Below are 68,095 nucleotides of genomic sequence, written 5' to 3'. Positions count from 1 at the left end.
CAAAGCGACAAGGCATCAAGTGAAACAGGGAGACAGGTGATTACCTGTCTGAGATGACCTGCAAGACTTTATATAGGGGGTCCTCAAATTTTACTATGCAGAAACCAATTCCCATGGCCTCGGAAGGGGGCTCTCTATGTAGGAAGAGCTTGTTGGCGACCTGATTGGCAGGGAAGTAACCAGCAAGAAATCCTTTCTACATAGAGAGCCCCCGGAGGCCAGCATGGGGGCCGAGGATTGACTGTAGTAGGGCACTGCCTTAAGTGTCCCTAAGCGGGTAGGACACCCAACGGTCGACCAGGCACAGGCAGACAGTATCACCATGCTTGGCCCCTTCTGCCAGCATCGTCCAGGAGTTTGTCCGTCTTTCTGGGGGCCTCATGAGGGGCTGGTGTTTGTGGTGTCAGTTCTGCCCAAGTGGCCCTTGTTAAGGAACCTGACTCACATTTGTGATCGCCCAAGCAAATACTCTTGGTAGGGTTGGAGGTAAAGCCGTTCACTTCGGATTCTAATCAGTGCGCGTTAAGAGTGGCTGAACTGAGCCGGGCGGGGCGGTGCCTGAGGCGGGAGGATGCAGGTTCAAAGGCAGCCTCTCCAGTTTGGCAGCATACTCCGCCCTCAGGATTAGCCCCCGCCCGAGTGGGAGGGAAAACACACACACACGACTTCAGGGGAACACCCTCCCTCCAGGGGAAAAAATGATCAATCCCGGGGAGACACGACCTGAGCCTCGGGACCATTCCTGCTCTCTGAGCAACCCGAGTGGATTTCTAGAAACAAGGACCCCATAACTTTCCCGAAGGGCGGAAGAGTGCGCGCAGCGGTCACCTAGTCTTAACTTAGCAACAGCAAGCAGCCGCGTGGCGATTAGCCTCTAGGCTCTTTGGTAGCAGTCAAGGCGGCTCCTGGGGGCCCACGGGCGCAGGGGGCCCTTGCTCCAGGCAGCACTGAAGCCTTTGCAGCCGGCCCCTCCCCCTCCCCGTCGGTTTTGCACACGACGCGCGGAGGGCTGCTTCACACGGGTTGGCAAGGGCCGGGGATAAAGCCGGCGGGCCGGCGCGGGGCTCAGCGACTGGCCCAGAGACCTAGAGTGCTGGGCGCACCGAGCAAGAGCGGCAGCTGCAGGGAGCAGTCGGCACAGCGGCGGCAGGGACCTCGTGACAGGTGGGAGTGTGCGGTGCGGCCAAGAACTCCGCGCGCAAACTCTAGGGCGCACGGCTCAAGGACCCGCTTCGGGGCGCGCAGGTCCCCATGGACACCGTGGAGAAGCAGCACCTGTTGGAGTGCAGGCGCGGAATCCAGTAAGGCGGGAACCGGGGGAGAAAGGGAATTCGGGCGGCGTCAGACGCGCCTCCTCCTTGGCCATCCCGGCTGTGGTTGGTTTCGTCGGAGGCCTGAACCGGGACCACGCGGGAGGGTGGAGTGAGGCCCGGGGAAAAGACCGTGACCCTGTGACCCCAGGGTTCGCTTCTCCTGGGGGAGTTCTGTACTACCCGACCTTTGCCTCTCCGGGTGGGGGAAGGTAGCGGGATGCCTGGGGCTCCACCTCCAGTCCAGCACTTTGCCCCAGGGCAGACCCGCTGTGAGCCCGCCCTGCGTTCCCCAGTAGGTCAGGGAGGGGGAGGCTCTGCTCCTCTCTCTGAGACCTAGCTCCGTTCTCTCGTGGATTGACTGGACAGTCTGCCCCTTGGCTAGTTCCCAAAGTCACTCCAACACGCTTTGGAAAGGATGGGGGAGGGAACACGCCCATTCACCCCACCACCACCCCCAGGGCCCCTAGACTCCCATTCCCTTAGCATCTTCTTCTGAACACGGCCTTCCTACCTTTTGGCCAGGGACTGCTGAACTTGGGAGTGTCCTAGCTGGTCTTCCCTTGGACACATGGGAACACCAAGGCCTCACAGAGAGATGGGACTGGAGTCAGCCATCCTTGCTCCTATCATCTCCCTGCTGAGTGATTTCTCTCCCTTCCTCCCTGGCCAGGTCATACATAGGATCTCTGTGGCGGGAGGGGAGTGGATGGATCTCTCTCCCAGAGCCTGGCCTGAACTTTCAGACTGTTGACCTCGTGGCTGGGAGCAACCATTACTGCCATGCTCAGAAGGGTCCTGACAGTCACTGTGACCCCAAGAAGGAGAAGGCCCGGTGCCAGCTCTACGTGGCCTCTGCCATCTGCTTGGTGTTCATGATTGGAGAAGTCATTGGTAAGGACTTTTGGGTTCGCTAAATGAAGCAGGCGAGGGGGCCGCCTGGATGTTCCCTGTATTACAATAGCCCCAGGTGCTGTGCACTGATGAGCTAAGTCCTCTATATGCACGTCATCTCATGTGCCCCTAGGGCAACCCCTAGGGCAACCTAGACCTACGGTGCTTGTTGTTATTCTCCTTATTTTACAGGTGATGAAACTGAGGCATGTTAAGGTTAAGTAATCTTTCAAAGGTCACCCACATCTAGTAGATAGGGAAGGTCTGAATTCCTAGAAGGAAAGAGCATGTACTGATTACCTATTATGCTTTCCAGGTCCTATCTAAACTTGATTTTCACCTTGACCCTTCAAGTACATGTTGTTAACCCTTTTCACAGACAGTGGAAGTCCAGGCTCAGAGTGTAAATCTCTTGCTCTTGGTTGTACAGCTAATGGGTGGAGAGGCCATTGAACTCAGTGTCTTCTTCCAGAACCTGTGGGTCTCCCCTGCTGCACACAGTCTAGGGAGTTGGCTCTTTGGTGAACTGATAAGGACCTCCTGACCTTGCCCTTGCAGGGGGATACCTGGCGCATAGCCTGGCCATCATGACAGATGCAGCTCACCTGCTCACTGACTTTGCCAGCATGCTCATCAGCCTCTTTTCTCTATGGATGTCCTCCCGACCAGCCACCAAGACCATGAACTTCGGCTGGCAGCGAGCTGGTGAGGACCCCTATTGGGCTGGAGATGGGGTTGAGGGAGGGTGGGTCAGAACAGGGGTTCTTAGGGTGGATTGGATCCCTGAGTAAGGTCAGGAGGGTGACTTGGGTAGGCAAAGAAGCTGTCAACCTTAGGTGGCCTCTGTCCTCTGAGAACTCCTAGTCTGATGGGGTAGCCCCGGTTCCAGTCATCCAGGAACTCCTAGTCTTCAGGGAAGCAAAGTTCACCTTCTGAAGGAAGCAGTGGCTCAGGAACCCCAGGAACAAATGACAATGGCATTAACACTGCACATAACTCCATGGATCAACTCTGGGGGGAGGGTAGGTTAGCAAAGCCTGCTGGGAGACAGGCTTTAAACTCTCCCTTCACTTCCCACTAGCCTTGTCATTTTTCTCCTCCTGGGGCATGGCCCAGCCTCTCCTCTCGGAAGCCCCTACCACCCTCTAGTACTGGGGATTGAACCCAGGGGCACTCAACCACTGAGCCACGTCCCCAGCCCTTTTTATTTTTTATTGGGAGCCGGGGTCTCATTAAATTACTTAGGGCCTCCTTAAATTGCTAAGGCTGGCCTCAAACTTGAGACCCTCTTGTCTCAGCCTCCCGAGTCACTGGTATTGCGAATGTGAGCCACCCTGCTAAGCTTCCAGATGAATTCAATTTTTTTTTTTTTTTTTGGTACTGCGGATTGAACTCAAGGGAACTAAACCACTGAGCCACATTCCCAGCCCTATTTTGTATTTGAGACAAGGTCTCTCTGAGTTGCTCAGTACCCTCACTGTTGCTGAGTCTGGCTTTGAACTCGCAATCCTCCTGTCTCAGCCTCCCCAGCCGCTGGGATTACAAGCCTGCTCCACCTTGCTGGCCCCGATGAATTCTTAATCTCCTTCTGACTCTCATGTTATAGTCAGGGATGATGGTGCATGTTCTGTCTCGACCTAGTTACTTGGGAGATTGGGCAGAGGGATCACAAGTCTGAGGCCAACTGGGCAATTTAGCAAGACCCTGTCTCAAAATAAAGTTGTAAAGGTGCTGAGGGTGTAGCTCAGTGGAAGTGTCAGTCTAGCATGTGTGAGGCTCTGAGTTTCACCCCCCAGTACCACAAATGGCTCTGATATTCTCAGATATGTGAGTGGTTGGGAAAGGTACCAGCCACCCCTTCTGAGAAGCCCAGGCCGATCCAGGCAGAGGGAGGGGAGGGGAGGGAAGGGGAGAGCATGGAGGTGGGGGAGCCCCCCTCAGCTATAGGGCTGTGTGCTTAGGTGGCTTTGGGGTCTGGGTTCTTCTCCAGAAATCCTGGGAGCCCTGGTCTCTGTGCTGTCCATCTGGGTCGTGACTGGGGTGCTGGTGTACCTGGCTGTGGAGCGACTCATCTCTGGGAACTACGAGATCGAAGGGGGGACCATGCTGATCACGTCGGGCTGTGCTGTGGCTGTGAACATCATGTGAGTGTGGCCCCGATTCCCCATGGGTGGCCCCTTCTCACACTGTACCTTTGTTCTTGGAAGAAGGAGGCCATGTCACAATTGACCTGCAGTGGGAAGGGATAAGTCTGGTTGCCGCAGATGTCCCTACAGACATAATCCGGGTCTTTTTTCAAGCGGATGTGGCTGAACTGGTCTCGGTGGGAGCAGTATTGTGTAGAGCAAAGGAGTGTCATTTGGGCTCCCTCCTTTGTGCAGTGGCCTCGGTTTTTCCATTTGTGACATAGGTGAACTGGATGACTTGTGCATGCCCTCCTGCTCTGAGCTCTGTCAGCGGGCATCGCCTGGCATTGGAGCTGAGCCCTTTTCTCATGTGGCTCAGAACCAAGACCACACGGGCCGGGCTCTCACTTGGCCAGAGTGTGGGGGCTTGACGTTTTTGCCCCACAGATTTGGGTGATTTGAAGCGCCTATTGCTACCTTAGTGATCCCTGGGCTTTGTCTCCACTTTTGTAGAATGGGGTTGACCCTTCACCAGTCTGGCCACGGGCACAGTCACAGCCATGGACACAGCCATGAAGACACCAGCCAGCAGCAAGAGAACCCCAGTGTCCGAGCTGCCTTCATCCATGTGATTGGGGACTTTTTGCAGAGCTTGGGCGTCCTGGTTGCAGCTTTTATTCTATATTTCAAGGTCAGAGATGGGGACAGGAAGGAGGGTGGGGCTAGGGCCAGGGAGTGTAGATCACCAGGAGCTTCTCTCTGCACCTGCGCTTTCCAGATTCTAACATCTTCCTAGCTTGGGGCAAAAGGCTGGGGAGAGGGAAGGAATGGTTATCCAACATCTACCAAGAATCATCACCTCTGGTCTTCACACAACCCTGAGGGTGGGTGGTAGTGTTTTATGCAGCTCAGAAAGGTTTGGTGACTTGCACAGTGTCACACAGCTGGTTAGTTGTGGACCCATGTTCCGACTTGGGACTGTGTTGCCTGTGCATTACCCATCACAGAGGGAGTGAGGTGCTGTGGAAAGGCCAGGCATTTGATTTGAACCGTGTTATGCCAAGTGAGTTGCTTGCTCTCCCTGAGTCTCAATTTCCCCATCTGTAAAATGCGGGTGGTGGACCAGATGCCTGAGATTTTTTTTTTTTTTTTTTGGTACCTTTGCCTATGTCTCAGCCCCTCAAGGAAGGATGAGGAGGAAGGACTTGGGCCTCACCCTGTGCTGTGATCTCTCCTGCCTGTTCTGGAATAAAAAGGAGAAACTGGGAGGCAGGGCCAGGGAGAGGCTCACCTGCATCCTACAGAGGGAATCCCTCTCCCTGACATGCTGGGTGGGGGGAAGGGAAGCTGAGCTAGTGACTGAACCCCGAGTCTGCCTTCTGCTTCTCCTGTAGCCAGAATACAAATATGTGGACCCCATCTGTACCTTCCTCTTCTCCCTCCTGGTCCTGGGAACGACCTTGACCATCCTGAGAGATGTGATCCTGGTGCTGATGGAAGGTAACATGGTCTGTGGACTTTCTTTTGGCCTGTGGCTCTCAAGCTCTGTCCGTCTACACAGGGTGTGGGCGGGGCTTCTGCACACCAGCAGGGAGCTCGGATCTGCATTTGCTGGAAAACCTCCTGGGGCCCCAGGTTGATCTTGGCCTCAGCTGAGCCCTAAGGTGTGCCAGTTCCTGGAACTGTCCCCAGCCCAAGTGTGCCTCCTTCCCTGCTGGGCATGTCCCCTGCCTACCCAGGTGGCTTCTGGGTGGTGTCTGGTAGCACCTGGAGTTCCCACAGACCCTAGGCAGGCCCTCGATCTCTAGTTACCCTCCCACGGGAAGTGGGGTCAGATTGTGCTCCCATGGCACAGGGGACAGACTGAAGCTCAGAAAGGGACGGTTAACCCCGGGACAATTACTGAGCACACCCTGTTGCGGGCCCTTCCTGCAGCATCACAGGGCCCAAACCATGCCCCTGTCCCGGAGCGGTGCTGCCCTGAATTACCATCTTATTCACCTTGGCTTTCTTGTGCTTTAGGGCTTTGGGTCCTAGGCCAAGGTCACAGGTTTGGACTTTAATGGGTGCTGGCCTGGGGTCAGCAGGAGAATGTGACTTCAGGTCAGAACTTTTTCCCCCATTAAAAAATAAGCACTTGTTAGTCAGGCACAGTGGTGCACTTCTGTAATCCCAGTGACCTGGGAGGCTGAGGCAGGAGGGTCTCAAGTTCAAAGCCAGCCTCAACAACTTAGCAAGTCTTTCACAACTTAGTGAGACCCTGTCTCCAAAATAAATAAATAAATAAAAATAAAAAGGGCTGAGAATGTGGCTCAATCCCCAGTATCAAAATAAATACATAAAACACTGATTGAGCACCTACTATGCCCCAGGCACTGTTCTGGTGGTGAACAAAAAGGATGGTTCTACTCCCATGGAGCCTCTGTTCTAGAGGAGGAAATGAATTAACAAGATTATTTCAGATGATGTGGGAGCAGGAAGGCGGCAGGCGGCATGACAGTTTGGGGAGGTGGTGGCAGCACCAGGCCTGCTGGCCAAGGAGACCCCCTCTGAGGAGAGGGCACTTGAAGAGCAGGGTAGGAGGGCAATTTCCTTGAGCCTCTGTCCCTGCCGTCCTCAGGGACTCCCAAGGGTGTGGACTTCACGGCTGTACGTGACCTGCTGCTATCGGTGGAGGGGGTAGAAGCCCTGCACAGCCTGCATATCTGGGCACTGACCGTGACCCAGCCCGTGCTGTCTGTTCACATTGCCATTGGTGAGTGGTGGGGACCCAATGCTGGGCGAGGGGAGGCAGCCAGGGGCCGGGAGTACTTGATGCACATTAGTCATTTGGTCATCATGATCTCATTTATCCTTGGGAAAAAAAAAAAAAAACTGAGGCTGGGGGTCAAGTCCTCCTCGCCCTGGCCCCTGCTTTCAGACTTGGTCTCTCTCATGTTCATGATCAGCCTGTCCTGTTCTGCTGGGGTTAGCATGACACGGGGCTCCTGATCCTGCAAGGCCAAGCACTGAGTAAACAGGTCTCCCTCGGTCGTCTCTTCCTCCAGCTCAGAACGCAGACGCCCAGGCGGTTCTGAAGGCAGCCAGCACCTGTCTCCAGGGGAAATTCAACTTCCACACCATGACCATTCAGATCGAGGACTACTCTGAGGACATGAAGGACTGTCAGGCGTGCCAAGGCCCCTCGGATTGACTGCCTAGCCAGGCACCAGCTGAAGTGTGGCCAGGACTTGCAGGTGGCTGGACCGAATGTCCCACAGCCTCCACCAGGACTCTGCCTACCCACTGTGTTAGGAACCAGGTTTATAATGCCTCTTTCTGCTCCGGGTTCAGCATGGAGCCCTGCCTACCGCAGCGGTGGGCCTCTTCCTGGCCTCCCCTGTTTACAACAGCCAGCACCTGGGTGGGGACTCAGCAGATGTAAAGCCAGTTTAACCAGGCTCCGGATCCCCAGGGTCAGCTCCGGAGGGCTGTGTTCTTCAGAGCTGACACCCATAGTGGGGAGGCATTGAGGTACAGCCTGGAACAGCAAAGGGCAGACTGGCCTCAAGGTGTCCTCACTGACCTGCATCTCCCACCTGCATGATTGGCCTTTGCCTATGAACCTATAAGAAGCCGTGGAACAGAACCTCTACCTCCGCCATCGCCATGACAAAATGGTTTAAGGCCAGGGGATGGGGGAGTTGTGAGAGTTCCCTGAGATGGGAAGCCAGGGGCCATCTGAGGCCTGTCTGGGCCTTAGTCACATGTACTATGGGCCAGTGCTTCCCTTCCTGGAGGGGGAGACTTCTTACTAGGTAAGAACCTGATGGTTTTATCTTTCCTTATTTCCTAACCCAGGAAGCTGTGCCAACACAGGAAGCCTTGCCTCAGGTGGGGGCAGGCCCACACAGCCCCAGGGCCACTTCTCTTGCCCTGATATGCAGGCTGTGCAAGGACTGCCAAGCCCGAACTCATGACTGAACCTTTTCTGTGGCCTGCCTGTGCAGTCCAGGGCCCTGGCTTCCTGGGGCTTGTGCATGAACAGTTCTAACTTAGGGGCTGGGTATGTTTACAAGATATAAGAGGGGAGACCTGTCCCCAGTCCCACAGAGTCAACACACTAGGGAACCTCAGGGCCTAATGTCTACCACTGCCACCATGAGCAGGTGACCTTGGCCAGTGGGCCTCTCAATGCCTCTTGTCTGGAGACCAAGAATGTAACACCTACCTCACAGGCTTGTTGTGAGGACAGTCTGCCAAGCACCAGTGGTTGTTGGTGAGTAGTTCCCTTCATCCTCCTGGAAAGGGGACTTTGCAGTCTGAGGCTGCTTATGAGAAGCCCCCTGGGCTTCCCAGCCTCCCTAGGGGCAGTACTGAGCTCTTGTCCTGCCCAGTGTGTGTGTGGGGGGGGGAGGGGGCTGGTCAACTACTTGCCCCTCTGAGCCTCTCCCCATTAATAAAATGACTTCTTTGTGCCTTTCTTCTTCTGGTGATGTAGTTCAGGGGGTCCTTCAACCCCTCAATATCTGTGGGATCAGGGTTGGCCTGGAAGTAGGGGCCACTGTTTGTAGCTGCTGCAGTTGACTCTAGTCTCAGAGGGCCCACTCTTCAACTCCTGCAGGCCCCAGCAAACTGGATCCTGGGCTTCACTGTATACCAAGTCCTTACACCCCTCTTGAGAGACAGGCATTGCTGTCCTCCATTTTTAGAGAGACTGAGTCACTTGCTTGAAGTCACACAGCCAGTATGAGGCAGGTCTAGGATTTCTGCCTCCCTTCCCTAGACCACCCTTATGCAGGGGATGGGGACATGCCCTGAGTTGCATGCTGGTACAGTATGAGCCCCTGAAGCCAGCAGTGCCCTCCCCACAGGCACAGCCATGCCAAGGCAGTTCAGCATCCTGGGTACAGAAGCCAAGACTGGAAAGGTGCCTCTCCCCTGGCTGGGCCCCTGCTGGGAGCCTTCCCCATTCCTGGAAGCTTGCCTGGGTCACAGCTGTGTGCTTCCTCACCCACCCTCAACTGTTCTTGACCCTGGGCCAGCCTCCCCAACCCCCGCTTAGTTTCCAGACCTTTTCCACCCTAAGCAGCTGACAGTCTCCCAAGGGACAGCCCACTCTGCAGGCCCAGCTGTGACTGGCCCCAGGGAGCACCTACGTCATCCAGAGGTCGAGCTGAAGGATGGGGGTGGGAGGCTTTGGAGAGGCCTAGGGGACGGCGTGTTCTGACCAGCAACCTAGTCACGGGAGTTTCCAAAGCTTCAAAGCAGGAAAACACCAGACACCCTGGGCCTGGCCTGACCCCTCCCTCTGGAGTCGCCATGCTGGGGGGGTGGGGGAGTCCTGAGCTTCCCTGCCGCCCCACAGCAGCTGTAAGGGTATTTATAGCCTGAGCGTGAGGGGCAAGGGCAGGCAATTTATTTCGGAAGTGATAATTCCAATTCCAGGTGGATGAACCCGGGAGAACCAGCGTCCCCTCCCCCTTTACACCCTCACCCACAGGGACCTGGGGCATCCCTCCTCCCGTCCAGCCCACCTGGAGATGGCCCGTCTTAATGATCTCCAAGTGTGCAGACCAATGGGGTAATGCTATTTCAGATTCCTTCCCGGTTTGGAGTCTCCGGGCTGCACACACCATTGACCCTCCACGCCCCTTGTCCACCATCTCACCAGGTGTGCGTGTAAAACTCGGGGCCCTCCGCAGTAGGGAGTGCGGGGCGGCGCTGACCTCTAGTGGCCCAGGACGGTAATGCAAGGCACCCGGCTGAAACAGAGCCAAGGATCTTTGGCAAAGTTGGGACAAACAGCCTGCATTTCCATCCGTACTCCTGGCTTCTCGGGCACCTCTTTGCTTCTCTGGGGCGCGAAGATTGAGCCTGACAACTTAGACGTCTGCGGATAGCTGTGTCTCGGTACACCCAGACCACACTCCGCCACGCCAGCATAGAGTCAATGTCCCTTCTATCTATCTAGTCGTCAAATATTTGCGACGCACCTGCCAGGCCAGAGAGAAGAGGACACGACCCACCCTCCGGGGCTCCCAGGCGGGTCCTAGGACCCAACGGTGGACACACAGCCAGCCAGCCTGAACACTGCCGGGACTGAGCGAGCTCTAAGCAGCAGAGCGACCCCATCCGACGTGAAGGGCAAGGATGTGAAAGACAGGTAGAAATCAGCTCAGCGGAGAGGCCAAGACAGGCCTTCAGCCACGGGAACCAGCCTACCCAAAGCACAGGTGCAGCCGCCTAGTGGGGCGCATTCTCAGCCCCGCCCGAGTGAGGGGAGGCCCCGCCCCTCAGGACTCCCTGGCCGTGATTGGCGGACCCAGATCTGACGTTTGGCCGACTGGCTGTTTTGATTGGATCTCCGACGTCCCGCAGGCAGGTGCCGCTGCGGCCACCGAGGTCTCTCCTAGGGTTTCTCCAGACTGCGGTACTTCTTTCGCTGCACAGACACCGGGTCCTTGAACAGCACCGGGTCCAGACGGACGCGAGAAGATACCAGGGGCATGTGGCCGAACTCTGCCGCCATCTGGTTGATGCAGTCCGGGGCGGAGGGCTGGGGCTCTGGCCCGGGACCACCAGGAGCCTAAGAGGTGGGAGAGAAATGCACCGATGGCTTCTCTGCCCTTTCAACCCCGCCCCCCGCTGCCCGCAGCAAGAAGGATTTGGATTAGGACATGAGAGGGACTCCCACTCCACCTCCCCCAGCCCGTGCCCTCCCAGTGTCCACCCGAGCTCCTCACCAGTGCAGCAGCTCCCAGAGGCTGCTTGCCATAGGGCACCTTGATAGGGGGCAGCTTGGTGACTGCTGCTACTAGGAAGTTCATTAGGACGTCTACACAGGTGGGTGCCTCATCTGCCACGGTCCTCAGAGCCTTGGGCAGGGAGTGGGTGAAGAGGGTGTGGTAATACCTAGGGAGGGAGGGAGGGAGGATGGACAAGGAGAGACTGCAGCCAAGTTCATCCCCTCCCCCAGGCCTCATTCTCCTCCCTCCTGACCTCCCCTCTCCTTTGTCCCCAATCCCCAAACCTCTTTCCAAAGCCCTGATCCCGGCTCTGGCTGCCTCAGAGAGCGCCCACTCCTGGTATGAGCCCCTCTCAATGTGCGCTGCCCGTGGTGAGTCTGCCTGCAATAGTGTGAGCCTGTCCTCTCCCTCAGCTTGGTGCCCACAGCCTGGGCTTGAGGTCTGAGATAAGGCAGAGCCAGATATGGGGAGGGGATGGATCAGCTGGTTCCCAAACCATCAAGCATGGCACCCAAAGACCAGCTTCAGGAAGGATTAACCACGCTGATGCTGCGCTGAGTGTCACTTGCTTCCCACCACACCTTGGCCCCCCAACAGGACAAGCTGGGTCCACCCTGCAGACACAGGCTTCCTCTTCACTCTACTGAGAATTCCCGGCAGAGCTCCAGGATGAATCTGCAGAAGGTCCCACGTTACTCAGATTTGGTTAAATGTGTTTAAGGGGCCCTCCAGAATCTAGATCCTGCCCCAAGACTGGCACATCAGGCAGATTCCTGAAAGCCTGGGATGGTTCTACTTAACATTAGATATTGTTGAGATCTGTGTCCAGGGATGGGATGGTCATACCACCTCTGTGACATGTAAACTCTCACGTTACAGATGAGGAAACTGAGACTCAAGAGAAGCGGGGAGACTTGTCCAGGGTCTCATAACTGGCAGATCTGGGCCTTGAGCTCTAGGCCACCCTACTGCTGGTTCAGTGAGGGGTCTCTGGTCCTCTGATCCCTGTGCCAGGGCCTGTGTCTGTACCTGTGGTAGAAGGCAGCTGTGCTGAGAACCATGGAGAACTCGTTGGCCATCTCAGCAGTGTAGCCCCAGCCACCCCTGGCCTCGTCCCAGAAGTGGCTGCACGTCAGAAAACCCACCATCCGCTCTGGGAAGCTCTGCCACACCGAAAAGGCAAAGTCCACCTGGAGAGGGATTTAAGTGAGCTCTGAGGAAGGACTTCCTGACCAACTTGGGACATCCTCACATCCTATAGAGGCAAGGCCGGTCTGGCTGAGGGGCTGGGACAGGGCTCTGGGGAGAGGGAGCCATTACTTCAAGTTGACAAGAAGTATAGCATTAACATTTCCAGGGAATTCCTAGGGGAACTTTCTCATAAGGGAGCCACAAAGGCAATGTTTTGAAGAGTCTGCAGAAGCTTCTGTTGGATTTTTAAAGAAGAGGTTGCTGGCTTGTTCCATTGGTTTCCAGAATAAAAGTCTGCCCCTTAGGACCCCTGGTCGTCCCACCCCTGGGAGTCTTAGGGGCTGTCAGCGCCCTGAGTCTCTGTCCCCAGGAATCCTTGAGCCTGGGCCTCACCTCACTTGTGGAAAGATTGGTGTGGGCATCGAGGCTGAGGATGGCGTCCGTGCTGATGGCGCTGTACGGGAAGAAGCGGTCACTGACCTGCAGCGAGGGGTAGGGGGGGCAAGCAACTCAGCCACGAGAACCCCCCGACCCAATAAGTCGGAGCGCTTCCACACGGTGTGGAAGGAAGGGACGGAGACGCACAGGCCTCTGGGACTCGTCCACCCTCGATTTCAGTTTTCCCTTTGGTGAAGTGGAGCCATTGGTCCCCAGGGGCCCTTCAGGTTTGACATCTCAGGTTTCCTCTACCGTCATATTAGACACTCACATCCACCCTGGGGGAAGATGTCAAACTTCCTTCATTTGAAAGAAACAGATCCAGAGTTGAAGGGACTTGCCCAGGGACCCCTGGCCAGTGGGCAGTTACACTCATCCTGCTTCTCAGAGGCCACCGGCTCCAATTTGCTGCCCTGTGTCCATATTTCCCTAAGGTCCTAGGTTTTTCCCCATCCCTCATCTGAGACATTCACGCACTCCTCTGCCTTCCCTCATGCTCTGGAAGCATGATTCACAAGGGCCAGGGAGGGAAGAGAACCATTTCTGTTAGATCTGAAACTGGAACCTGTGGCCCGATTTCTGCAGGCTTGTGTAGAAGTCTGACTCTAGCCCGGGCCCAAGTAAAACAGCCACGGGCGCCCTCCCCAGTTCCCAGCACAATCCCACCCCTCACCTTTCTGCGCCCCTCAATGACAGTCAAGGGCACAGCTGTCTCAGGCCACCTGGATGGAACTGGCCTGTCACTGCTCCAGAGAACCAGGATCTAGGAGGAAAGGGGGATTGCTCCTGAAGTGTGGGGTCTGGGGCAGAAAGAGGTCCCAGGAGCAATCTTTGTCAAGGCGGAAGGAACGTGGGAGAGCCGCTGTGTGTGGGGGAGAGAAGGGATGGTTCAGTGGGATCCCCGTCTTCTCCTGGGTTCCCTGTCCTTGACTCTGGGTTTCTGGAAGGCAGGAATTCCGGTGCAGTTTGGTAGCCCCTAGCCTGGGCTCTGTCTCCTGCCTCAAGGTTTGCTCTTCTTCCAGCAAATTTGTCATGCCAGCCCCGCCCAGCCCCAGTGTCCCATTGGTGGAGCTGTTCCTTCTGCGTCCTGGCTGAGCTGCTTCCTCCCTTGGCAGGAGGAAATGCCCACTGAATCCGAATCCTGGGGCAGAGCCCTCTCCTGCTTTCTCTTTGCAGCCTCAGCTCTACCAGGGCCTGGCCCAGAAAATGACTGCAGAGCGAAGGACTGAATGGATGGAGGGGTGTGAATGGAAGAATGGGCGACTTCCCCCGCTCTCCAGCCTCTCAGGGCCTTTATGGAGTCCCCTGAAGTTGGGGGAAGGGAAGAAACTTGGAACTTAAAAAAGAAGGCAAGAAGAACCCTTGGAAATCCTCCCTGTTCCCCGCTCCCGCCCCCAATGCGTGTTCATCCTTGGGGTCTAGGAGTCTTCAGGGGTCCCCCCGGGTACCAGGCCTCCAGCTGGTGAAGGGGCCGGACCTGGGCGCAGTGCTGGGAGCCTGCCACAGCCTGGATGAGCTTCAGGGGGGCCTGGCCAGGGGGGCCCACCCAGATCAGGGTGCTGAATCTGCCCTCGGGGCGAGAGCCTGGAGAAGGACACAAAGGCTGTTAGGGTGGGAGGAGCTGGAACCCTGTGCAGAGAGACCTGAGTGGGGGACCCCAGAGCCAGGAGACACTGGGGGTTGGGGGGGTCTTGGAGGGGTTTCATGGATGAGGTGGGGACAGACTTAGAGTTGAGGGGACAAGTTGTCCCACCCACACATACCTAGTTGCAGGTGGTAGAAGGGAAACTCCTGGGGGCTCAGGGAAAAGGTAGGTCGGGCCAGGAGTGCTCCTGGGGGGCTGTTCCACAGGAGAGAGGGGTGAGTGGGTGCTCCAAAGAACCGGTCCTGAATAATCTGTGAAGTGAGGGGGGTGCAGAGGGAGCAGGGAGTGGCTCCTGGGGCCCCATGCAGGCCCTGTGGGTCTGGGAAAGTCAGGGTCTGTCGCAGCCCCTCGCCACCCCGCTTCAGTCTCTGTGGAGGGCAGCAGCTAGGTCACCAGGCCCCTGGGAGCAGAGAGGTTGAGAAGCCAGGCATCACCAACCAAGGTCATGACATTCTCAGAATCCTGAAAGGTCCTGAGACTTTTCCCAAACCAGCACCCAGGCAGCTGCTGCCACCAGCTGACCCTCTGCGGAAAGGGAGAGTGAGGTCAAGATTGGAGAGAAACAGGTCCCAAGTGTCACAGCTAAGTCTCGGGTTCATCCCACCATGGCGCGGGCCGGATGAACAGGAGTCCAGGGTCAGGCCCCTGACCAGGGAGCTCCTCACCTCCAGAGTGGTCCAGATGACCTTCTCCACCGAGGAAAAGTAGGCATCCCACAGAAACTGGGTCTGCTGACGCAGGGCGAGGACCCGTGCAGGGGACATCTCCTGGAGGGCAGCCAGGACCTGGGGCACAGAGGGAGAAGAGGAGCAGGCCTGGGACCTGGCCAGGCTCTGACTGACCCTGGGAAAGAGGAGCCTGTGCTGGAAATCTGGAAACCAGAGGCCCTGTCCCCAGAGCTAACAGCAGCCACACTTGGACAAGTCCCAGGTAACATGGCCATCAACTTCAGGGGTGACACACAACTGGGTTTAAAGGATGCTTTGTAACCATGCAAATTCGGTCAAGCTGCTTAACCTGAGTCTCAGTTTCCTGATGTGTAAGATGGGGACAATAGCACCTCTGTCCTAAGATGATCATATTGGTTAAATCAGATGACACCTACTAAGTGCTTAGCCCATTGTAGCAGCTCAGTGAATGCACGGTGGCTCCTGTGAATTCCCTGCACTGTGCTCACTCCTCAGGGGACTCAGGCAGGCTCACATGTTTTTCTGAGCTGGGCAAAATTAGTAACATCAGATGGCACAGTCACCGTCACTGTGCAAACCTCTCCCCACCAAGCCCCGGGAAGCCTTCTGATTTTGGATTGTTTTGAAGCTTTTCCTTAAATTGGGTGTTTAACTGGACAGGAACCATTAGACCTGGGCCATGAGGATCATCCTCCTAGAGATGGAGAAACAGGCTGGGAGAGGTCAGGGCTTGCTCTCAGAGCCCCCAGGGTCTCCCCCTCCTGCTGACTCCAAGGGAGCCCCAGAGGAAGGCTTGGGGCTGGGAAGATTAGTCAATTTACATAGATGGGGGACAGGAAGGAGGACTGAGGTCAGCCTGCGGCCAGGATTCTGAAGTCCCTCCCATGTCTGGTCCCCACCCGGTGCCCAGGGATCTGAGCTACCTGAAGCGGGAGCCTGTCATCCAGTATAATGGCGGCCTTGGTCCAGTCAATGACTTCAGAAAAGGGCAGCTCCCAGCAGGGACTGAGAAGCACAGGAATGCAGCCAGCCTAGGGGGCAGGGTGGTCACTGGGGAAGCCAGTCCCACCCCCACACCCTCATTCCTCCCCTACCCCAGTTCCAAGACAGCCACTGCTGCTGTCGGGGCCGAGGGGAGGAGGAAAAGGAAATGGTTTTTGATTTGAAGATGAAGCATTGTTTTGCACCCCTGAGCCCTAGAGCAGAGAAGTGGACAGCTTGCTGCCCTTCCCCAGAAGCCCAGCATACCTGCCAGCTCGAGGGGACAGAGGATGGGGATGTCCAAGGACTGTACCTGCAGGGCTTGGAGAAAGCGCCAGGCTTCGGTACGGTGGCCAGGGATGAGGCAGAACGTGGCGTTGGGTGGCCTTTCCCCTGGGAGTGTCCTAAGGAGGCACAGCAGCCTAAGATACCTCTCCCTACCTGGTCCCTCCACAGCCCTAGCACCCACACCATGGCTCCCAAACACAGCCCTGCCACCGCGTCCTCGTGCTGACCAACCCTTGTGGCACACACTGACACACCCGCTACACACGTCCCCCTCTGCTCTTGGACCAGGAGACAGGAGCCCCGGGTTCTAGCTCAGCCTGAGGCTCCTCCCTTCGCTTCCCTGGGCCTCAGTTTCCTCACCTGCAAAATGGGAGGCAGTGGGACCTGAAGTTTCCCAGGCCCCTTCCACTTCCACTCTGCCACACGGAGACTCTTCCACATCCCTCACCTGAGTGGCCTCCATGCCCAGCCCTTCCCCACCCCCAGCCCAGGCCCATGAAAGGCCTCTCTGTCAGGAGGTGGGCTGGGCCCCCAGCCTGGAACCACAGGAAGCTCCTGCCCAGAGGCCCCCTCGCCAGGCAGACAGGCCTCCTCTGTTCCTCCCACCTCTTCCCCGCCAGCCCCAGGGCCACGCTCAGGCTGTGCCTGCCCTGGGGGAGGGGTAGAAGTCAGAGCCACCTCCCTGGGATTGCCCAAGACCCAACTTGGGGAAAGAAGGGGGACCAGGACCCCTGGGTTGACAGGGCCTCAGAGTGAGACTGACGAATAGGGGGCCTGTCTGGTGCTGAACCTGATCTTCAAGAAACCTCAACATATTAGGCAGCCTCAGCACCAGTCCCCATTGAAGGGATGGGGGACTGCATTGCAGAGAAGCCTGGGGCCCGGCTGGGACTCGAAACCTGAGGAATCCTCCTGCTCCATGTTAACATGTGAGCGCAAGCACCACCTCCTGGGAAGCCCTCCTGGGTCCCCCAGCAGACCTTGGGGCCTCAGTTTCCTCATCTGTTAAGTGGGGCACTAACAGTGCACGCTTCCCATCTCTGGGAGTTGCTGTGAGAATGATGCGAATCAGTGCATGTGAAGCACGGAGAACTGTGCTCAGTGAAGGTCAGTATGGGGTGGCAGCTGGGTGTGAGGATGCACGCCTGTAATCCCAGCGGCTGGGAGGCTCGGCAGGGCAGGAGGATCACAAGTTCAAGGCTGGGCTCAGCAACTTAGTGAGGCCTTGTCTCAAAATAAAAGATAAAAAGGACTGAGGGTGTGGGGATGCAGCTCAGTGGTAAAGTGACCCTGAGTTTAATCTCTGCTACAGAAAAAAAAAAAAAAAGATGGGGGTGGGGCTCTATACATGTGTGCGTGCCCAGAGCTTCTCGGGGGACACAGGAGAAACTGGTACTTGGCTCCAGAAAGGAAACCTGGTGGTTAGGAGACAGGGTGGGAGGGAGAGGAGACTTTTTACTGTACACCCTTTTATGCCTTTGGAATTTTGTACCCTGTGAATGAAGCACCTATTCATAGAAATAAATAACAATTTAAATGGGTGGACCTTCTTCCAAAGCAGCAGGAGCCTATTCAACCAGGGTGGAAAAACACGGGCTTTGGAGCCCAGAGGACAAGGGTTAGTTGTTTGAACTCCAGGGTTTCCAAGAGCCTGATTCGAGACGCGAGGGCTCGAGGGCTCGGTGAACAGGCCCCCTTGTCACCTAAGGCCCTCGCGTGGCCACCTCACACCACTCTCTGAGCCCCCGTGTCCTGCGCCCTAGATGGGGATGGCGAGGCCTCCCTCCAGGGGCGCCTGGGACAAGTAGCCACAGTTGCACCTGGCTCCGTGCCTGGCCCTACGCCCTCCTGCCAGCTGAGGGAATGTGGGACTGTGGCGGGGACTTGAATCGCCTCTTTCTCTGCTTGGTGCTTGTTTATTCAGGCCACTTTCTCGGGCTGGCCCCGGGGCCATCGGCCTCCCTCTCTTCCTCTGTCCCTGGACGTCTGTCTGGCCCAGGCATCTGCCGGGCACTTCTGAGAAAATGAGGCTCAAGATATCCCAGAGAGGGGGGTCCTGACGCCTGCAGGTGGGCAGAGGTCAAGGACGGTGACACTGCCACGCTCAACCCTGGGAAGTAGACTTAATAGAGATGCAAACCAGCAGAGGGTGGCCCCCAAGGCCTGGAAAGCCAGACGGGGATGGGGTCTGGTCCATTTTAGACCCGTTAGGGACACTTAGCCCGCACCCACCTGCTCGCGAAATCAGAAAAGCCAGGGGTGGCGTGGTGACTTGTCACCAAAAGTGAGCCTCTGCCTGGGCCGAGTGCTGAGCTTGAGGGGCCTTGGGGGTCCCCTGCTCCTCTTCAGGTTGCTGCTAAGATGCTAGGGACAGGTCCCGCTGGAGGGCCGGGGGAATGACAGGGCCATTCCCTTTTAACCCCTGGCTGCCTGGCGCCCCGAGGCCCCCAAGTGCCTTAGGAGGAGGAGGGATTTCATTCCCAGGGGAGCCCTGTGGCTGGGAGAAGCCCCAGGAACCCCAAGTGGCCAGATTGGAGGTTGGCCACGTGAGGAATGCCTGGGAGGGAAGCAGAGCTTGGAATAGCCATGTTGTTCCAGCAAGAACAGAAAGGGAGCCCAGGAGGAGCCCAGGAGGGACACCAGAGTGACAGTTTCCAACTCAGGTCCGCCCCAGGGGATGGGGAGGGAGCCCTCTGCCACATGGGCCTGGACAACCTCATAAGGCTTCCATGTTTTGGCTGCCCAGACAGCCTCTGGAGACCACTGGCCTCCTGGAGATGTGGGGGTTCAGAAGCTTAGGGGTTAACTCCTTTATCACCTGGGGTGTGTCACCCCAGCAAGCCCAGTGAAGGGAAATTTCTGCATAAGCCATGTGCCATAGGCCACCCATGCCCTTATCTATATTCAGGCATTCTCACTGGCAGGAAGTCCTTCTTTAGATCTAACTCAAGACACACATATTTGCTTTGGAAACAACCAAAGACTGTTTCCTTGAGAAGTTAAACCCAAGATTAGCCACAGGAGCAGCTTCTAGCTCTGAACAACTACTAATCTCTCCACCTTCTGGAGCATTTGACAAGGTCAAAACTCAGAATTCTGGAGGTTGGGGGGATAGCTCAGTGGTAGTGTGTACTTTGCATGCCTGAGGCCTGTGATTCCCAGCACCACCACAAATAATGAAACAATAACAACCCAACTCAGAAATCTCATACGGAAGGCTTTGGAAACAGGCAATTTTGGATTAAAATACTAGCAGTTCTCATTCTGGCTGGGTGGCCTCAGATAAGTTACTTAGCCTCTCTTAAGCCTCACTTAAGTGATAGCAATTAGTATTATTTTATTATGCATAATCATTTATATAAGAGAGCTTAGCACAGAGTAAGCATCTTGCAAGTGTGTAGTTACATAAAATGTTAGGGTAGGAGGAATTGGATTAATGAGAGGGAATAAGCAAGCGTGAGTCATGTTTTGTTTTGAAGATTCCCAAGGGAGAACTACAAAATCTGCCTTTGACACCCCTTGAGACAAATCTCCATCTCGATGAAAGTGCTCCCTGCTGTCTAACCTGATCTCCTCCTGCTTCAGCTGACACCTAAGTTTGCCATGACTCTGGGTCCTCCATCTCACTCCTGCCCTAAACTCTGGCCTGGGCTCACTCCTCTCACTGTCCCCCTCCCATCCATCCCCCGCAAAGGAAGGTTCACTTACGGCTCAGCTCCAGAGTCCTGCTCACAGTGCCCGTCCCAGCCAACAGGAGGGGAGTAGACGTCTGCCGGGCGCCACCTGCCCATCTTCTCTGCCACGGCCAGCAGGGCTAGCCCGGGCTGGGGGCTGTGCTGCCACAGCTGGCCAGAAGCCCCGCCTCGCAGTGGGTGAGCTTCGGGGAGAAGCGGGAGGGCCACATCAAAGCCGGGACGGAAGGTGTCCACCTTGGGGCTGGCCTCAGCCACCATCGCCCGTCCCAGCTGAGAGGCCCAGGGGCAAGGGGCTGAGTGGAGGCTGAGGACCAGGTGGTTGCTGCCTGAGTTCCAGTGTGGAGGCTCCGGGCTGCAGCCTCCAGTTGGGGTGTCCGAGCTGAGGAAGAGGAGGAGGCAGGCCTCGGCGGGGCTGGAGGTGCCGTAGCGCGAGCCTTCCAGGGAGGCCGTGACCCGGTGATGCATCTCGGAGGTCGGTCCAGCTGCTGGGTACACGAACACCTTGAGGCCATCTCTGCACCTCGAGGTGTCAAAGCAGGTTCCCCAGGTACAGCGGCCACCATGGGGGGATCGAGGACACGCAGGGGCATCTTCTGTAGGCTCCTCAGGCTGGGAGAAGCTCTGCAGAAGTTCTGCATCCAGCCAGCGGGGCCAGCCTGGGGAGGCCCCTGGCTGAGGCCTGGGCGGCACTGCCAGGCGGAGAAGGGGGAAGACCCCCAGGAGGACGAGAAGGAGCCAGGAGGCTGACAGTGCCACCCAGAGAGACTTTCTCTTCAGGGACTGCATGTGGCCGCCCACGGCCAGGGCTGGGGAAGTGGGCAGCTCTGCAGTCACACAGGAAGAGCAGGCCTCAGGTCAGCTTCCTAGTCCTGCGTGCCTACTGTACAGACGGGAAGACTGAGGCCCACCGAGGCAGCTCCCTGCCTAAGGTCCAGCGGGGAGTCACCAGCCACACGTGAGGAGGACCAGCTTTCTGGACTTGCTCTCCTGCTCCCAGGGGGACTCTGCTTCCTTGGCTTTGGGACACTAAGGCAGCCTTTGCCCTCCTCACAGGGCCCCTGCCGCCAGGCACGGCTCAGGATGATGCAACCCTTGACCAGACAGTAAGGCTGTGGCCCTCTGCCCTCCCGGCTGCAACCCCTGACCTTGCCCTGGACCAAGAGGAAGGCCATCTGCCAGGCCACAAGGGCTGCTGGGGGCTTCCATGGGGCAGCCAGGCTAGGGATATGGGCTGGAAGGAAGCAGGCTCGTGTCCCCTACCCAGCCCTCCTGGACAGCTCCTGAGCAGCCCTGGCCCCCGCTGTGGCCCCTGGCAGGCACTCTTGGGCGGGACTAAAATTAGACGCTACACCCATTGGGCCACCGGAGTCAGCTGAAGGCAGGACCTGTGTGCCGCCAGGGACCCTGCCCCGGGGGGGTCCAGGGGGACTCAGGGTCCTGGTCCTCTTCCACCCTGCCGCCGCCCCCAGCCCAGGAAATGCAGCCCCTTCCCAAGCTCGCAGCTGCCCGGCACCCTCAGGCTCAGAGCTGTCACAGGGCAGAAGCCAGGCCCGGGGCACCGAGCCCCTGCCCCGTGTCCCCCAAGCCCTGCCAGCGTCGTCTCGTTCCCTCGCAGCATCTGGCCGGTCCACAGCTCTTTCCTCGCGCGGCCCGGCTCCGCCCCTGCCGGCCTGATTGGCTCCCGGCTGGGAGGCGGGGTCTCCAACTTAACCCCTTCCCACCAGTTCCCAGTTTGGTAATTAGAACCCGGGACAGGCGCCGCTCTAGTCCACGGGGAAGTTCTTCCTGAACTTGGCTTCCTTCCCACCAGCCTGTGCCCCGTCGAGGGACCCCCTGCCTGGTCCCTTGGTCTGCGCTCTGGGACGGGAGTCGAAATGGGGGATGTCATCCACTGATTGACTGCAGAGGCGGTGGGGGGGGGGGGGGACACAGGAGCCCCTGTCTGACAAAGGAGGGTTCAGAGGGCAGACCTGGAGTGGAGCGGCCTGCTAGGCCCAGAGGCGTGGGGCTCTGCTCCCGGGTAGACAACACCCCCCAGGGGACGGTGATCAGCTCAGATCCAGGCCTAACTCCAAGGGGTCCCCTGACACGGGGTGGCCTCTTTGCCTGGCTTTGACTCCCCTTCCCTCCTCAGAGGGCTGCTGATCTGACCCAGGAGCCACCATCGTAAACCGAGGGTGCAGCACAGACGGAGCACCCAGGCCTGTCCCGAAAATGCCCAGCTAAGGAAACTGGCCTCTTGCCACCAGCAGAGGGTCAGTCTCTGTTTTGGATGACCCAATGACCGTCCCGTAGGCACCAAGTCCTCTCGTGCTTAAAGAGGCCTTCACACAGGCCTGGCTGGCAGTTTCTCCCGCCCGGCCACCTTGCCGGCTGCCTCGTCCGCAGGCTTCAGGAGTCCGGGGAAGGCTCCCTTCCTGCAGGAAGCGGCTCCAACCCTCCTGGGCTGGGTTAGGGCCTCCGCTAGGGTCTCCTGCCACTCTTCATTCCTCTACCCGCTCATTCCTTCCTGCACTGGTGCATCCAGCAAATGCGCGGGAGTCTTAACTGGGCGGGTCCTCTGTGAGGCTGTGGGATGCAACACTGACTGTGCGCCAAGCACACAGGAGGCGCCCGCATGGCGCTCATTCAGTCCTTCCCCTGACCCTACGAAGGGGATACTGTATCATCCCCATTTTACAGATGAGGAAACCAAGATCCAGAGAATTTAGATCACTTGCCTACATTCCCATGGCGTAGCCAGGGCCATTTTAAGCATCACACCATCCTACCAAGACAGACATCCCTCACCCTCCTGAGCTCACCGACCAGGAGGGAGCAGTACCCAGCAATCAGAATGAGCAGAGGAGACAGGTGGGCATAGAGGGCGGCTGGCAATGGCTTCTGGGAAACCAGACTTACCCTAGGACCCGCAGGACAGCACTATGGCATCTTGGATTTTGCTTTGTGTTGGTTTGTGGTGCTGGGATGGAACCCAGGGCATGCTCCGCTCTACCAATGCGCTCGGACTCAGCCCCAGCCGTGTGTTTTTTAGAAAAATCACCGTGGCTTTGTAAGAACGGGCAGGAAACGGGCAGCCCTAGAGCAGGGACAGGCTTTGATGCTTGGTCTGTCAATCAAGTCACTCCTTCAAATGCTACTCCATGAGCCCCTGTAGAGGTGTGGCCAGGCCAGGCAGGTCCTGGGGCTGTGAGCAAGCTGGGGAAACCCTGCCCGCAAGGAGCTTCATTTCCAAGGTGGGGAAGGAGGCCGGGACAGAGGGACAGGAGGTCTGTCTCCTGGCCGTTTGGCGGTAGCTCTGGGAGAGGGGGAGGATTAGGGGTGAGGGTGGGAGCCCACTGCACAGAGAAGCTGGCTTTGGGGTAAAATGCTGAAGAGGTGAGGGAGGAGTGGAGGGTATTTCTAGAGGGAGGGTCAGCCGGGGTGTGGGTTCTGAGGCAGGAGAGTGGCTGTGTGCCAAAGGCATCGCCTGACCTTGCTTTTCCAGCACCCTGGAGGGGTCGTAGGAGAAGAGATCAGCTGCAGGGGCAGGGCAGGAGCGGGGAGCCCTCCTGGGCCAGACCCTCGTGCCAGGACAGTGGCTTGGCCCAGAGTGGCAGGAGTAGAGGTGAGAGGTCACTGGATTCAGGAACGTTGTGTCCAGGGCAAAGGGCAGGCTGGCTGAAGGATCAGGTGAGATTTGACCTGAGCCAAATCTGAGAGTGAGATTGTCACCGACTGAGACGGGGAAGATTACGAAGTGGGGGGCAGTTTCGGGGAGGATCAAGAGTTCAGTTTTGCGACTGGCAGTCAGGTCTGCTGCCAGCACTAATACGACACATGCCCGAGGAGGGTTGGCGGACAAGTGAGAAGCACATGGATGGAGAGAAGCAGAGTGGCCAGGAGGCCAAGGCTACTGGCTGGGGGCATGGAGGAGACGCTATCCTGCTCCTGCTGCCCACCCCAGCCTGGCCTTGCTGTCTGGCTCATGCCCATGCCCATGTTGGAGCATGCACAAGCCCTCTCCTGCCTTCACCCCCGCAGGGATGTGCTCAGGCCGGCCCGAGCGTGCCTGGGCTGTGATTCACAGGCTTGCCAGGCGTGGATGGGGGAGAGGAAGGTGGGGCCTCCTAGCACAGAGAACTGAGCTGATCTCATAAAAAAAAAAATAGATCCTGGGATCTGTCAAGGGCTCCTGGGCATCTGTAGGGTACCCTCCTGTAGCTGGGCTCTTATCTGGGGGCCAGGAGCCAACACACTTGGGAGAAGGGAAAAGGGCCAGGCAGGAAGGAGAAGAGAGCACTGAGCAGGTGGAGGAGACCCGGCCAGAGAAGCTGGGAAAAATCCTAGGAGCCTTCCTGGAGGAGGCAGGGCAGGCTTAAGCAGGTCTTTTTGTGGATTCGAGGACAAGGAAGTGTTCTGGAAGGGGATTCTGGACCTCAGCGCAGCAGTGTTGGTTTCACCGGTGGTTGTTCCACCCTGAGCCTGTGGGCTGCCTGGGTACGGAGTTGCTTCCTGCCTGAGGCACCAAGTGTTTGGTGGAGGCTCCAGGAGAGGGGGAAGGTGGGAGCCCACCGCACTGAGAAGCTGGCTTTGGGGTAAAATGCTGAAGAGGTGAGGGAGGAGTGGAGGGTATTTCTAGGGGGAGGGTCAGCCAGGGTGTGGGTTCTGAGGCAGGAGAGTAGCTGTGTGCAAAAGACATTGCCTGACCTTGCTTTTCCAGCACCCTGGAGGGGTCGTAGGAGAAGAGATCAGCTGCAGGGGCAGGGCAGGAGCGGGGAGCCCTCCTGGGCCAGGCCCTTGTGCCAAGACAGTGGCTTGGCCCAGAGTGGCAGGAGTAGAGGGGTGAGCTACATCCCCAGCCCTGTTGTTTGTGTTTTTTTTGAGAATGGGGGTAAAGTTTAGGGGTGCTTTCCCATCCACCCAGCCCTTTTTATTTATTTTTTTATTCTGAGATGAGGTCTTGCTCAATTTCAAGTTTGGCCTCGAATTTACCATCCTCCTGCCTCAGCCTCCTGAATTGCTGGCCACTGCGTGTGGCCATTGTGTTTTTCCCTCCAGAAGTCTTCACCTGACTTTGACCCTCTCTGAAGGCTCAGGAAGCCATGTGCAGCCTCCCTCCAGTTAGTTCCTGGACCCTCCGGGGGCAGCCAGCCCTAGCCACCAAGGAGTTAACCAACAGAGCTGAAGGTGTTTACCCAGCAAGGAGGCTGCAGAGCCCAGGTAATGAACAGTCCACGGTGGAAGAAGGATTTGTTTCTCCTCCTCCCTCCCCTGGGAGGCTGCTTGGCAGAGTGAACACAGCCCTCTGTTGGCTCTTGAGGAGATGCGCGTGGAGGGGTGGGAGCTGGGGCCCAGATCAGGCCTGGGGGCGAAGGCCCAGAGGTGGGCTTCGAGAAGGACGAGAGGATCTCAGACTGACACTCTCCTCGCAGACTTCGCCTCACTTAGTTCTCAGGACACTGGAAGGGCTGGGCGCCCTTATCTCTGCTTCCAGATCAGGGTAAGGAGACAGAGAAAGGTGACGTCTCTTCCCTAGGGTCACCCAGCTAGTGGGTGGTAGAGCCCGGACTCAAACGTGGCCTGTCTGGCATCAGATCTGCTGGGCTTTCTGCTTCCCCTGATGGAAGAGAAAGAGTTGATTTGTGGAGTCCCTGCTCCGTGCCGGCAATGTGTTGGGCACCCTCTCCAATCCTGGAGGTATCCTTTTCTAGAAGCCCCACTAAGCCGTCAACATCAGAAGAGTGAGGTGGCGCTGTCCAGGCTGGGGAGGGGACAGAGGTGGAGATCCCAGGCACAAGAACAGTTGTCACTTGTGATCCCAATGGCATCCCCACCGGGCGTTCATCATGTCCTGTCAACACCCCTCCAAACCAACCCTGAGACCAGCCTCACCCCACTCCCCCGCCCCCACGACAGACACAGCTGCCATTATTTGGCACCTAGATCACAGCATTGGCCTCTGGTCTCTGCCTTCCTCTTGTCTCTCCCCTTCTCCGTGCGGCAGCCAGAGGCTCACTCTAGAACACAGGCTCCCTTCCCTTCTGGGCTTGAACTCTGGACTAACCATGTGGTTGGATTTTCTGCAAAACCTCATGGAAGCCCAGGGCTCATCGCACTTCACTGTCTCTGGGAGGTTTGTCAGTCATCATGGAGGAGCAGAAGAGACAGCACTTCCTGGGGTTTTCCATGTGCTGGACCCTCCGTGCAGTCACTCCAGTCACTCTGAATTGTCACAACGACCCTCTAAGTTACTAGGATTACTATTTCCACTTTGTAAGTGAGGAAACTGAAGCTCAGAGAGGTTAACTAACATGACGAAAGTCTCACAGCTGACGGGCAAGAGAGCGGGAACTCAAACCCAGCACCCCATGTCCCAGCATGGCGAACGTTCACAATAAATAGGAGCTAGCACTGTTAGCAAAGATCAGATTTCACCCCCCAATTTTCTTTAATATAGAATTTGAATTCCTTTAGCAAGTCATTTACTGTCCTGTTGGCCACAGTCCCCATTTCCTTTCATCTTACACCAATTTACCTGACTTATGGGGACCCCAATGGCATTCATGACCCAAACTCTTCCTCGTCCACTCGCTCTCGTAACCAACACCCACCCTGCCAGGCACCGCGCCAAGCCTGCGGGGGGTGAGGGAGAAGGCCTCCTGGTCCTAGGGGGTCACACGGAGAGGCAGTCCTGCACCAGGTGGCTTTGCTGGATGCTGTGTGCTGTCCTGGGGACGCAGGGAGTGTTAGGGGAGCAAGAAAAGCACGCAGTGGGGGGGTTCAGCTGGAGAAAGTGACATCTCCGCTGGATTCTAGAGCCCCGGCAGGAAGCAGAGGAGAAGGTGCAAATAAATGCGGAGCATGGCTGGCTGCCCACTTGTCTGGGGGCGAGCAGTCACACTGGAAGTGCAGGAGCCGTGAATCTGGTTGGCAGGAGGAAGTGGATCTAGATATTGGAAGGCTCTGAGTTTGGATTTGGGGACTGCAAGCAGCTCCCGAGGGATTTTTATTTATTTATTTATTTTTGGTACCGGGATTGAACTCAGGGGCACTCGACTATGGAGCCACATCCCCAGCCCTATTTTGTATTTTATTTAGAGACAGGGTCTCGCTGAGTTGCTTAGCGCCTCACTTTGCTGAGTTTGTCTTTGAACTTGCCATCCTCCAGCCTCAGCCTCCTGAGCTGCTGGGATTACAGGCATGGGCCACCATGCCCACCTGGCTTCCAGGAGGATTTTAAGCAGAGACTGACACAAGCAGAGGATTCCACCCCCACCCCCGCCCCACTCCAGCTCCTGCCCCATTTCTCCAAAGGTACCTACCTTTGCCAGGTAGGTACCCAGCAGGCTGGCTCCTGTTCTGCAGGCCTTTGATGGGCTTGATGATAACAAGGTCAAGAGCCAGAAAGAAGGCTGAGACGGGAATTCAGGCCTGCCTTGGCCCCTGGCACCTCAGAATTGGCCCAGCCTCCACAAATCATTTTTGATGAGAGATTCTGGGAAGCAGGATGTTGACAAGGCCAAGTAAACTCCCTAAGGCCCAGAAGGAGCCAGAAAGCAGAAAGGGTAAGGCCCTCACCAGCTTCCCTCTGCTCACCGCGCTTCTCCTGCTTCTGAGCTACATCTCCAGCCCTTCATATTTTGAAACAGGGCCTCCCTAAGTTGCTGAGGCTGGCCTTGAACTTCCAGTCCTCCTGTCTCAGCCTCCGGAGTAGCTGGAATTACAGGCACCAGCTTGTCCAATCCCTTTCTTTGCAGATTCCATTGTCCCTCCCCCTCCCAGCTAGGGATCTGGACGATTTTGAGAGCAACCTATGAGACCCCAGTTCCTTTTCCTTCCCTTTCAGCTAAGCATCAAGGTATGATGGCAGAACAGGTAGATCGGGGGGTTTGTTTTGTGTTGCAGTATTAGCAATGCTCTGCTAATGAGCTACATCCTACCCACCCTTAACCCCCCCACCCATATCCTTAGCATTTTTAATTTTTTATTTGGAGTCAGTCTTGCTAAGTTGCCCAGATTGGTCTCGAACTTATCATCTTCTGGCCTCATACTCCCAAATAGATGGGTACAGGGGTGCAACAGCACACCCACTTGTTTTTATGTTTATTGATTTTTTTTTTAACTAGGAATTGAGCCCAGGAGTGCTTAACTGCTGAGCCACATCCCCAGTCCAACCCTTTTTATTTTTAGTTAATTAATTTTTGGTATCAGGGATTGAACTCAAGGGTACTTACCCATTGAGCCATATCCCCAGTCCCCCCTTTTTTAAAGTATTTTTTTAGTTGTAGTTGGACACAATACCTTTATTTATTTGTTTGTTTGTTCATGTGATGCTGAGGATCGAACCCAGTGCCTCACACGTGCTAAGCAAGCGTTCTACCACTGAGTCACAACCCCAGCCCCCAGCCCCAGTCCTTTTTATTTTTTATTTTGATACAGGGTCTCACTAAGTTGCCTATAGCCTAAGTTGCTGAGGCTGGCTTCGAACCTCAATCCTCCTGCCTCAGCTTCATGAGCCCCTGGGATTACAGGTGTGTGCCACTGTACCCAGCTTTTATTTTGAGATAGGGTCTCACTAAGTTGCTTAGGGCCTCACTAAGTTGCTTAGGGCCTCACTAAATTGCTGAGGCTGGCTTCGAACCTGTGATCCCGCCTCATCCTCCAGGAGCTGCCGGGATCATCTAATTCTGGTTTTGCCAGTCATTAATTAGAAGACCTTGCTACCTGGCTTCAGTGTACCTCAGTTTGCTGCCTGTAAACTGGGGACGATGCTACCAGCCTTTCAGAATTATTGTGCCAATTGAATGAAGTCAGGAGTGCCAAGCACTTGGCACAAGTATGTTCCTTCCCAACACTGGACACTGGTGTCCACCGTGGAGGATGGTGGGGACGGGGTGAAGGTGGATATTGAGTGGGTCACGTAGTTTCAACATATTTCTGCAGAGAAAGCACTTGCAAAGGTTTGGATGGGTGACAGGGCAAAATTGGAGAATATTATGTTCCCAAACAGTTTGCTGTGCCTGGAACGAATGCTGGTCAAGACAAGGAAGAGACCAAAAAATGATCATCTGGGATGAGGATGGGAAAGGCCTTGAGCCAGGCTCAAGGGCAGGGGCTCCGCCTGCAGTCCTGCTGACATGTGGCCTGGCAGTCACAGCTGGGGCCATGTGATTCATATGGACCTGAACTCGAATTCCAGTTCTGCCACTTGGGCAAGTCCCTTAAGCTCTGTCTTAAGGAGTTCCCGCTAAAGCAGGCCCTGAGACTTGGGTGCTGGGACTAAATTTGGGTAGTGATTTTAAGAAGCAGAAGTGAAGGCTAAGAAAGTAATAGGGGGCACATCAGTGTGCAGTTGTCCTTCAGGTTGAGTCCCAGCCTGGAGCTCAGGGAGAGGTGTGAGCCCCACCTCAGAACCACGCTATCTGAGCTGGGGGAGGATGGGCTGGGTACCAACTCGCTTGATGGTTGAAGGTGGCCCTTGGGGTACGGGACATCTCTCCCTTTTGCCTGGTCCCTAGATGCCTAAGCTGAATGAAGCAGGATCTTGAGTTGGCAGCTCAGCTTGCTAGAGGCAACCACAGGGGAACTCAGAGGAGGAACGAGGGTGGGGCAGCTGTCAACAGCACCTTCTGTTACCTCTTTGAGCATCTGTCTTCTCATCTGAAAACAGGAAGAATTTTTTTTTTCATCTTAAAATGGGAAGACACACTTCACAGGAGGATTCAGTGAGGAAACACACTTGAAAGGACCTAATGAGATGTGTGACACATGGTGAATCATTAATACGTGGTAGATACGCTGGGCTCAGCTCAACCACCAACTTCTCAGAAACTCCCTCCCTGACATCCTGTGGAGAGCGGCTTGCTCCCTTTGTTCTCCACCAGGACGTCCTGTTTTCTACAGAGAATGCATGACAGCATGTAACTAACTGTCTTGGTTAGATGCTGTTTATTTCATCTGTCTTTTCTCACTAGAATGAAAGCAGCATGAGGACAGGGAGTCCATCTCTCCTATCCATTGCTTTACACCCAGCCCTGGGCCCAGTGCCTGGGGCATACTAGGTGCTCAATAAATCTTTTTTGAATGGAAGAATTATTGCAGAAACAATAAAGAAAGATAGCTACTGTTCTTGACCTTGTACTAAGCACATACTCTGTTAATAACAAGTTCAAGAGGATCATCTGGACTCTAGCTGGGTCCCCGTGCTGAAAATAGTAGGTACCGCTCCAGTCAGAGTGACTCAGGTCAGTTCCTGCATCCTGGTGCACTGCCCACTAACTTCTAGGCTGCAGTGCAAGAACTTGTAAGAGCACTGAGCGGCTTCAGCTTAGGACATGGGTGTTTGGGGAACACTTGTTTGAAGGTAGAATTTTAAAAGAATAAAGCTATTGTATAATTTTGCCCTTTCTCACCATCAGTGATGAGAAAGCTAATGAAGTTTAAGCTTCAGAGCTCCTTGAATGTGTTCATGTGAGGCTCATGTGATTTGCAAATTTAGTAAAAATAAGTGATTAAAATGGGGATTCAAGTTGGGTACACCGGTAATCCCAGTGACTTGGGAGGCTGAGGCAGGAGGATCACAAGTTCAAAGCCAGCCTCAGCAACTTAGTGAGACCCTATCTCCAAATAAAATATCAAAAGGGCTGAGGATGTGGCTCCATGGTTAAGCACCCATGGGTTCAATCCCTGTTATCAAACAACAACAACAAAAAAAAAAAAAAAAAAAAAAAACAACTTGGGATTGAACACAGGTACACTACATTCCCATGAGCTACATTTTCAGCCCTTTTTAATTTTTTTTATTTCAAGACAGGGTCTCACTAAGTGGCCGAGGCTGGCTTCAAACTTGCAGTTTTCCTGCCTCAGCCTTCCAAATAGCTGGAATTACAGGTGTGCACTACGGGGCCCGGTTTAAAATTATTTTTCTTAAAGAGCGTGCTCTCAAAATTGTATAAGCTTCAGCCCCACAAAACCTAGATCCACTTCTGTCTTCCATAAAACCCAAGAAACCAGGGATCCATGGGTTTTAGTCCATTTCATAACTCCACAACGGGAACACTACTGTTATCCCAGTGGAAGAAATGGAGGCTTAGATGGTAGTCCTTGCCCCAGGCCTCAAGGCCAGTAGGTGGCGCAGCTGCACATTCAACAGTCTGGGGCTGGGGTGCAGCTCAGTGGAGGAGCATGCGCTCTGTAGGCAAAGGCCCTGGGTTTCACCCCAGCACTAGGAAAAGTCTCAATCTCTTGTCTCCAGATCTGACCCTTAGTTGTCCACCTTCCCCACTCACCATGAGGTCTCCAAGGACACAGGACAAATCACTGATATACACCTGGCCACCAGCCCAGAGGAGGAGGCACCAACACAGGTTGACAGGTAAGAAAGAGAAAAGCAGCCTGTGATCCTGGCACCCAGCTGGCTTCAGTGTTCCCCCGTTGAACCCAAATTTCACAGAGAATCAGTGGCAGATAAAACCACTCAGCGACTGTGATGGGTCATGACACAAACAGGACACTCTCTTATGATGTCTAGCATGGACAAAACATGAACATTGTTTAAACCAGAAAAAAAAAAAAAAAGGATCAGCCATCCCTTTTCATTTTTTATTTTGAGACAAAATCTCACTACATTGCTAAGCAGATTGCTAAATTGCTGAGCCTGGCTTGGAATTTGTGATCCTCCTGCCCCAGCCTCCAGGAATAGAAGATCGAAAGAAATGACCTCCAGCTGTCCCGCTCATGACAAGGGACTCTGATTTGTCATGAGTGTTCTAGGCCAGCTACACAGCCCCTATCAGTTAGCCAAAGGCTAACTGTTCTGATTCACACTAAGCTTTTTATGTATTGTGGCCTGTGCCACCAACTACAGCTTTAATCAAATCCGGGCTTAGTCATCATAGTGCAGTATGTCATCGCCCTCCTGATGACTTTATCTTGACTCCCAGAAAGATGGTGGTGGTGAGAGTGTTCCAGGAGAGAGAAGCCTAAAGAAACCTCGAGCGGAAACTAGACACTGGTGAATTTTGTGGGGACGTGGATAGAGCATATAGAGGACTCCTGATCTCAAGGAGCTCACAATCCATTGGAGAGTTAAGACCTCCAACCTGATAGATGTCGCAGGTAGTGAGGATAAAGCCTCCAAACAAAAGGTGCATGCAAATGTCCCAGCAGAGATACTCTGGGACAGGGAAGCTTCATGGAGAGGGGGAACTTGGAGGAACTTCAAAGGCAGAACAGGATTAGAGGGTCCACCAGGCAGGGCTGAGTACTTGGTGGTACCAGGGTACCTGATGGAGGGGGACAGCCTGTGCATCCCGGGAATTTGGAGGGGAGACAGTAGTCGCGGACAGGGCAGTTGAAGCTGGGAGAGGCTTCTGTCTGGGAGTAGCAAAGAGCAATGCCAACAGGGTGCGGTTAGGAAGGACCTTGAAGGCCAAGCTAAGAAGTTGGGACCTCATTCATAGGTCGTGGAGAGCTGTTGAGTTTCTGAGCAGCACGAATGATCCGAGTTTCTTATGGAAGTTTGCCGGTGGGGCCCTGCCTACCTCTCCCATGCACCTCCCCCGTTTAGTCCCTCACACTCTGTGCTCTGGCCAGCAATGAACTTTCCACGCAAACTGTCCTAGGCACTCTTCGCGCTCCTGGTACTCCCAGCTAAGTTCTTGGCATTAGGTCTCAATTTTCCCATCCCTTCCTCTAGGGAGCCTTGGGGACACAGCTTTCCCCCAAGCCTGGGCAGGTGCCCCACATCAGTCCCCCACACTCGCTGTTTCTCCCATTATTAGAGTGCGTGTCGCTGTGTTGTCATTATTCCTTTGTCTGAATCCTCTGCTAGATGGGTTCGGTTGAGGCTAGAGACCGCATCTCATTCGCCAGCGTGTCCCTAGGAATCAGCATAGGGCAGTAAAACAGGGATGCACTGAGGGGTTGGACCCGCTAATCTCGCAGGTTCCTCCCTGGTCGGGTCTCTAGGGAGTCTCTTGCGAAGGACAATGGAAATTAAAGGTGTCAACAGGTGTAGGCTTGTAGGGAATGTGCCCTTAATTGGAATGATCAGTCTCATCTCCAGGAAGCAAAATTTATGGAAACAAAGAACCTCCTCCCCACCTCCCTGAGAGTAAAGCGAAGCCAGGGCTGTTTCCAGGCACGCCCGTGAACTATTTGAGAGACCTTCAGGCGGAGGGTTACTCACTGGGACTATAAACGGTAACCCTCCGCTCGAGACCACCTCGCCGCGGTTTCTGCTCAGACCGCCAGGGGGAGGAATCGCACCGCACCCTGGGCCTTGGGCGGTTTCGCCCATCCGCGGGCACGTAGGGCTCTGGGAATTGTAGTCTTAACGGTTGCGATGCTCGAGATGGCGCGGTGCCCACCGGGAATTGTAGTTCAGTACAGAGAGAGAGGCGGGAAACGCTCTTAAAAGCGTCCACGTCGAGTCCTGGAAACTACAATTACCAAGGGGCCATAGGACCCTGGGCGGTTTCTCTTTTCCGTCGAGTGAAACGTCTGAAGTTGCTTCTGAGGGATCACCTTGACTGGGTAAGTTGGTTGGAGAAAGTTCTCGTGGTGAACTGAGCTGGCTGCAGACTTTTTCGTACGCCAGCCCGGTTTGGGGCTCCCTTGCCTCTCGATGCCGGGAACCGCACCTTGACCTTTAGTCTTCGTGCCCCCCCGCCTTCCCTATTCAGACACCTCTGGTTCCCCACCCACACGCTAAATCCTCGCACTGTCAAACTCGCGCGCCCCGAAATCGTTTCTCTCGGCGCAGCCTCGCGCTCTGTGCGCTTCGCCCCGTGGTTTTCAGGCAGGTGGGTGGGTCCCTATTTCTTTTTCGCTTTGCCGTGAGCTTTAAGTCAGCCAGTGTGGTTCTCATCCAGCCCAGCCTCTCCCTCTGTGACCTCCCTGGGACCCGCTTTCTTCCTCTCTAAACTGGAGGTGGCCGTCAGCCTTAGGGCGAGGTTGGGTTGTAGAGCTGGCCGGGGTGTAAGTGGATCTGTAAACCGTCAGGTCTCCGCAAACGACATTTATCGCGACCTCATCGAGGCTGCTTTTCTAGACCCAGCAAGCTTGTTGCTCAAGCGCGTCCTTTTGAACCCGATGTCTCCATTTAAAAGCAGGGTGAGATTTCCTCACTTCCTCCAGAGACCGAAGGTCACACAGTGAACTTTTAGTATCCCAGGGGCCCTTGTCTGAAAGGAAGGCGGCTAGAGAGGCGCTTATCTTGGATTCTGTCCTGAAATAGCCAGTGATGAAAGGTTCACCCAGCTGGCAGAGAGGCTGTCCCTACTCCCTAGAAGCAGGGCCCCAGCAGGAGGACAGCTGCAGCGTAAGCCCTGTCGATGCCCTTTGAGCTCTCTGGGGCCTGAGTAGTAACTCTGGCTTTGGCAGGGTGACTGAGACCTGAGAAATCTACTTTACTGAAGGGTATAATCCAGGAAAAATGAAAGAGACCTTGGCTGGGTATGTTGAAAGAGAGACTTACCGTTGTTAACGAGTTAGTTCCTGACATTTTGTGAGTACTTAAAATATACCAGGCCCTAGGCAATATCAGTTTACTCATTTAAATTTCACTTATGAAATGTCCCCATTCTACATATAAAACAACTTAGGCTCAGAGAGGCCATGTAGTTAGTTAAAATAACTGTAGGTATAGCTACCTTCCGTGGCTCTACTGCTGTCTGAATGTCAGGGGCTTCACATACATTACTTAATCCTCTTCAACAGCCTCATGAGTAGTGTTATTTCTATCATGTGGTTAATTCTTAGAGGTTTAGAGTTTAAGGAACTTGCTCAAGATCTCACAGCTGCCAGGCATGGTGGCGCACGCTTGTAATCTCAAGGGCTCAGGAGGCTGGGGCAGGAGGATCACGAGTTCAAAGCCATTCTCAGCAATTTAGTAGGCCCTGTCTCTAAATAAAATATAAAAAAGAGCTGGAGATGTGTCTCAGTAGTTAAGCACCGCTGAGTTAATCCCTGGTACCAAAAAAAAAAAAAAACAAAAAACCCTCATAGATAAGAACCAGAGGAATTCAGTTACCAGAGCCTTTCTTTTCCTACTATGCCATATAGTTTTATTTTTAGATAAAAAAATTTAAAAAGAATTGAGGGGTCTGGGGTTGTGGCTCAGCGACAGGGCACTTACCTAGCATATTTGAGGTGCTGGGTTCAACCTCAGCACCACAGAAAAATAAAAATAAATAAAGGGATTTTTAAAAAAAACATGGATAAATGGTTTGGCCTACAAAGAAGTATAAAACAGTCTTTTTAAATTTTCTTTTAATTTTTTAGTTATAGTTGGACACGATACCTTTATTTTATTTATTTATTTTTATGTGGTGCTGAGGATCGAACTCAGGGCATCGCCTGTGCTAGGTGAGTGCTATACCACTGGGCTACAACCCTAGTCCAAAACACAGTCTTTATCCCTGGAATATATCTAAAAGTTTTAACTGTGGGAAAATTTAAAGAACATTCATTGAATAAATTAATTATTGAGACCAACTGTGAAAAGGGCACTACATTAAGCCTAGTGACTGGTAGGAACTTACTTTTGGAGTGGCCATTGGCGATTATACCTGGTAAAAACTTAGTCATAAAAATCAGAGGACAAGAATACAGGGTACTGTCAGTGTTCATTGCATGCACACAGGTCTGAACAGAAAAATGACCTCTCACTATCTAGACCAGGTGATTAGAAATACCAGGAAGCTTTTAAAAACTAATTGGGGGCCAGGCATGGTAATGAATGTCTGTAATCCCAGTGACTCAAGAGGCTGAGACAGGAGGATCATAAGGTCAAGGCCCTAAGCAACTCAATGAGACCCTTCTCCCTCCCCCCCCCACACAAAAAAACCCAAACTAATTGGGGGCTAGGGTATAGCTTAGTGGCAGAGTGCATGCCAAGCATGGGGGCTGTGGTTTTATTCCTAGCACCTCAAAAAAACCATATTGACCTCTGAGAATGGAGGCCCTAGAATATACTTTTTTTGCCCAGGGTTTGGGGAGGGACACAGGGATTGAATCTAGGGGCATTTAACCAGTGAACCATATCCTGAGCCCTTTTTATTTATTTATTTTTATTTTGAGACAGTCACTAAATTCCTGAGCCTAGCCTTAAACTTGCAGTCCTCCTGCCTCAGCCTCCCAAATCGCTGGGATTACAGGTGTAGCATGCCTGGCTAGAATATACATTTTTGAAGTTGCCTGTGTGAATGGGATCTAGGCCAAGGAATACCTGAGCTACATTCCACATGGACCACTGTTGGAGGCAGGTCACTGTTGAAAGCTGCTAGAAGAGCTGCCTAAAGCAGCCCTGTGATTGGATTCTAGATAAGAGATGGGGACTGTGCTCAGAAATTGAGAGGAGGAAACATTGGAAAGACTTGGGAAATATCCCCAGAGGACATGGTGACCTCACTGGGCCTGGATGGATGGAGAGGCTCCTGGACAGGAAAAAGCCTACCATGAACTGTTCAGGCAAGAGGAGCAAAAGAAGCAGAGACACCTGCACTGATTTCCTTGGAAAATTCCACAGTGTTTTTAGAAAGGACTCTGGATGCTCTGGGTGGATTGTCTTCAGTAAAATTGGTCAGGTTGGGGTTTTCCATCTCATTCTATCTGAGCACCAGTCAGTGTGAGCGTAGGGAATACAGATTCATCTCTTCATGAAAGCCTCACTTCTGGCCAATGATCTTTTTTTCTTTTTTCTTTATTTCCAATCAGAATTTAATTGATGACCTTCTCAGAAGTTTGCCAGGGATATCAGAAACACCTTCTCCCTCTGGGCCGCTGTTTCCAAATCCACTTATCTTGCCGCCTGTCCCACACGCTGCTCCCTGTGTAGGATGAGACGAAAAATCTCTTCCTATAAGAAGCTACTGTCAATGAACCCTGAAATCTGACTGTCTTTGGCTCTCCCTTCTCCCTTGATTCTCCAAACCTATACAGTTGCCAAGTCCATTTGGGGAGGAGGGTGGTACTGGGCATTGAATCTAGGGGACTCTACGACAGAGCTACATCCCCAGCACTTTTTATTTTTTTACTTTGACACACTGTCTTGCTATGTTGCTGAATCTGGCCTGGAATTTGCGATCCTCCTGCCTTAGCCTCCCTGCAATAAAGAATTTTTTCTTGGGCAGTGCTGGGGATGAACCAGGGCCCCACAAGTGCTAGCCAAGGGCTCTACCGCTGAGTTACCCTCCCAGCCTTTTCCAAAACCTGTTGTTTTTTCAATCAACAGATATTTTCTGGAATCTTGCTAAGAACCAGGAGTATGCCAGGTGTTTTCAGTGCATTATTTCACTTTATCTCCTAGTGTCCCTATGAGGATGAGAAATGAGGCTTATGAGAGGTCAGATGACTTGTCCAGGGGAAGCAAGCTAGGCCGCAATGGAGCTGCACCCCAAGAGCAGGTCTTTCAGATGTGGTTTCTTGCGCAGCAGCCCTTGGACATCTGCCACCTCATTTCAGAGCAGAGTGGCACTCCTTAGTTTAGCTGCCCTTCAGCTTGCTCCTCTCCCCTTCTGTCCATCATTAGCCACTCCCCGTTTCTCATTCTTAGCACACTGCCTTTGCCCACTGTTTTCCTACTTGAACATCAGCCTTTCCCGTTTCCCCCTGCTCCCAAGCTCAGGAAGCACTCTGTCCCCTCAGAACCCCTGTTATCTGTCTCTTAGACAGAACTTGGCAGTTGCTTCACTGTCATGTGGGTGGCATGCTTCTCGTGACCCAATCGTGCTGTGTGTCCATCAGCAACAAAGGCAAAAGTCAGGGCCTGAGGCTAAGAAGCTCTGGTCAACCACTGATTACATCAGGAGCTTAGCATCCTTTTAAAGAGAATTGGGTTGATTTTCAATATTTTTTAAGATGGTGTCTTCCAGTGTTGCCCAGGCTCACCTTGAACTTGTGGAATCAAGTGGTCCTCCCATCTCAGCCTGCCAGAGTGGGATTCTTTTAAGATTTGCTTCAGAGAAGCAAAATGGAGTTAAGTCTATGGTACAAATAAATGAGACTGAGAGCATAGCTATCTTAGTGATAGAGTGCTTGCTTAGCCTGTGTAAGGCCCCAAGTTCCAACTCTAGCTCTGTAAAAAAAGAAAAGAAAATTGTTTCTTACCTACTAACGTTAAATAGAATGATATTAGGATTATTTGGGGGTGTCCATTGGACCAGGCAGTTGGAAGTTGGAGAGCAGGAGATGTGTGTTTAATAATAATTCTGCTTGTGACATGAGCAGCTCACTTAATCTCTCAGGATCTTGGCTTCTTCAGTAAAGTGCATGTATGTACCAGGCCAGGGATGGGGAGATGATCAGGGGAGGATTGGCAGGAGCAATTTCTGGAGGACTTTTCTTGCCCAGGCGTGCTTGGACTTGAACTCTCTGAACCCTCTGAGAGCATCTTGCAGGAAGCAGAGTAATACAGTAATTAATAACGGGGAATTCTTTTAGCTGCTCTTGATTGCAAGCAATAGGAATCTAAATTCTGTTGGTTTATTAGTTGTTGTTGTTTATTTTACAGTGGTGGGGACCAAACTCAAGGCCTGGTGTGCACTGTTGGGAATGTATTGACCCGGTGATCAGAAAGTCCAGGAATGGATCAGGTTTCAGTTATAGTCTAATCTGGGGACTCATTTCCCTGTGGTTTTCTCAGCTCTGCCATCTGTGAATGGAGGACATAGAGGGGCGAGGTGGCGCAACAGTGACGCAGGTTTATTCATGACAAACCTGCGGAAGGGGCCCGGTGGAGACTGACACCTGTCTTCTACTCAGCCTGGGCCAGACACAGGGGCATGAGGGAGTGGAGAATTTTTGCAGTTGCACCATTGCTAGGAGATTGACCCAAAGGACGTCACCTCTATTCTGTGAGGTGCTCACTGTTCCATGTCGAAGCAGGTGTTTTCAGGGTTCCTGTCCCAGATAACCATGTCCCTAATTTGTAAGACAGTGAAGCCTTGTCTGGGGCTTAAGGTCAGGCTGAGTCAGAGTGACCACAAGGTGACTCTTATTCTAAGATATATTTCAAAATGGCGTTGCTGTGTCAGGTTCTGCCTAACGCTATCCACCATGATAGCTTCATTGGCAAAGTACCTACAGCAGTTCAAGGCCAGGTGACCTGTGACATCTACATTTCACACTAGTGCAAAACAACAAAGAACTTTACTCCCCTCAACCATCAAACCAAACTAGCATTAATATTTTAGGTCAGCGGTGTTGTGTGTGTCTGAGTGTCCCCCATGAGCAGGGTCAGTCGTGGCTAAGAGCTCCATGCCTGGCCCCGGCAGACCTGTGTGTGCTCCTGAGCGAGGTAACTTGGGAAAGTTATTCAACCTCTCAAGCCTCAGTTTTCTCATCCACAAAGTGGATCTCAATACTGCCCACCTCCAAGAGTTGTTGAGAGAATGAAAGGAGCTCATGGATGTGAGGAGCTTAGCTCAGTGCCCATAGGGAACTGCTACACCGGTAGCCTGTGGAGGGCAGGTCTGTGTCTCGGTCTCTGCCACAGTTACCCCTGCACTTGCATACAGTAGGTGCTGCATAAACACTTACTGGAAGTCTTCAGTTCCCACTTTCTTTCTTTCTTTTCGCAGTGCTGGGGTTGGAACCCAGGGCCTGTGCACGCCAGGCAAGTGCTGCATCCCCAGCTCTTGGCAGGTTTGAAGATGGAAGTTCTTTCTCCTCTTCACCACCATCTCCTCACCTCCCCAGAAAGAAATGCAGCCCCTCTACCTTAGCAAATGATTTAATGAGTGACTGGCAGGGAGGATGGGGAGGTGAGGGGTGAGGGGACGGAGCGGCAGTGGCACATGACTCATGAGCAGCAAAAAGCCAAGAGGAAACCAGCAAGAGGCTGTTCTGTGTTCCACCCTCCAGCCGTCAAGTTCAGCACCGCCCCAGTCATAGGATCAGTTGCCGTTGAGATGGGGACCAGCCAGTCGGTGTGCTTCCCACCTGTCTCAGGACCCCACCTTGTAGGCTGTGGGGATGTGATGGAGGGTCAGAGTCTCCAGGTAGGTGTCTGCAGACCCTCCCCTACACGTCTCCCCTGCTTCGGTCTGTGCTGGGTCTTTTTTTTTTTTTTTTAATATTTATTTTTTAGTTTTAGGTGGACACATATCTTTATTTTACATTTAAGTGGTGCTAAGGATCGAACCCAGTGCCTTGCGCATGCTAGGTGAGCACTCTACCACTGAGCCACAACCCCAGCCCACTTTTTTAAAAAATTTTTATTTATTTATTTAATAATCTTTGTTTGTATGTGGTGCTGAGGATCGAACCCAGGCCGCACGCATGCCAGGCGAGCGCGCTACCGCTTGAGCCACATCCCCAGCCCCCCAGCCCCTTTTTTTATCTTTTATTTGCATTTATTTTATCTGAGTTTATTCCTGTGCCATAGTTTTTGCTTCTTCATTTTTTTCTGGGATGCCTTTACTTTCTGTGCAACCTTCTCTTCTGGTTTAGAAACAGTTTGTTCCTTTTCAGTGAGGATCCTCTGGATGGGGCACGGAGCTCAGGTGTGGGTTAATCCAGACGTCTGTAAGGACAGCGGTGCACCTTAGGTGCTCTGTTCCATGGATATGTTCAAAGACCTGAGAATCTACATCTAAACCCTTGAGTTCAGTGTCACTCTCTGCATTTTTTAGCAGGTGCAACAAAAATTCAGCATTCTTTTTGGGCCACCGACCCTGTGTCCAGCCCTGTTTGGCCTGGACACACCTCCCAATTCCACCATTGTAACTCCGGAATGGTGCACATCGCTTCTTTAAAGTGACGCCTTGCGCAGGCTTGGTGGCTTTTCGGATATGCATACCCTTGATGGCCTATGTGGTTTCATGAATCTTCTTAAAGTGAACATGAAGATCTGAACCTCTTGATTTTGTGGGGTTTTCAGGGTCAAGAGAGTAGGGAACCATTTTCACAGATCATCTCAGGCCACTGAGAGGAGGAGCTGTGCTTGGTCTTCATGGTCACGGGTGAGAGTGCGCAGTTCCAGGTGGGGAAGCTGAGCTAGCGCTGGTCTGGATTTGGTTATCAGCCCCCAGGGCTGTCTTCCTCTTATCAAGTACCAGACACTTCCCATTTGACCTAGATGAAGTGTTCTTTCCTCAGCCAGAAGGAAAGGGGGGCGGGGCTCTAGCTCAGGGGGCAGCTCCCAGCTCCTCCCACCTGTCTTGAGGGCAGATGCCTGACCCACCCCAAAAGGTTTTCCATTTCATCCTTATGGGAGTTGGTGAGAGGAAGAAGAGTGAGCACATGCCATTGCCCTTGACTCCCCAACCTGGGTGCGAACTTGGTGGCCCTGTCTCTCCTGCCTCCATCTGCTCCTTCTGGACTTTCCTTCTACCAGTTTCTAGATTTGTTGGTTTGTTTTTTTGGCATCAGGGATTGAGCCCAGGGGTGATTTACCCCTGAGACACATCCCCAGCCCTTTTTACTTTTTATTTTGAGGCAGAGTCTCAGTGAGTTGCTTAGGGCTTCACTGAGTTACTGAGGGCCTCATTGAGTTGGTTTGAACTCGAGATCCTCCTGCCTCAGCCTCTCAAGTCGCTGGGATTATAGGCAGGTATCACCAAACGTGGCCAGTTTCTAGGTTTTTCTCTGTTGGCTCCTGGTTTCCTCGTGAGAGGCACCCACTTTTAGTAATCCCTCATTCAGCACAAGGGCAAATCTCCACTCCCATGGCTCCTCCAGGCCTGGGCTCAGGACCAAATTTAAATCTTTTTTAAATTTTATTTAATTATTTTTTAGGTGTAGATGGACACAACACAATGCCTTTATTTTTATGTGGTGCTGAGGATTGAACTGGGTCCCGCCCGTGCTAGGCGAGCACTCTACCGCTGAGGCACAATCCTAGCCCCAGATTTAAATCTTTTGATGTCCTAAGCACTAAGTATTTTGGCACCCCCCCAATGTCATTCAAAAATACCATGAGCTGTTTGAAATAACATTTTTCATGTATGCTAAATTCCTTTTTTTCTAAATGTAAAATTCGGGTGTGTCATTGAAGCTTAAGGTTCCCTGTGTCGATGCCCTGCCTGCCTGGTGCCCTAACGGGAGATCCAGAGGTGCCTGGGCTTCTTGCTCTGAGCAGCTGCTCTCTTCTTTCCTGCAGGGGAGCTTCTTTCGACTCTTCTACCCCTGCCAGGAGTCGGAGGAAACTGTGGAGCAGCCCCTGTGGATCCCCCGCCCTGAGTACTGCGCTGGCCTGGCCGATTACCTGCGGTTGAATAAGCGCTGGGTGGGGTTGCTGTTCAACCTGGCTATGGGTAAGGCTGGCCTCATGCTTTCCCAGCTGCTTGGTTATGTCCCTAGGCTGTCCCCAGGTAGACAAAATACCTTTAAGCTTGCAGAGTCCAGCCCTTTTGCAGTGGGTGGGTGTGCAGAGCTTGGCCATTGAGTAGCGCTCTCCTGGGCTTTGAATCCAGGCTCTCTGATTTACTAGTCGTGGGGCTTGGGCATGTTCCCTGATCTGTCTGAATACCTGCCTTTGTGGGGTCACAGTGTGGGAGGTGTGGGGTCAGGTCAAAGCCTCTAGTGCAGTGCTTGGGATGCGGGATGCCTGCCTAGGTAGCGGGTCTGGCTGTTTGTCCAGCAGGTGCTCACTGCCAGCCATCCTGCAGGTTGGCCAAGCTTCGCTCTCGGGGAGCAGGGTCTCCTGCAGTTCTCCCTCCAGGCTCCCATCTTCTGGGCAGGGCCACACGAAATCATCCACTTCCCCCCAAGGATTGTCCCAGGTCCTCTGTCCACTCCTTGGCATCTCAAGGTTGCCAAGACTTGCTCAGCATTGTCCCCATGGATGATTTTTTTGTTTATTTTTTTTTTAAAGCGAGAGAAAGAGAGAGAATTTTTTTTTTTTTTAAAGATAAAGAGAGAGCGAATTTTTTTAATATTTATTTTTTAGTTTTCGGCAGACACAACATCTTTGTATGTGGTGCTGAGGATCCAACCCGGGCCGCACGCATGCCAGGCGAGCGCGCTACCGCTTGAGCCACATTCCCAGCCCCGATTTTTTTGTTTTCTTGCCATCTTTGCAGTTGAGCCCAGGGTCTTTCTTGCTCAGGTGGGTGCTCCACCATCTAACTACACCCCCAACCCCAGGCCTTTGATATATCTCCCCATTTTGCGGGGTACAAGGGATTGAACTCAAGGGCACTTGTCCACTGAGCCACATCCTCAGCCCTATTTTTGTATTTTATTTAGAGTCAGGGTCTCACTGAGTTGCTTAGTGCCTCACTTTTGCTGAGGCTGGCTTTGAACTCAAAATCCTCCTGCCTCAGCCTCCTGAGCCACTGGGATTACAGGCCCACTCCCATTTTTTTGTATTCCCTCTCCCTGGGGAAGAAAAGTGGAAAGCATAGGCTAGGTGATGATTGTCCTGGGATGCTCAGGGGTGGTTGGCAGGTTCCTCAGAGGGAGAGAACCCCTGCCTCTGCTGAGCTGCCCTCCTGGTGACAGCTCTGGGCAGCCAGGGATTCTATAGCCTGTGTCTCTGCTAGGATCTTGCCGCCTGCCTGTTAGCTGGAACGGCCCCTTTAAGACGAAGGACTCTGGATACCCCTTGATCATATTTTCCCATGGCCTTGGAGCCTTCAGGTAAGAACTTATATCCCTGTCTGGGGAGACTTTGCCTAGTGACAGCGACAGCTGCTGAGTCTCAACTTATTCTCAAAGGGCAGAAAGACAGGCATGTCCATCTGCTAGCCGTCTTAGCTCCGTCTGCTCCATGCTGTAACTTTGGGTCCACCTCCTCTGGAGGACCCTTCCCAGGGCTGCTTTGTGCAGCCTCCACGTCCTTCAGGTCCGTGTTCCACATCTGCATAAAGGTGTGCTTTCACCCTCTGTTCCCGCCCAGAAGTGCTAGAACTTTATATTTGGACAGCCATTTACTCAACCTGTGTTGACTGCCTGCCCTGTGTGTGGCACTGGCATGTCAAGGAATGGGACAGGCTTAGCTCAAACCCCCGCCGTGCCACTTGTGCCCCATGTGACCTTGGGAAAGTTGGGTAACTCTCTGAGCCTAGATTTCCACACCTACCAAACGGGGATGCCACTCCCAACAGGTGGCTCGTTGAGGCCTTAGTTGGACGGGTGCCTCCTGGGTACACACTGGTGCCACTTCTCCTTTTCTTTTCTCTCTGTGGAGGGACATGGGGTGGCAGACTCCAAGACCTCTTCCACCAGACTCTCAGACATGATACCCACTGAGCATCGTTCCTGCGGGTTCTGCTTCCGCCCCACGGTGGGACCAGCTGAGCCTGTGATGTTTTCTGTGCTCATCATCAACTGTCCCAGAGCCTCACGCATCTCGCAGGTTTCCTCATCGCCAGACCCTTGGCCGCGCTCTAGCTAAGGAGGTGTTTTTGTTTTTGTTTTGTTTTTTCAGTATTGGCGATGGAACCCAGGGTCTCTCTACCCTTGAACTACATTCACAGCCCTTTTTTTTTTTCCCTCAACCATCCCAGGTAACTTTATTTCTAATATTTTGCAGAGGCATGAGTTATTACAACAATATTAACTCTAATACTTTTTAAAAAATTTTTATTTTTATTTTATTTGTTTTTAGTCATACATGACAGCAGAATGTATTTTGACATATAATACATACATGGAATGTACATACATCAATCATGTAGTCTATTCTATTCTGCTGCTCTTCCTATCCCCCCTACTCCTTCTCTCCTCTCCCGTCCTTTCTCTCTATCCAATCTAATGTGACACACATTTTTTTTTTCTTTTTCTCATTACAACATCATATATGTATTCTGTATAACAGTGAGGTTCTCCTTCCATCTTCCGTGCAACTCCCCTCTCCCTCTTTTTCCCTCCCACCTCTCTTCCCTATTTAGTGGTAGTCTTCTTCTCATGCTCTTCCTCCCTATCCCATTTTGAGCCACCCCCCTTATATCAGAGAAGACATTCAGCATTTGTTTTTAGGTATTGGCTAACTTTACTTAGCATAATCTGCTCTAATGCCATCCATTTGCCTGCAAATGCCATGATTTTGTTATTTTTTAGTACTGAGTAATATTCTATTGTGTATAAATGCCACATTTTTTAATCCATTCATCTATTGAAGGGCATCTAGGTTGGTTCCACATTCTAGCTATTGTGAATTGTGCTGCTATAAACATTGATGTGGCTGTGTCCCTGTAGTATGCTCTTCTTAGGTCTTTTGGGTATAGTCCGAGAAGGGGAATAGCTGGGTCAAATGGTGGTTCCATTCCCAGCTTTCCAAGGAATCTCCATACTCATACTGCTTTCCAAATTGGCTGCACCAATTTGCAGTCCCACCAGCAATGTATGAGTGTACCTTCCCCCCCATCCTTGCCAGCACTTATTGTTGTTTGTCTTCATAATGGCTGCCATTCTTATTGGAGTGAGATGGTATCTTAGAATAGTTTTAATTTGCATTTCTCTGATTGCTAGAGATGGTGAGCATTTTTTCATGTATTTGTTGATTGGTTATATATTCTCTTCTGAGAAGTTTCTGTTCAAGTCCTTGGCCCATTTGTTGATTGGGTTATTTGCTTTTTTGTTGTTTAACTTTTTGATTTCTTTGTATACTCTAGAGATTAGAACTCTATCTGATGTTTGAGGGGTAAAAATTTGTTCCGAGGATGTAGGCTCCCTATTCACCTCGAATATTATTTCTCTTGCTGAGAAAAAACTTTTTAGTTTGAATTCGTCCCATTTGTTGATTCTTGGTTTTAACTCTTGTGCTATAGGGTCTTATTAAGAAATTTGGGGCCTGCCCCCATGTGATGAAGGTTAGGGCCAACTTTATCTTCTATTAGATGTGGAGTCTCTGGTCTGATTCCTAGCTCCTTGATCCATTTTGAGTTGACTTTTGTGCATGGTGAGAGAAAGGGATTCAATTTCATTTTGTTGCATACGGATTTCCAGTTCTCCCAGCACCATTTGTTGAAGATGCTATCCTTTCTCCATTGTATGGTTTTAGCACAGCCCTTTAATATTTTTTATTTCAAGACAGTGTCCTGCTCAGTTGCCCAGACTGATTTGAACTTGGGATCCTGCCTCAGCCTCTGGAATAACTGAGATATGGATTGCGGACGTGGCTCTCCTCATCCCGCTGGGGAGATCTCTTTTGAAACCAGAAATTATCTTATTATTCAGCACCTTGAATGGTGCCTGGTATGTTGAAGATGCTCGATAAGTATTTGTTGAATGAGTAAATGAATGTCCCTCCCCTAATTAGAACTTTTTTTTTTTTTTTGTACTAGGGATCGAACCCAAGGCACTTAACCACTGAGCCACATCCCCAGCCCATTTTTATATTTCATTTAGAGACAGGGTCTCACTGAGTTGCTAAGTACCTTGCTAATCTGCTGAGACTGGCTTTGAACTCAGCCTCCCCAGTTGCTGGGATTACTGGCATGCGCCACCATGCCTGGCCCCTAATTAGAATTTTTTAAAAGCTCTTTGAACTTAATTCGGTTCTTTACATGGTCTTACCTGGATGCAGGTCCAAGACAGTTTCCAGCCTCATGTCTTGCTATTTACCCATTCCAGCTCTCCAAACAAATTGGCCTTTCACTTAGTTAAAAAACACTTACTTACTGCCTGGGGGCCCTCGTCTGGTGTATTTTGAGGCCTTTCCCTCTGCCTAGAATCTTCTGGCTGTTCTGTTCTTCGTTTCCTCTTTCCCTGCTCCTTCTTTTGCCTGGCTAATTCCCAGTTACCTTCAGGGTCCTCGTTTAGAGGTCAGCTCCATAGGACACCCCTCCTGACCTGCACATTATCTGTGTACTTCTCAGTACTTGTCATAATTATGATGAACTTACTTATGTTAATTATTCTTTTTCTTTAAATATTTATTTTTTAGTTGTAGTTGGACACAATATCTTTATTTTATTTATTTATTTATTTTTATGTGGTGCTGAGGATCGAACCCAGGGCCTCGCATGTGCTAAGCGAGCGCTCTACCGCTGAGCCCCAGCCTCAGGCCCTGAGTTAATTATTCTTTAATGGCCGTCTTCCCTATTTCTAGATTGCAGGCTCGTGAAGGCAGAGACCTTGTCTGTGTCATTCCCAGTGCCTAGAAAACGATAGTCTCTAAAGAAATACTCATCCCGTGACTGCAAGGGCTATTTTGCTGGGTTCTCATTCATTCAGCAGACACCTGTGGGGCACCTGCTCTGTGCCAACTCCGTGGCACGAGGGGAAGGTTATTCCTAAATCAGGGATTGAATCCCCAAGAAGAGCTGGTATAGAGACTTAGCCTGGGCAGAAGTGGAGCATAGATGCAGAGGTGAGGCTGGCAAGGCAAGCAGGTAAACTGAGAGCCTGCCTCATGCCAGAGCTTGTGCCAGGTTGGGCATTGAGTAGTGAGTGAGAGTCTCTGCCCTCAGGGAAGCGGTGGTCAGGCCAGGAAAAGAAACTAAGAAACATTCCCTTCTGAGCCTACTATCCTGCTCTGGGAGAGTAGTGAGCACCTGACTTGGAAGGTGGTCCTTGGGGTCTAAGAATCTGTATTCAGATTTCACATCTCAGGGACCAGGCGGAGCCAGTTGTAAACACTCTTCATTAACCAGAGTGAAATTCCAAGGCAGGGCAGGGAGGGCCAGGGACATTGTTTCCTCTCCATTGCTGGTTATTTCGCTCTGAGGTCCTTTCTATGGGCCACAGACCTGTGGCTTCCCACTCAGGGAGGAGCATGTGCGCTGAGGTGTGGGACAGGCAGGCCACTGTCACCAGGCCCCACGCAGTCCTCTGAAGTGGGCAGGCGGGGACATGGGCATGCAGGGACGCATGCTTGTTTTTTTTGTTTTGTTTTTGCAGTGCATGCATAGTAGGCAAGCACTGTACCACCCGGCTGCACCCCCAGCCCAGGGACACACACTCTGTACACTGAGCAGACGGGCTGTGAGTGGCAGGTTGGCCTAACGTTGCCGCCGCTACACAGTTCAAACTAGGAAGGCACCAGAAACCTCTCTGCCTCTGAGGTGCAGTTCCCTGCCTCCCCTGGGAAGGGGGGAAGGTGAACAGAGATCCAGGAAACTGATCTTGCTGTGTCAGTGAGGATTTGGGCAAGTTGTGTGTAACAGAAAACCCCAAATAATAGAGACTAACACAAAATAAATTTTTTTTTTTTTCTCTTCTGAGAGAGAAGAAAGCTAGCGGTAGACAGAGTGATATTGTAGTTCCTTGAAGTTATCGGAGAATCAGACTTATTTTATAATCTTGCTCTGCCCCTTGTGGCTTCCATTTCTAAAGTCCTCTCATGACCCAGGATGACTGCTTTAGTTCTAGCCATTAATCTGCATCCCAGGCAGGAGGAAGGAGCTTTATAAAGGAAATTTTATAGGAAGTTCTATGTAACACAACTTGTTTACATCTCATTGACTAGTCCTGCTCTGCCAATTATGGTAGCATCAAACTCTGTGTGCCTATTGAACTCTTGAAATGTGTCTGGGCCAATCAGGTAAGCTGCAAGTATGAAATGTATGCCCATTTCAAAGACTTAATATGAAAAAAATAAAGTAAGTAAGTTTCATTAACTTAAAAGATTTTTTATTATATATTATAATTATAATAGGTTAAATAGGTTATAATTTAATAAAACATAATAAAATGATTAAATATGATTAAACAATTAATATTTAATATAATTAAATAAGATATGATTAAAATATAATGGGTTATTATAGATTAAATAAAATGTGCAATTAAAGTTAGTATGTTTCTTTTTACTTCTGGAAATATGTCTATGAGAAAATTTTAAATTACTTATTGATTTAGCATTAAATTTCTGTTGCACTGTGCTGCATTAGAACTTTAACTACACAGACTAACAGCTATAAGGGAGGCTGGGAAATATAATACTTTGATGGCATAAAAGGGTCATTGGCCAAAAATCATTCTGTTATTGAGGAGAAAGGGAAAATAGGTGTTTGGGGTAGGCAGTTTGCGGAATCTGCCGTATTCCTTTTTTTCCTTCTCCTGGGCAGGTGGAAGACAGAAAAATCTGCATCTTAAGTCGTATTTAAATTGCATATAAAAGAAATGTGCATGCCTATGATCCCAGCCACTCAGGAGACTGAGGCAAGAGGATTGTGAGTTAAAGCCAGCCTCAGCAATTTAGCAAGCCCCTAAGCAATTCAGTGAGACCCTGTCTCAAAATTCAGAAGGGCTGGGGATGTGCTTCAGTGGTTAGGCACCCCTGAGTTCAATCCCTGGTACCAAAAAAAGAGTTTCTGTCTTCCAGGAGCTTAACAGCTAATTTGGGGGACATACAGTGTATGACAATAAAAATGCTATTGAAGTAGTCAAAATGTATTTGGGACATGGGGCTGGGCTCACGGAGGGTCCAAGGCCCTGTGGGTTGATTTGCAAACAGTGCCTGGAGGAGGAGGCAGAGCCTTGTGGGATGAGAACTGTGGGGCTTGGGAACAGTACCTGGAGGAGGGCTGCCCGCTGGGGCACTTGCTCTGCTTAATCCTTTGGGGTGGTCACTAGCAGAGCATGGCTGGAATGGGTGCAGTGGAGTGGGGTGAGCCCTGGGCCGTTCTTTTGATCCCTTCTCCTTATTCCTTTCTTTATCTCTAGGACGTTGTATTCAGCCTTCTGTATGGAGCTGGCCTCCCGTGGCTTTGTGGTTGCTGTGCCAGAGCACAGGTGAGGGATGACAGTCACCATGAACTTTCCTGGAATGGGTGCCTGCAGTGAGCGAGGTATAGGCTAGTTCCCTATCAGTGTTTTCTTTTTTAGCCAGATGTGATAGCATACACCTAATCCCAGTGACTCAGGAGGCTGAGGCAGGAGGTTTGCAAGTTCAAGGCTAGCCTCAGCAACTTAGTGTGATTCTGTCTCAAAAAAATAAAAAGGGTTGGGGTGGTTAAGTGCCCTTGGGTTCAACCTCCAATACAAAAAAAAAAGTTTTTAGATTTTTGTTTTGATCTTTGCAGTGCTGGGGATCAAACCCAGGGTCTTGCACATGCTAGGCAAGTGTTCTATCACTGAGCTAATGTAGCATTATCCCCTGTGTATTATTTCTAATCCTCCCAACAATCATATAAGGCAGGCGTTATGCCCATTTTAAAGAGCAGAAAACCAAAGTTCTAAAATGTTAAATAACTTGCCAAAAGTGACACAGCTGAGCTGGTGTTCAAATCCTGGTCTGTCCAAAAATATGTCTTTTTCCTACTCTTCCTTGCATGCCTCAGACCCCTTCCCTACTAGCAAAAGGGGAGCCCACGTGACTTGGCTGAGAGGAGCTGGTCAAAGGGAGAAGTGAGTTCATGGTGTCTTCTGCCCTCTCCTCTACGGCGGGTGTATTTCAGAGACCAGTCAGCTTCGGCTACCTATTTCTGCAAGCAGGTCCCAGAGGAGAATCAGCCCACCAATGAGTCACTAGAGGAGGAATGGATCCCCTACCTTCAAATTGAGGAAGGGGAGAAGGAATTCCATGTTCGGAATCCCCAGGTAGGCGTGTGCGACCAGGGAAGGAGGGTTACTGAGCCTGTTTTCACTGTGTTGGTCAGCTCTCCGTCACTACAGTGAAATACCTGGGAAAATTAACTTGTAAGAGAAAAGGTTTATTTAGCTCATGGTTCTGAAGGTTCCAGTCAAAGATCAGGTGGACCCACTGCTTTGGGCCTTTAGTGGTGCTAGATGGCAATGCGGGGGGAGAGCAGACCCACCCACCTCGTGAGCCAGGAAGCAAAAGTGAGGAAGAGACTGGGGTCCTGCAAGTCCCCACCTCCTAAAGATTTCACCCCCTCCCAAAGTGCTCCTCTGGAGACCATCTTGAATACATAGACCTTTGGGGGATACTCACCCAGACTGTTGCTCTCAATAAACAATTCTTTTACTTTCTAAATCTTTACTCCCATCTTAGTGGGAATAAATGGGGTATTAATCAGGACTCTTAAAATTGCCAGTATCAGAAACCCAGCTTAAGTTTGCTTAAGCAAAAAAGGGAACTGATTGGCTCATATAAGCAGACTATAGGAAGAGTGAGACCACTGGAACCAGCTTCAGGCGCCATCAGTTCTTGCTCTCAGAGGAATTCACTGTCTCTGGCTCTCTGCCGTCGGGCTCATCTGCACACTGGCTTACTTGCTGAGGTTTGAACCACAGCCCTCTGCAGCTCTGAGCTTGCATATGTTCAGCTGTTTGGGGGCTGTTGCCTAGTCCCCTACACCTTGCCATGCTGGAGTTTGAAAAATCCTGGGAGAGGGAGTCCTAGCCTGCGGAGAAGTGCCAAAATGAAAGTTCCTACCAGAAATGCCTAGTTAGATTTGGGGTGGGATGGTCCTCGTCATCTCATCGGATCCTCCTGACAACCCTGTGGGCAGGCAGAATCAGAACGACAGGACTGATTGCCTTGTGCTGATGGGCGGTGCTCATGTGAGCTGCAAGGGCCCCGTGCTTGCTGAGTGTAGGGGGCAAACAAACCTTCCTTGCATTCTTCCTTGGTTGGCTCTGTAGATGAGATTCTTGCTGGATGGTTGTGGAATTTCCAGTTCCCACTAGTCTCTCTGTTGCAGGTGCATCAGCGCGTAGGAGAATGTGTGCGGGTATTGAGGATCATGCAGGAAGTCACTGCTGGGAGGACTGTCCTCAACATCTTGCCTGGAGGGTTGGATCTGATAACCTTGAAGGTATGGCAGCAGCTGGTGTGACCCAGAACTTCCTTGGTTACATGGAGCAAACCAAACTCACTATCTTAAACCAAAGAGAACTTACTGGCTCACATATCTAGCCAACTTTAGGCCAGTCCAGGGTCACACTGTCCTCAAAGCTCTTCTCTCCCTTCTGGTTGAACTTCTGTCTGTATGTGGGTGTCTTTCTTACCATAGTCCCTGCTTTTGCCAAGAAAGATGGTTGCTGGCAGTCCAGTCCTGTATCTCAACTCACTGCACCAGAATTGAAAAGAAAGGAGACTGAGTTTCCTGGCTGTGGCCCTTTGTGGGTCACATGCCCCTTCTGGACCAATCACTGAGTGTTCTGTCTGCCTGCTTCTGGGTGGGGACTTGAGCAGCAGGATGCAGGTTCCCACCAGGGCTGTGTGGACAGAGGAGGCGTGTTCATTCCCTCAGGGAGGATCTACTTCAGGCTGGCTCCTTCCTGTGAGGGACTCCCAGGAACCTCCAGGAGGTTACGCAACCATCCCTGCCATAGACTGGAGTGCCTAGGAAGGCACCTTCAGACCCCGCCATTCACCGCCCCTACCTGATTTCCTTAATAGCTCAGGCTTTATTCATGGAACCAAGAAATCACATAAAAGTATGAAGAAAAAAGAACAGTTCTTTTGGACATTTTGACATTGGTCCTTCCAGTTATTTTTAAAATGCATTAATACATACATGCGTATTTTTGTTTACTTATTTTTGATATAGGGAATTGAACCAGGGACACTTAACCACTGAGCTACATCCCCAGCCCTTTTTTGTTTTGAGACAGGTCTCGCTAAGTTGCTTAGGACCTCGCTAAGTTGCTTTGGGCCTTGCTAAGTTGTTGAGGCTGGCTTCAATCTTGTCATCCTCCTGCCTCAGCCTCACAAGTCTCTGGGATTACAGGCATGTGTCACCACACCCAGCTCATACATCATTTTTAAAACAATAATGTTATCATTTAAAACAAGTAGTTCTGTGGGCTTCCCCCGCCCCCACACACACTTAGCAAAACAATCTATCTTTTTGCGATAGTCAGTGGTTTGGGGTGGCATGATTTTTAGTGGCCATGCAATATTCCGTTGTAGGAGTAAGCACACCCCTATATTATTTCCTAGGTGAGCTCCTTACACCAACTTAGGAAGTCAGCATTGTTAACCTCTCCATATCAAAAGAAAACAGATTAGACAAGAGTACTCAGCTCAGTTGTAGAGTCAAACTTTAAACTGGAATTTTTTGACCCATAAACTATGCTGTGTGGCTCAAAACCTCTTTAAAAAAAAATCTCTCGTAAGCCTCTGGTAGTGTCCTCTGAGGAGAATCATCTTCCTGGATGGCCAGCAGTGAGGCAGGACCTAGAATCTGGAGGGTTTTACCAGTGCCTTGCTGTGTGTGGTCCCCCCCTCTAGAGAAGCAGCCTCTGAGCGCAGAGGTGCAGGTCTACCTGCCTGGGAACCTGAGGAAGGGCAGCCACGGCCCAGTTCAGTTATTTAAGAAGCAGCCTTTGGAAACACAGAATTAAAAAACATAAGTAATTTTCAACCATCAGACCAAGTAAAACTTGATTATTTCCTGTGTTGACACATTGGAGACGTAGTCATCCTCCTAAACGGCTGGTGATAGTAGGGACTGCCCCGAGGAGAGCCATTAGGTGTAGTTCTCAGCAGTACAGATGCATGTGTGCTTTGATCCTCCCATCTCCAGTTTTGGGACTTTATCCTGTAACACCTGCCCTCATGAAGTGTGCTAATGTGCAAGTTATTTCTTCCTGTACAGAGTGTAACAGCAAAAGATTGACATTGACGGTAGCTTAAATGTTTACCAGTGACAGAGATGGTTGATAGGCTCTGCAACCTGGCTGTATTGTTTGGATAATGCTCACTGCTACAGCACATAAACCCCATATCTCAGTGGCTTATACTATTGAAATTTATTTTTCTCCTATGTAAGTCTATGGGGTACCCCTGAGCAAGAGGTGAATCAGGGATCGAGGCTCCTTTTACCCTAGGATTCTACCATCTCATTTGTAAATCCCAGATTTGTTGTGTACATTAAGCCAACAGAATGGGAGAGGGCAAGGAGGTCCATCTGAGAGGGTTGGTGTGGACCAGCCTTGGGCATGGAGATAGCACTTCTGCTCACATTCTGTTGGCCAGAACTCAGTCGTGAGGCCTCATCTGACTGCTGGGAAATAGTCTAGCTGTGCGTCCAGGAACCGATTTGGTGGTTAGCCAGCTGTCTGTTCCATGGGGAAATAAAATGTAGCTGTAAGAAAGGTTGGGGAAGCTCTTTCTGTGCTGGAATTGCTACACAAAACAGCCTGATACTGAACCATTAATATAAAAAGAGGGTGACGAATGAATTCCTGTTTGCTTATGCGTGCAGAAAATGTTAGCTGTCTGTGGGAGGAAGTGGGCAACCTGTGGAAAAGGCATGGGGAAGGGAGAGACCTCTCAGTACTTCTGGTTTTCGGAGGCACCTGAAGGTATTGACCTATCTTTTAAAAAGCTGAAAAGTCCACCCAACACAGTGGCCAAGCTGAAGGTGCTGAGTGAAGGGGAGGATTCCAGCAGGAAGCCTTTGGGTGAGGGAGCAGGCTTCAGGGCAGAGGCTGGGGCCACAAAGCCAGAGAAATGTCTGGCCCTCCTCAGCAGGCAGCTGCAGCAGTTTTTTTATATAACCATGCCCTGAAGGCTCATGGGGACAACCAGAAATAGATACTTCCAGATCATGTTAGAATGAACAGATTCTTTCTCTCTTCTTCTGGGCTTTGGATAAAAATCAGGACAGATACTCAAAGAGGAAGTAGAACCTGAGTGGGTGACTGCACAAACAGTCCTTGCTCCAGAGCAAAGTGGAGGTGCCACGGGAACACCCCCGTCCTCCCCTCAGTGTGGTTCAGGGATCCCCAGGACCTGTTCATAAGGCACTGGGGGACGGAGACAGATCTTATTCTCGCCATGCTCTAAACTGGCGAGCCAGTGTGGAACCTGACAACATATGTCCATTCACTTATTCACAGGTATTTTTTTGTAGTTGTACAAGGACAACATGCCTTTATTTATTTTATTTTTATGTGGTGCTAAGGATCAGTGCCTCACACGTCTGAGCTGCAGCCCCAGCCCCTATTCATAGGTATTTGAATGTCTACCTGAGGCCGGATATTGGTAGGTTGGTAGATGGTAACATTACAGAAATAAAGGTGAGATGAAGCATGGTCCTCAGAACTTCTGCCTGCAGCAGGCCGTTCATGCCCAGCACTGTCTGCCTGCCTCGTAGGCAAGAGTATCTTCTTTTTTTGGTGGTGTGGTGCTAGGATTGGACCCAGCGCCTCATCCACAGTAGGTGAGTGCTCTACCACTGGGTGACACTGCGCCTGCTCCAGCAGGAGGCCCAGTGTGGCTCTGGTGGCCTTCTCTGTGTCAAGCCTCCTCATCCCCTCAGTGGTTCTTCCTCTTGCTGTTGAGGAATTCCTTAAGGGGAAAAAAAAAGTCCCAAATTTCTGGCTTGGCTAAGTTCTGTGCTTCCCTCAGGGCAGCATTGACTTGAGCCGCGTGGCTGTGATGGGACATTCATTTGGAGGGGCCACAGCTGTTCTGGCTTTGGCCAAGGAAGCCCAGTTTCGGTGAGTTTCCCAGCGATGCCGTTGCTCCGGCTCATTCATTCACTGTTGTGCTCATGTATCAGGAAGTGAGTGCTATGTTCTAGGTGTGTGGGGCGGGGGCTGGATATTCAGTGGTTACCAGATCTCTGCCTTCCTGGAATTATGTAGCTGTAGGAGGGACAGCCTGATGCAGAAGCTAGCAGATAGGGAGGCGCCTAGCACCTGAGTGCAGTGAAGAACATGAAACAGGCTGTTGAGCTGGACATGAAACAGGCTTCTCTGAGAAAGAGACATAAACAAGACGAAAGGCAAAGAGGCCAGCCGTGCAAAGGTCCAGAGGAAAGTCCTCCCCACTAGTGGGAACGACTAAGCAAAGGCCCTGAGGTGGACACATGCTAACTGTATCAGAGTGGGCGGAGCGTAGTGAGGGACAGGCACCGAAGACAGGGGCGAGATGACAGGGCCTTTGGGCCAGGGGAGGGAAGCTTAGATTTTATTCTAAGTTCAAGGGGAGGCTAGTGAAAGATTTTAAACAAACAAACAAACAAAAAAAAAAAATGCATCTTACTTTTAAAAAGTCTGTGGCTACTCTAGCTACTGTGCGAAGGATGGATGGTGTCAGGACCAGACTGAAGGCCAGAGGTGACTGTCAGCGTGAGCTGAGAAGTGAAGGATTTGCGTGAGGGTGGAGGGAGCCTGATGAGAGAAGTGAATGAAACATGGGGTGCACTTTGAGTTTCAGGGTTGAGTGAAGGAGGGGAAGTGGAGACTTTCCTTTGGGTGTCCATCATTTGAGATGGAGAAGATCCAGGTTGGGGTGGTAACTAATCGTAGGGCCATGGTTTTGCCCTCGGCACCGAGGAGGTCTTCCTGACCTCCCCTGCCAGGCCGGCCCTGGGCTCTCCCAGCACCTTTCGAATCGGGGCACTGAGCTGAGTGCCCGCTGCCTTGCCTGTCAGTCTTCCCTGCTGGCCTGGGAGCTTCCTGAGACTCAAGCAGAACTCTGTGTCCAGAGCACAGGGTTAAGCACCCAGCAGACGCTCGGTGAGCACTGAATGGGTGAGTGGCTGACTGAAGTGCCATTGTGCATGACTGGAGTCAGTGCCCTGAGAGCAGGTCCAGAGATGGGGGTCTGGTCCTTGCTGTCGGAGAGGATCTTTGGTAACTGGTAAATCCAGTATCCTAGCTGAGGGGCCTGGGCCCTGGTACCTCCTCCCTGGCTTCCTGAATCTTTAGCCCACTGGAGGGAAGCACCCCACCCTCCCCCACCACCCTGACTCTTCTTTCTATGTGGCAGCTCCAAATATCTGGTCCTCTTCCAGATGTGCTGTGGCCTTGGATGCTTGGATGTTTCCTCTGGAGCGTGACTTTTACCCCAAGGCCGGGGGCCCTGTGTTCTTTATCAATGCCGAGAAATTCCAGACAGTGGAGAGCGTCAACTTGATGAAGAAGGTTTGCACCCAGCACAAGCAGTCCAGGATCATAACTGTCCTGTGAGTAAACCCCGTGGGCAGGACCTCATGTCCTCTCCATTGACTCCCCTAATTTCTTCTGGATTGTCTCGTAGTATCTGGAATTAACAGAATACCCGAATAGCTCCTGAATTCCACAATCTTAATTCCTTTATAGTTTCTTCCCATCCCTCTTCTCCACTTAGCTCCACCTACAGGGATTTCTGCAGGAGTTGATCTGACTTTACGACAGGGTTTACCTGGTGCTTTCTGGTAGAAGAGCATTGTGGGATTGCGTGTTGGAGAGGCAGGGGTGTGAGTCTGGGTGGGTTCCAGAGATCTCCGTACCCTTCTTGGAGTTTTGTTGGGTCTTTTGGAGAGTGTCTGTGGGAGACCTTTGACCTTCATCCATTGGAAGTTCCTTAGCACTTGCATGAACATTCGAATCTACAGATGTCACTCTAAAGTGTTCTTTTCCGTGACCTTCTGTATTCCAGCCAAACCACCTTCTCTTCACCTTCACCTCCAGCACCATCAGTTGGTTTTCTCCTGGGAGCCACTTTTCAGGAAGCAAACAATTTCTGGTGACTTAAAGACAATTGACTGTATAGGAGGTGACGAGGACCTTTTCAGAGACAGGACTGAAACCGCCCTGGCTTGATCCTGCCCTGCACGAGCCCAACAGCACACACATCAGGGGTCCCAATTCCCACTTCAGGAATGGGATGTGGCTGTGTGCCCAGACCTTCAGAGTCACTCGGTGGTTGGCATGTCCTGGCGCCAAGCCCCTGAACATCAGTCTGTTGACGGTCGGTGGCTTCTCCCCGGCCTGTCTTGGCCCAGGCTGTTCACTAGGACCAGCCCCTCCTCTTTCATTTTGGTTTCATGGCATTAGAGGGGACAAGACTGCTGGAATGTCTGTCCAGGCCAGACTCCAACATTTGTGACCACTGGGGAGAGGAGGGGAGGGAAGTTGGGACAGGGCGTGCAAAGGGGACTTCTGGCGGGTGTTACTTCTTAAACTGCGTGCTGGATACCCAAGTATATTATTCTATTCGTTTTTTTGCTCTCTTACCTTAAATAATGCATTTTTTCACATTTAAAAAATTATTTATTTATTTTTAGTTGGACACAATACCTTTGTTTTATTCATTTATTTTTATATGATCCTGAGGATCGAACCCAGGGCCTCGCACGCGTTAGGTGAGTGCTTTGATGCTGAGCCACAACCCCAGCCCTTTTTTCACATTTTTATGGGTGCATATCGATGGGATTTGCTGTTGCATATTTGCACACACACAACATAGCAATATAGTGTGGCCAGTTCACTCCCCGGCATTTTCTCCTTTCTGCCTCCTCCCTCCCACTTCCTGGCCCCTTTTCTCTACAATCTCCCTTGGATTTTCAGGAGATCCACCCCCAATTCTGTTTTTCTTTTTCCTCTTATTTAACATGATAGTCTCTAGTTCAAATAATGCATTTTTTTCCGGTGCTGGGATTAAACCCAGTGCCTCACACATGCCAGGCACACGCTCTACCACTGAACTGCACCCCCAGCCCAAGTAATGCATTTTTAAGAAATCATTTTTTTTTTTTGCATGAGATCACACAGAAATGTAGCATTTAAATTTTCCATCCCTCGTTGAATTGAATAGTGAATTTAGTTATGAGTAATTTACCCTAAAATGAACCTTCTAGTAAGGATTTCACCTTGAATTAAACATATTTAGAGGGCTGGGGGTGGAGCTTGGTGGTAGAGGGCTTCCCTAGCTTGCACAAAGCCCTGGGTTCCACCTCCCTGCACTGCAAAGTGCACAGTTGTGACAGGGAGCTGATGTGTGCGGTGAATGTTTGGCATTGAGGTCTGGTGATAACACCTGGGTTCAAATCCTAGCTCGGTGCCCTGTCCCCTGTGTCACCTTGGGCAGGCCACTTCTCACACAGAGTTGCTGTGGAAATTATGCATGACGATGCATAGAAGCTTCTCAGACACACAGGTGCTCCGCGGGTGTGCCTCATCTCCAACCCTACCAATGCTTTCCTTTTCCTCTAGTGGTTCTGTTCATCGGAGTCAAACGGACTTTGCTTTTGTGACGGGCAACTTGCTTGTGAAATTCTTATCCACCCAAATCCGTGGGAGCTTGGACCCCTATCAAGGTCAGGAGATTATGGTGCGGGCCATGCTGGCCTTCCTGCAGAGGCATCTTGGTAAGAAGAGAGCTGGGGCCCAGGGGGCAGATGTGGGGTCCCTTAGAATTCACTGCAGCACAGTGATCAGTACGAACATGGCTGAGCCCCAAGACAAGGAGTTACATAACATTAAAGAAAAAGCACGCGCCTAGAGGTTGGGGGACCCCGAGTCTGGCTCTTACTGGTCATTCAGCCTCTCTGAGCCTTGGTTCCTCACTGCAAATAGTGCGCTCACCTCTGCACTCCATCGCCACTGTCCTAACCCAGGCTTATCATCACTAATTTATCTGCATTGCGAGGGAGATTATGATAACTGAGCTAAATGCATGAAAGTTCTTTAAAGAAACCAAGCACGGAAGGATTGTGACTCATGACATAAGTCACTGTCAGCTAATTGGCAAGGCCTTTACGAGCTCTGGTCTCCTCCACCAGAGGGGCTGTCTTCCCCAGGGTGCCATCAAGCCCTCTCCGCCACTGGGAATGTGAATGGTTATAAGGATTGATTCTAGTCTTTTAGTTGGAAAGACTACAAGTTCACTATCTTACCTTGAGAAAAAAGTGAAATTCATGTAAGGGAGGGCGCCTGGGCCAAGGGGCTAGTGCAGTTACATGAGCCAACGTCACCTGCAGGACTGTCGTCTTGTCCCGTCTGTCTGGCCAGCTCAGCCTCTCTGACCTGTCCTCTCATGATGTCCACGTCTGTTCATCCAGGATGCCTTTTTCTTTCTTCCTGCTGTTTTTTCCTTGTGCTGATGGCGTCCGCTCGTTCATTCCACTCCTCCTACCCCTGGGTCTTTCCTTGTTGGTTCCCACTGCTCTCCGCCATGTTTTTAAAATGTCTTCATCAGTTTGATCGCATCAGCATATCTTTGCCTGCCAAGGCACATTGTTGGCCACTGTTCCACCTAGTCCAGGCGTTCCCAAATCAGGTGTCTGATTGGAGGCCACCACCACCTGCCATCAGAAGGGAGCCGGGCTCGGCTGGACTCTTAAGGTTTGAAGCGTTTTCTAAACAAAATGAAGCTTGCTCTTGATCTTGACGGGAGAAGAGAGCTCCCAGGCAGGGAAGGGACGAGAGTCCCATGGGCAGTGGTCTTGATCAGTTTTGAGAAGCTCTCTGGTGTACCTGGAGCTCAGGATAATGAATTGTTGAAATGTAGAGGTAGAGAAGCGGGCAGAGGGCAGATGTAGAGCCCATGCATTTGCTGAATCAGTTTGGGATTTATCCCACAGGCTAGGAGGAGCCCTTGGTGGTTCTAAGCAGGAGAACGTCACAGTTAGACTTTCAACGTAGTCTGCCTGCTGGAGGCCAGGAGGGCAGGGGTGAGTTGAGAGGCAGCGAGCCCAGGTGGAAGGAGCTGGTAAGGTGGTGAGACGGCCTGGGCTGTTCGCTTGGCAAAGAGAAAAGCTTTTTTGGTGGCTGCTCAGTGTGTTGTCACATGGAAACTAAAATAGTCTGCAGGTGGCTCAGCTGCACCTCTAGCTCCTGAAAATACCATTCTGCTGATCCAGGATGTCACCTTCCAGGAAGAAGATGGCTGCTTGCTCTGTGTTCACTGTGCGCTCCTGTCTCCAGCTCCTCAGCCTTCCACCCACTCTCCTGGAGGACTGTTCACACCTTCCCCTTCCTTCCCAAACCCCTGGCACCTCTTGCCTCAGCCTGTCTCTCAGCTCAGCAACTTTGCCTCCCACTTCAAGGCGACTAGCACTTCCTCAGACCCCCGCAGCCCCTCCCCCGGGCCGGCTCTTCTGTCTGCTCAGGGTGGTCACAGCAGCAGCTTGTCCTCTACTTTAGATCATCCTTCTCTACTGGTTTATTTCATGCCAAAGTTTCTTCCTTAAAAACTAAAGAAATGGGGGGAAAAAAACCTGCCAGTTGCCATGACATATTCCTGTAACCCTAGTGACTTGGGTGCTGAGACAGATTGCAGCTTGAGGCCAGCCTGGGAGACATGAGACCCTGTCTCAAAATAAAAAATAAAGAAAGGCTGAGGACGTGGCTAAGTGGTAGCGAATCCCTGGGTTCAATCCTCAGGACCACAAGTTGAAGTAAAAAAAATAGAAACTGTGGGGCTGGGCTTGTGGCTCAGTGGTGGAGCACCTGCCCAGCATGTGTAAAGTCCTGGGTTCAGTCCCAACACTGCAAAACAAGCAGAAAAGAAAATTCTCGGACTGAGGATGTGGCTCAAGCGGTAGCGCGCTCGCCTGGCATGCGTGCGGTCCGGGTTCGATCCTCAGCACCACATACAAACAAAGGTGTTGTGTCCGCCGATAACTGGAAAATAAATATTAAAAATTCTCAAAAAAAAGAAAATTCTCCCGACTTCAGTATCCCCTCCAGTTATCACCCATTCCCTGTTCCCTCCAACTCTCAGAATGACATCTGTCTTTATTTGTCTAATTCCTTTCTTATTCTCATCTATCTTAAGCACAGTCCTCTCAGGCTTCTGCAGTGCAGTGCACCCCTTCATCAAAACTGCTGGGGTCAAGGTCCCCATGACCTTCACAATGTCAAATCCTTAGCCAGTTCCTGTTCCTCATCTCACTGCAACTCTGAGCAGCTCAGGGAGGGTTGATAACGCCCTCCGCTGCGGAGGGCTTGCTGCCTTTGCTTCTGGCGCTATAGATTGTCTCCTGTCTTGCTTCCCCCAGCCAGCCTTGCCACTTCCAGGGCTCAGTGCTTGGACCTTGGCTTAATATATTTTCAAAAAATGCCTGATGCTGAGACTTTATAAAGAAAAGAGATCTATTTAGCAGTTATAGTTAGCAGGTATATTTAACAGTTCTGGAGATTGAAGAGCATGGTGCCAGCTCCATCCTTACAGTTAGTTCTTAGGTCAAAGATTGTCACTTCTAGAAGATCTCTCATCCAGTCCCTCAGAAATGGGCTGGGGATGTGGTTCAGTGGTAGAACACTTAACCTAGTATATCTAAGGCCCTGGGTTCAATCCCTAGCACCCCCCACCAACAGAAAGGAATATATGTCACCAGTCCCACAGCCCCATCCTGTCTGTCACCTCTCACCTCAGTTACTGCCAGTCTCCAGCCTGTCCCTCTTTCCCCCCATTGAGTCTTTTCTTAACAGAGCAGCCAGAGTGGTCCTTTTAGGAAGTTAGTCGGATCTTGTCACTCCTTTGCTCTCAATCTAACAATGGCATTTCTCTGAGAGTCTCTCATTCCTTCTGGGCCTGTCTGATGTGACCGTCCTTCCTGGCCTCTGCTCCTACTGCTCTTCCCTTAGCCTACTTCACTCTCACCACATAAACCCTCAGTGTCAGGTACACTCCTGCCTCAGGGCCTTTGCATTGCTGCTCCCTCTGCCTGGAACATTCCTCCCTGATAGTCTCATGGCTCACTCCCACCTCCTTTAAGTCTCCACCTTGACTACCCTTTTTACATCACAGCACCCTCACCTCTGCCCTCAGCCTTGTCCCTCCCCACATACAGCACTTACTCCCTTTTTACATCCTCCATAATTTATTTTGTTTGAGTCTCTCTCTGCCCACTAGTTGATGAGCTCTCTAAAGACAGGGTTTCTGCCTCTTTTCTCTTGGATGTATTTTAAGCACTAAGAACAGAAGGTGGCACACAGTGGGTGTGTTCAATATTTTTTGAGTTAGTGACTATGTAGCGCTGATGTGTTGAGCAATTACTCCATGCCAGGCACTGGATACCCAAAGAGAAATGAAAATGGTCCCTCCCTTTGTCCCGGATTCTGTTTGTCTTGATCGAGGCACCGTTTGCCCATTCAGCTGAACCCTCCTCCCTTGGCTAAAGAGCTTAGACCCTTTCTTTTTTAAATATTTTTTTAGTTGTAGATGGACAAAATATCTTTATTTATTTTTGTGTGGTGCTGAGATTTGAGCCCAGTGCCTCGCTTGCATGCAAGGCAAGTGATCTACCACTGAGCCACAACCCCAGTCCCAGACCCTTTCTTTTTTTTTCTGGTGCTGGGGATTGAACCCAGGTGTGCACTACCACTGAGCTACACCTCCAGCCCTTTGGATTTTTTTTGAGATAGGGTCTCACTAAGTTGCTGAGGCTGGCCTTGAACTCGAGATCCTCCTGACTGTTCTTGCCACGTGAGGCCCCTCTGCACGTGATCCCAGGGCCGCCTCTGGAGTTAATGCTGCTTTGTGGTATTGCTACTCTGGTGTTAATGCTGCTTTATGGTATTGCTACTCTGTGGCTTCTGCCTGGAATGACGTGGTAGTTGCACCCAGTGGCCATGTACTAGGATCTCTTCTTGTTTAGCAACATCCCTGAGCCTGGAAGCCGACTTTCCATTTTCTCTGCCTTCCTGTCCTGGGTGTAAATTTTGTCTCCAGCTCTTATCAGCTGCAGCTGACCTTGGGCAAATCAGGTTAGCTTCTCAACTATAAAATAGGGCTAACAGTGGCACTTAGCCCATAGGGTGATTGTGAAACACCATTCCCTGGAACGGTTCTGCTTCAGGGTGTATTGCCAGCTGTTACATCATTACTGAGTTGCCACAGATTAAGTCAGTCATTTATAAAGGCACAGAGTGATCGTTACTGCTCCCACCGTCACAACCACCAGCCAGTCCGTCTGGTATCCCAGGTGCTCCTCTCTGGGATGACCCCCGAGTCCCCGAGAGCTCCTCTTCGGCCTCACTTTACAATGATTTGCCTAACCTTCCTCTTCTTTCCCCTTTCAGACCTGAAAGAGAACTATGATCAATGGAACGACCTCATCGAAGGCATTGGACCGTCCCTCATCCCGGGGGCTCCACACCATCTGTCTAGTCTGTAGGCTCAACTGGCCATTTGTAAAAGGTCACTCGAGCTGAGCTTCCCGGGGCCACCCATAGCCTGTCGGGAGGGGTCCACAGGACTTTCTTTCACTGACTGAGAGGATTAATCACCCTGCTGATTGGATAGCTGGGTTCTTTGATCTTGGACTTGTTGATCTTAAACTCACGTTGTGACAGGGATCATTAACTGATGGACAAAGTGATTCTGTGGGACCCTGATGGTGTGGGGAACAAGCAGTGGGGGGTGGGGGGAGCGAGGGGAGAGCCGGGCCCCAGGCTGAGCCCTGTGGAGCCGGGAGGTGAAGACTCAGCCCCTACCCGGCCCAGCCTCCTGCCTCACCTTGGGCCAGTGCTGCTTCCTCTGTGGCAGAGCACAGAGGGAGACCTTCAGGGCTTCCTGCCTGCCTGGCACTTCCTCTCCCCGCCTCTCCACCTTCTCCCTCCCCAGGGCCACTTGGTGACACAGGCACTGTAGGTAATTTTCAAGGATACGGGCCATCACCAGATTTGCCATTTATTTTCAGTTTTTCTCATTGCGTGAAGCCTAGTTCTGGGCCTCAGTTATACCTCCAGCCCACGGAGGTGGGTGGTATTGTTCTGACAGGGAGAGTCTCTGCAGGACAAAGGGGTGCCTCAGAGTTCTGGGTGTTTGAGGGTTTTGCCAGGAAGCAAATGAGCAAGTTGGTTTGGGCAGAGAGGAGAGTAGTGCTGTCACCGTTAGCACAGGACTTGCCACAGAGGGAGGTAGTTTGGTCAGCTCAGACTCCGAGGCCACTCCTAGAGAAGTCTAGGATCAGCTCAGTTTTGCCTGTTACCTCAGATAACTTGAACCACCAACCTGCTCAGAAGCAGGGCGCTTTAGTGGTCTTTCTTCTTTGCCTCAGGATCTGAGGCAAAAAAAAAAAAAGAAAAAAGATGAAATTTCCTTTCTGTTCCATTTATAATTTGAATGATATCGATACTCACGTTTGCCTAATGATAGATTTAGAATATTCTCTCTCTTTAATCTGCATTAGATCAAGAGGGGGAGCCATCTGGAAGTTACTCTTCCTTCTGTCTTTCTTTGTTCACTAACCACGTGGGCCCTGTGTACAAGTGTTTGTAAGGAAAGGAAGACTCCAAGGCATCTAGTTCATCAGCCTGCAACTCCACCTCCACCTTCACGGCTCCTAGCCTCTGTCCTGGGAGGGGACCCAGAGCAGGCAGGAGCAAAAGGGAAGGGCATCTACACAGTAGTCCAAGTCAAGGGTCACCAAGCAAGCTGGAGGCTGGGCACAGTGGTGCACGCCTGTAGTCCCATGGTCCAGGAGGCTGAGGCAGGAGGATCACGAGTTCAAAGCCAGCCTCAGCAACTTAGTAAGACCCTGTTTCAAAAAATAAAAAGGGCTGGGGATGTGGCTCAGGGGTCAAGTGCCCTTGGGTTCAATCCCTGCTATCAAAAAACAGAAAAGCACACTGGAGGATCTGTGAATTTCGTGGCACCCTAGGAGCATCAGGAGGATGTCATTAAGTCCCAGGGATCTGGAGCTATATAGCCTGGTTTGGAGTCCTGGCTCCAACATTGCTAACTGGGTGAATGAGCAGATTTTATTCTCTTCCCAGTCTCAGTTCCTGCATTTCTAAAGTGAGGGTCTGCACTATGAAGAGTTGGAAGGATTAAGTGAGGGGTACATTTAACCCCTGGGTTATTAAAATTTATGTTTCCTACTTTCCAAACACATGAGGGTTTTCTAGCTGTAGGTATTATTTTCTCAATCAATTGCTTTGTGGTTAGAGAAAATGACCCACATGGTTTACATCCTTCAGCATTTGTTGAAACTTGATTGTTGGCCATGTGTGAGGTGCATTTTGTAAATATTCGTGCTTGAAAAGACTGGATTCTTTATGTGATGACACGCTCTTCCTCAACAACGCATCATGGATTTCCTTTCACAAGAGCATATTCAGATACACGGTAGGGCCCTCCAGCCCCCACGTGGGGACCAGAGTCCCTCAGCACTTACAAGATGATCCCTGGACCAGCCCTAAGGAGTTACCACCCAAATGCAGTAGCACTTGAGACCCTGATTCTACCTGAGACCCATAAGTAATACAGGTATGTTTTGCAAAGCCCTCAACAGAAGGTCTGGGACCTCTCAGGAGAAAGGAATGGTTAGAAACGGGACCCTCTTCTCCATTCAGTTCAGCTATGACTCATTGGATTAGGTAGATTTTCCATCTAGGTTAAAATTACCCATTAAGCCACAGCATGTAATATTGACTCTTAGGAATGGGCATACCAAAGAGAACACCACTTCTTAGAGTGAACTGACCCATTTAATCTTTTAGGATTGTGTTAGGATAGACTGGATGATATGGTGCTAACAAGCAGCCCCCCCAAAAGCAATGAAAGTTCGTTTCTTGCCCTTGCTGCTTGTCCTCTGTGGGTCAGCTGTAGGCTCAGCTCAGTGTCATTTTTATCCTTATTCTGGGACCCAGGTGGATGAAGCACCTACCAGCTCCAAAAGCTTCTATCTAGAAGTGACACAGTTACCATTCATGTATTGTAAGTCAGAGTCCATTATCTGGCCATTCATAGCACCTCCTGCCATTCCAAGAGAGCCCAGATATCAGGGACCAGGTCTCATGTCAGAGCGGAGGAGACCTCTGGTCTCTGGGTGGTGGGTGTATTTGCACCTGCCCTCCAGCTCCCAGCAGCTGTCCTTTTAGTCCTCTTGATGGCTTTTCAGAGTTTGCGTTCTCTCCTGTGGTCATGCTGCCAGTTGTCACTCTTCCAAGCCTTTAATGTGCCAGCCACTAGCAGCCTCCCTCTTCACATCAAATTTGTGACTCCTTATGTCCGTGGGCTGAGAAATCAGCCACGTTATTTGAAACTGTGCATCAAGGAAAGCTGGACAGTCACAGAGGCTTTAGGGACCCTTCTACAACCAAGCCTGTTTCCTGTAGCTCAGGGGCTTTGTGGTCCCTCTGACTGCCGGGGAGGGATATCACGAGGCCTTTTGTCATTTGTTCTGCTTTTGGGTTAGCTGTGTCCCATCACAGCCAGATGCAAAGGCCAAGTGTCACTGGCCATAGCTGTGTGGCAGAATGACAGTGATGATCACAGTAATCACAGCCAGTGTTTCTCGAGCCCTGCTGTGTGGCAGGGACTGCACTCGGTGCTCTGAATGCATCCTGTACTTCTCACCGTAACCCCACGAGGTCAGGGGCATGAGCTTCATCTTACGCACAAGGAAACAAGCTTAGAGAAGCGATTTCATGACCGGAGCAACAATTTGGCAAAAGTGGGTCTTGGCATCAAAATCCAAGCTTCCCGTCACTGAGTCATAGTAATAGTACCTAAGAGACATACCTGGTTTTGCACTTGCTTTGGTTTCTTCAGACTGTCAGAGTATGGGCAATAAAACTTCATGATAGATTGAAATGTCAGGATCTCTGGCAATGTCTATGGCCCATATTGAGTTTCAGTGATAACTTTAGTGCTATTGAAAAGGGGGTTGGGGAGAGAACTGAGCCTCATGAGAACTCTGTAAGTCAGAGTCCATCTTCTGGCCTGTTGGTTTGATAAACCTGGAATGCAGGATTAAGAATGTGGGCTTCAGGGCTGGGCTTGTGGCTCAGTGGTAGAGCACTTGCCTTGTACATGTGAGACACTGGATTCAATCCTCAGCACCACATATAAATAAATAAAGGTATTGTGTCCATCTACAACTAAAAAATTTTTTAAAGAATGTTGTCTTCAAACTAAGCATGGTGGTGCACATCTGTAATCCCAGTAACTCAGGAGGCTGAGGCAGAAGAATTGCAGGTTCACAGCCAGCTTCAGTAATTTGGTGAGGCCCTAAGCAACTTAGTGAGACCCTGTCTCAAAACACTCGAGGCTGGGGATATGGCTCAAGCGGTAGCGCGCTCATCTGGCATGTGTGCGGCCTGGGTTCGATCCTCAGCACCACATACAAAGATGTTGTGTCCGCCGAAAACTAAAAAATAAAATATTAAAAAATTCTCTCTCTCTCTCTCTTAAAAAAAAAAAAAAAAAACTCTGGGATGTGGCTCAGAGCCCCTGGGGTTAAAGCCCCAGTACAAAAAAAAAAAAAAAAAAGGAACATGGTCTTCAAAGTCAGCCCACTCTAACACTGTTAGCCTGTCACTGAATGCTTCTTTATCAACTTAACGTGACTTTGTGTGTGTGTGTGGTGTTGGGGACTGAACCCAGGAGTGCTCTACACTGAGGTACATCTCCTGCCCCTTTTTGAGACAGGATCTTCCTAATTTGCAGAGGCTGACCTTGAACTTGCAATCCTCCTGCCTCAGCCTCCCAAGTAGCTAGAAATACCTGCTGTAAAATGCAAATCATAACAGTATCTCATCATATGATGTGATCATTAAACAAAGTAATGCATAATAATTACTCAGCATAGTGGCTGTATTAAGGGCTCAATATACATTCACTCTTACTAGTGTGGTTTCATTTGGTCCTC

At 51.6% G+C, this 68,095-nt stretch overlaps 3 protein-coding genes and 1 long non-coding RNA gene across 12 annotated transcripts; 3 read left to right on the top strand and 1 right to left on the bottom strand.

Annotated features, from left to right (window-relative positions):
• Positions 1-1,251: 1,251 nt before the first annotated feature.
• Slc30a2 (solute carrier family 30 member 2) lies at positions 1,252-7,913 on the top strand. Of its 2 annotated transcripts, XM_027937626.2 has the most exons (8): positions 1,252-1,301; positions 1,984-2,204; positions 2,763-2,909; positions 4,195-4,348; positions 4,844-5,021; positions 5,725-5,830; positions 6,951-7,085; positions 7,378-7,913. In XM_027937626.2, exons 1-8 carry the CDS (start codon positions 1,252-1,254, stop codon positions 7,521-7,523), a joined length of 1,137 nt encoding a protein of 378 aa, XP_027793427.1. In that variant the 3' UTR covers positions 7,524-7,913. The 2 variants fall into 2 exon arrangements, with proteins under 2 accessions (XP_027793427.1, XP_027793428.1); XM_027937627.2 differs by lacking the exon at positions 2,763-2,909.
• A 1,801-nt stretch (positions 7,914-9,714) lies between these two features.
• Extl1 (exostosin like glycosyltransferase 1) lies at positions 9,715-21,582 on the bottom strand. 6 transcript variants are annotated; one of them, XM_027937444.2, is made up of 11 exons: positions 19,999-21,582; positions 16,316-16,406; positions 15,945-16,052; positions 14,998-15,117; positions 14,451-14,583; positions 14,165-14,271; positions 13,361-13,450; positions 12,643-12,729; positions 12,088-12,248; positions 11,056-11,224; positions 9,715-10,898 (listed from the first exon to the last, which is right to left on the bottom strand). In XM_027937444.2, the coding sequence occupies exons 1-11, from the start codon at positions 20,769-20,771 to the stop codon at positions 10,722-10,724; spliced, it is 2,016 nt and encodes a 671-aa protein (XP_027793245.2). In that variant the 5' UTR covers positions 20,772-21,582; the 3' UTR covers positions 9,715-10,721. The 6 variants fall into 6 exon arrangements, with proteins under 6 accessions (XP_027793245.2, XP_071473606.1, XP_071473607.1 ...); XM_071617506.1 differs by lacking the exon at positions 9,715-10,898 and adding an exon at positions 11,931-12,087 and having other exon boundaries at positions 11,157-11,224; positions 12,204-12,248; XM_027937446.2 differs by lacking the exon at positions 9,715-10,898 and adding an exon at positions 11,905-12,087 and having other exon boundaries at positions 11,169-11,224; positions 12,204-12,248.
• Positions 11,043-12,558, top strand: LOC117794776 (uncharacterized). Its single transcript, XR_004618642.2, has 2 exons — positions 11,043-11,155; positions 11,355-12,558. It is a non-coding gene; the product is annotated as an uncharacterized lncRNA (long non-coding RNA).
• An 11,819-nt stretch (positions 21,583-33,401) lies between the features above and the next one.
• On the top strand, positions 33,402-67,620 carry Pafah2 (platelet activating factor acetylhydrolase 2). Of its 3 annotated transcripts, none has more exons than XM_071617503.1 (12): positions 33,402-33,503; positions 39,834-39,970; positions 42,073-42,226; positions 43,457-43,553; positions 44,344-44,422; positions 49,527-49,595; positions 50,298-50,402; positions 51,470-51,583; positions 55,129-55,220; positions 56,522-56,692; positions 58,704-58,858; positions 63,519-67,620. In XM_071617503.1, the coding sequence occupies exons 2-12, from the start codon at positions 39,881-39,883 to the stop codon at positions 63,611-63,613; spliced, it is 1,221 nt and encodes a 406-aa protein (XP_071473604.1). In that variant the 5' UTR covers positions 33,402-33,503; positions 39,834-39,880; the 3' UTR covers positions 63,614-67,620. The 3 variants fall into 3 exon arrangements, with proteins under 3 accessions (XP_071473604.1, XP_027793257.1, XP_071473605.1); XM_071617504.1 differs by lacking the exon at positions 33,402-33,503 and adding an exon at positions 39,563-39,585; XM_027937456.2 differs by lacking the exon at positions 44,344-44,422 and having other exon boundaries at positions 50,261-50,402.
• The last annotated feature ends 475 nt before the right edge of the window (positions 67,621-68,095 follow it).

This window comes from Marmota flaviventris, chromosome 10 (assembly GCF_047511675.1).
Source record: "Marmota flaviventris isolate mMarFla1 chromosome 10, mMarFla1.hap1, whole genome shotgun sequence".
NCBI lineage: Eukaryota > Metazoa > Chordata > Mammalia > Rodentia > Sciuridae > Marmota > Marmota flaviventris.
Note: the sequence above shows the minus strand (reverse complement) of the source record. Positions and strands in the feature narration are given on the sequence as shown.

Bases quoted from the DNA above. Each gene is read 5' to 3' on its own strand.
- Extl1 (XM_027937444.2), bottom strand. From the start codon at position 20,771: ATGCAGTCCCTGAAGAGAAAGTCTCTCTGGGTGGCACTGTCAGCCTCC. The intron at 15,118-15,944 runs GTAGCTCAGATC...TCTGTGCCCCAG, and splicing joins ATGACAGGCTCCCGCTTCAG to GTCCTGGCTGCCCTCCAGGA. The intron at 14,584-14,997 runs GTGAGGAGCTCC...CTCACTTCACAG, and splicing joins TCATCTGGACCACTCTGGAG to ATTATTCAGGACCGGTTCTT.
- Pafah2 (XM_071617503.1), top strand. From the start codon at position 39,881: ATGGGGACCAGCCAGTCGGTGTGCTTCCCACCTGTCTCAGGACCCCAC. The intron at 43,554-44,343 runs GTAAGAACTTAT...TTGTTTTTTCAG, and splicing joins CATGGCCTTGGAGCCTTCAG to TATTGGCGATGGAACCCAGG. The intron at 44,423-49,526 runs GTAACTTTATTT...CTTTATCTCTAG, and splicing joins TTTTCCCTCAACCATCCCAG to GACGTTGTATTCAGCCTTCT.
- Slc30a2 (XM_027937626.2), top strand. From the start codon at position 1,252: ATGGACACCGTGGAGAAGCAGCACCTGTTGGAGTGCAGGCGCGGAATC. The intron at 5,022-5,724 runs GTCAGAGATGGG...CTTCTCCTGTAG, and splicing joins CTTTTATTCTATATTTCAAG to CCAGAATACAAATATGTGGA. The intron at 5,831-6,950 runs GTAACATGGTCT...TGCCGTCCTCAG, and splicing joins GATCCTGGTGCTGATGGAAG to GGACTCCCAAGGGTGTGGAC.